Source organism: Lygodium microphyllum, chromosome 9 (assembly GCF_053477565.2).
Source record: "Lygodium microphyllum isolate KBCC chromosome 9, Lygodium_microphyllum_v1.1.10, whole genome shotgun sequence".
Classification (NCBI taxonomy): domain Eukaryota; kingdom Viridiplantae; phylum Streptophyta; class Polypodiopsida; order Schizaeales; family Lygodiaceae; genus Lygodium; species Lygodium microphyllum.
Genome location: NC_141143.1, coordinates 56,226,462 through 56,298,550, shown reverse-complemented (window position 1 = coordinate 56,298,550; position 72,089 = coordinate 56,226,462).

Below are 72,089 nucleotides of genomic sequence, written 5' to 3'. Positions count from 1 at the left end.
TCCTGTGGATAGGCTGAAATATGATGGATTTACAGCCATTCACTATGTATATATGGTTAAAGTGATACAGGAACCAGAACCCACTTCTTTTGAGGAAGCCATGGGAAAAGAAAAATGGGAGAAAGCCATGGATGAAGAAATGGATGCCTTGGAAGCAAATGCTACATGGGAATTGGTACCTTTGTCTAAAGGTAAAAATGCAATTGGCTGTAAGTGGGTTTATAAGGTGAAGCACAATGCAGATGGTTCTGTGAATAGATACAAGGCAAGATTAGTAGTCAAAGGGTATGCATAAACATATGGCATTGACTATGAAGAAACATTCAGTCTGGTTGCAAGGATGGCAACCGTAAGAGCAGTCATTGCTATGGCTGCATCAAAGGGATGGTCTTTACATCAGATGGATGTAAAGAATGCCTTCTTGCATGGTGATTTGCAAGAAGAGGTCTATATGGAGCAGCCACCAGGTTATGTGCATGTTGTTCATCCTAAGTTTGTTTGCAGGCTGAAGAAAGCCTTGTATGGCTTGAAGCAAGCACCTAGAGCATGGTCTGACAAGATAGGACAGTATCTTGTCACTATTGGCTTTCAGATTTCCAAGGCAGATTTCTCACTTTATGTAAGAAAAACAGAGAAAGGTATTATGCTACTTGTTATTTATGTTGATGATTTGATTATGACAGGTGACAGTGATGAAGATATCCTTCATGTGAAAATGCTATTGAAGCAGAAGTTTGAGATGAAGGATTTGGGAGAGCTGTGTTATTTCTTGGGCATTGAGGTGATTAGATCACCAAGTGGGATACAGCTCTTGCAGAGGCAGTATGGATTGGACATGCTGTCCAAATATGGGATGACAGGCTGTAAGCCTATTTCAGTTCCTTTGGAGCAGAATGTGAAGCTGAGCACAGATGCAGGTAAGCTTCTAGAAGACCCTACTATGTACAGACGCATAGTAGGAAGTTTGATTTATATGACTATTACCAGGCCAGATTTGAGCTATGCTGTTGGATTGGTAAGTCAGTTTATGCAGGCTCCAAGGAAACCACATTTGGATGCGGCTAGACGCATACTCAGGTATGTGAAGTCCACATTGCAGTATGGACTATTTTATGAGACTGGGGTTCAGATACAGTTGCATGGATACACTGATGCTGATTGGGCTGGTAGTATTTCTGATAGATGATCTACCAGTGGATATGTGTTCTCTTTTGGGAGTGCTGCAGTCACTTGGAGCAGCAAGAAACAGCCTACAGTTGCCTTGTCGAGCACAGAGGTTGAGTACAGGGGTGCAGCAATGGCTGCATGTGAGGTAGGTTGGTTGCATAAGCTACTTTATGATATGCATCAGTCTACAGATGGGCCAGTTGTCATTTATTGTGACAACATGAGTAGTATACACTTGGCAAATAACCCAGTCTATCATGCTAGAACAAAGCACATTGAGGTGCATTATCACTATGTGCGAGAGAGGGTTTTACTAAGTCTTATTGATCTAGTTTATGTCAGCACAGAGGATCAGGTAGCTGACATATTCACGAAGGCATTGGGCGCAGAGAAGCTGCGCAAGTTCAGAGACCTGGTTGGTGTGCAGGAATTGGGATTGAGCTCGAGGGGGAGTGTTGAGATATCGAGCTCCACTCGTGATACGTCAGGGTGACCGTTGTGTATTTATGTCACCGACTTGTCAGTTGCAGATGCGGTTGGTACACCGCCCATGAATAATAGCTACATGATAGCTATCATTATCTACTCTAGTTCGTGGCTCAGTTAGTATGCCACCTTAGTTAGTTGAGTTTGGTTTGAGACCCATATCTAGGGTTCTTCTATTTCTTTGTACTTGAGTTCTTTTTGGCTTACACAACTAAGAAGAGGAAAACTGTTTTCAGCCTCCACCCTTGTGTGTCTTCCCCCATTGTGCAAGCAAGAAAGCTTCAAGCGAGACTCCTTCCTTCTCTCCCACAATCTTGACAGTATGTACTCCCCATTTGAGTCATCAGTTTGCATGACATTTATCTCCTCGATTTTCACACTTGATTTCGCAGGCATAATGCTATGATCAGAGGACTTTTCCTATACTTTGTCTTTCCCCTTCTCTTTGCACTTCTCATTATGCCACTCATGACACTGTGGGCATATGTGACCCTTCTTGCTGCAATTTTAACATGTCACATTAGCATTTCTTCCACGAGACTCGCTGCACGACTTACCATGTGACTTAGACCTAGACTTGTGCGAGTCTCTGCCACGTCCATACCCATGGTCATTCTTTCCAGTACCATCTCTGCCTCCAACAATCAAAGCATGCAACACACGAGAGGCATCCAAGTTCTTACAGTTGATCTCTTCTTATAGAAGAGCACTCTCTTTATCATGAAAGTTCAAAATAGTAGTAGGAGTACATAAGGCAGTGCAGAATACATCCCATGACTCACTCAGAGTCCCAAGAAAAAACAATGGAGTAACCTCATCATTAAAGGTAATGCCCTGCGAAGTCAAGTTCTTGAGAATAGCATGGAACTGGCTCAAGTCAGCAAACATTGTCATATTCTCCTTCATGCGCATGTCCATAAGTTGCTTCAACCAATGCATTTGACTTGCTGGACTTTTCTTATCATAGAAGTTTTTGATCTTATCCCAAAGCTGCCAAGCACTCTGTGCTTCCTCAACCACATTGTAATGCACCTATTCAGTGAGAGAGAAGATGAGGGTGGACTTGCATAACTCATCGAGCTCATCCCATTCATCATCAGTCATAGTTTCAGGCTGCTCGTCATGCATCCTTAGTGGCTTTATCTGTGAATTTTGCACCAATACCTTCCAAACTTGGCTCTTCCAATAGGCATAATTTTTATCATCAAGCTTAGTGATGTTGAAGATAGCACTGTCAATGGAAGAAGATGACATACTGCAGTCCAAAATGGTGCAAATTGTTTAAAACTACTTGCCGTTTTTTGCTTTAAACAACCAAAATACCACCAAAACCAAGGCAAAATGACCACGAACTGATAATTAATGATGCTACCCACCAAGTACCATTAAAAGTACATAAAATCAAGATGATTAAACATGAAAATTCCACGTCAATCCATGCATAACTGCTTGGTATAATAAATTACAGCTAGGTACAATGAGAGCAAAAACTGTAGGCAAAATGAATGCACAAAGTTAACCATTGATTGTCAAAGCATAATTAGCATCAAGCGGGCATAAATCAACATGTGACAATCATACGAATATCGATTAAACACCCAAGCATGTCAAATGAATCCTCAGTAAGCTGGCACATCCCCTGTATAATAGGGCAAAGTGTATACAACACTGGTAAGGCTTGACACAAAGAGGTGCATGCTCAGGGAGTGCAAATCCCAAATCAGCCCAAGTACATCTGTGAGGACCACCGCATATCAGCCATGCAAAATCTAAGTGAAGATCCCAGTCTCAAGTATCCGAATGCTCAAGTAGCATAAACCGCTTGCTCAATATCTATCAAGCATATCAAAACACTCCCATTGGCACAAAGCTGTAAATATCAAGCAAAGAAGCTCAACAAGGGCATATGATAGCACCACTACCAGAAGATCTAAGATGAAGCATCAATAAGACCTCATGAGTATATAGGCTATGTAGGATCTGTACATAGCATCCATAGACATCAAGTACATCCAAACTGTAACTCCAAAAAGCTGAGAAATAGCCAAAGTAAGCTCTAGGAAATCAAATGCCAAGCCAAAGCAAGGGCCAGTAGCATCCAACTCCAAACATTTTTTGAAGGCAAGTACATTGGAAAACACTTTGAGCAATCCTAAGTTTAAGGCTGTGAAGGAAACGGTGATTGAGTACATATTAAAAGATGTGTCAAATGAGTTCTTAGCTATGGATGCACAATCCATTTGTGATAGGGATGATATTAGCACAACGACTTACTCAAAGGTATTCAAAGGTGTGAAGGCTGGGTTTGATAGTGTGCTGAAGAGAAATAGAATCATGCCTCTTCCTCAACCTTCAAAGTTAATAGAGGCTTGACGGCAACTTAATACAAAGGTTTTGGAGCTAATAGGAGATCCCGTGCATGTTCAATGCATGGAAACACTAAAGGTTGGGACAAAAAATGCATATGAGGTGAAGTTCACTGAACTCAACCATTACTATTTAGATTTGTACAAGGTGCAGTAAGGGACACGTAGTAGTGGCATATGCCAAGCATGTCAAGACCGGTCAAACATTAGCAAAGAAGATGCCATAAGTACATTAGAGATGAAGATCCCAATGCTATGAGAAGCTGAGCTCAAGCTCAACCAATGATTCGAGGGCAAATCCAAGCTCTATGTCGATCCCCGAGAGTCACTACATCATACATCCAAGACATAGTCCAATCCAATAGGCATATCCAAACATAAGCAAGTAAGCTTCAGCCCTGAATATTCTAGCAGCAAATAAACATCCAAAATTGAGTAGATAGTGGCTCAATCCAAGCTCAAAACCATAGACAAACCATAGGCATACTTTCCCATATGTATAGGCACCAACATGGTATAATCGGGCATCAAATGACTATGTAGCATGAGCATAAAGTGTAATGACAGGGGGCTGCCATGTTTTTGGCTGCCTATGGGCTGTGTAAAACAATCAATGGCTGAGCAAATTCAGCCCCAAAAGCATCTCACATCATAGGCATACATTCCCCTAGCATTCGGGGCGCATTCAGAACCCTGAGCAACCAATGTCAATGCCAACTAAGCATAAACGTAAAGTGCTGATGTAACACTGTTTTGGTTGCCTGTGGACTATGGAAAAAGTCTTGGATTGAGGTAAATTGGTCCAAAATCAATGCCAATGATAACCACCAATGTTGAGCATCAAGGGGATGTTCCCAAGTGCCAAATGAAGTATTTTCAAGTTGCCAATGACTGCCAAGGGAGGGCTGAAGTAAAAAAACAAATTTTTGCAGGTCTTCAAGATGTCCCAAATTGATCTGGGGCTTGTGGAAGGGTTGGGCAAGGTCAAGGCAAGGTTGGGGGAGTAGTTAAGGACCCCCAGGAGCTCCCTCTTGAAGGGCAAAGTCACCGATAGAGAGTAGGTATCACAAGAAGCACAAGGACATGGTTGCCCTGCTTCACAAAACCTGTGGACTAAAGTAAAATAACAAAAAAGAGCTCCAATATCTCTGAAGGATTGCTGTGAGGGTGCCCAAATGGGCCAAGTAGGTGCTCAAGAAGCCGGGGAGTGATGGGAGCTTGGGAGGGTTGGCTATGGTTGCGGGAAGGAGACCCAATGAGTTTAGGTAATCAATAGAAAACTGAAGGAGTCACGAACTAAGTCAGAATGCTCGAGCAACCATGCTCTGATACCAATTGAAAGGTGAGAAGGATCAAAGCTTTTTTGGAAGAGCTATGGCAGGAGAGTAAGAGTAAGAAAGAGAGAGACACCAAATGGGAACTCCAGCAGTCACAATGTGTGACCGAACCTTCCTTTATTCAAACTGTCACTAAAAGAATAAAGAATAAAGTGACATTGACCGGTGCCCACCACTTGGAGTGTGCAGTCATTAGGAGAAATATGGACTCTTTTTTTTCTCCTTAAGGGGTTTCTCTCATCTCTCTCTCTCTCTCTCTAAAAAGAGATTCCAAAATAATATTAGAATAAGAGATCTTCTACAATCAAGCAAATCTCGTATTTGTATTTTTAATAAATTTCACCTATTATTTTATTCTCAATCTGTAGGATAAGGCCACTTTTTCTCAAAATCCTCATAACTAAAAAAATACAATTCATTTTTTTGTAAAAACGGAGCCAATCATTAATATATGACTCTTTAATGCCCTCATGACTTTTCAACATGAAAATATATATGAATCATTTTCATTCTTGCTTCTTAAAAGGGTGGAAGTTAAAAAACGATATAAAATGACGTACACATCATATTTTAAGATTATTTTTTACCCAGAGACACCTTTTTGACTCGAGAGTTTCCTTGTAAATTTTTATTGCTTTTGGACAAGTATATGGCCATTTTTGGGCATTTCTTCATTCCCTCTCAAAGCTCTAGTTTTGTCTGAAATTTTGTGTACTCTTCTCCTTCCCTCCAGAATATGGTTTCTTGCATACGAATTCTTCTAAAGCAATACTCAGTACTATCTGCAACACTCTCTACCCTACTACAAGCAATCTCAGGAGTGGTTTTGATAGCATTTTCTGAAATCAAATAATCTCTATCTACAACACTCTCTACCTTGCTACAAGCAATCTCCCTCCTTAGTACTGTGCTATAAGATATCTTCCTCTTCAACACTATATACTGCAATCAATCAAGTGATAATAGAGGTATTTTTATTTTTTAAATCTCTATGATGTTATTATTCTTCATAGTTGTTGTTTAATCCTTAAGTATCAATTCAAAGAGAGAGAGAGAGAGAGAGAGAGAGAGAGAGAGAGAGAGAGAGAGAGAGAGAGAGAGAGAGAGAGAGAGAGAGAGAGAGAGAGAGAGAGAGAGAGAATATTTTGGATAGAATAGAAGATAAGATTGGATGTTGATTAGAGGTAGATTAAAAGCTAAGATTACATGAAGATTAGGGGTTAATTAGGGTCTATCATGACTAAAATCAAGAGAAAGAGACAATATCCAATTGGGTAAAAAAGAACATAGATATAGTGAATCAAAGAGGTGTAATTGTGTGATTTGAGCTAATCCAGAAATAGTTGCATGCTACTGGATTGATGCTGACCTGCTGCTCCTAGATATTTATACGTTCTTGCTATTGATCAGAAAATTGGCATCGACTTCTTAGCTTACTAATAATCAAAGGGGTGTAATTGTGTAATGTTAAAATTGCCATATATTTTTCTTTACAGGATGCAAGTGTAGGACGTACCAAGAGAAAGAGAGATATTCACTTTCAATTGGAGGATGAATATGCACAAATGTTCAAAAGAACTGCAGAAAGGGATGATGCAATACGATACAGAGTGCAACAAGAAAGAAATGCAAGGAAAAAAAAACATGGACCTTTGGGTTGATGGGTGCATTTATCCACCTGATCCAGTCACTCAAAGGCCACCATAATATGAAGGGCTTGCATCATTTGTAAAATTGGTTTGTGAAGGCAATGAAGGATTGTATGGATACACATGCAGACTTGTCACAAAAGGATTAGCAGGGGTTCATCAAGCCTTGACAAATATGTAGACAAGATTACAAGGGAATATGCAGTCTTTGATGGAAAATGATAGATTATTGGCTAAGAAGGATAGGAAGAACCAGAGCCTACAATAAGCAATGTCTGTCATTGACGATGCTATGTAGGCTACACACATGCAAAATATGGAGTTACAGTCTAAAGTTATGGACTTGGAGAAGGAGAATCGAAACATAAAGAGGAAGCTCACAAAAACTTTAGAGATTGGGCCCACTTTAAAAACCAAAGAAGCATGTCGGCGCATCTGATTAGTTAAACCAATTTACCAATTAACCAAAGGAAGTGGATAATATCATAAACTGATATATACTCAATCTGCTACAATGAGAAATATGTTCCCTCATGCAGAGAATGATACTATTGCTAAAGTCCTAAGCAAGGATATGGTCAAAAATGCATTGGATAATCGAAAATTCAGGGATATTGTAGATGGTGTCGCAAGTGAACATCTTAGGGATGTGAGCAACTTGTTTACTACTACAGATGCTCAGGGGTTATGTGGCAAGGTGGGAATGAGTTCTAAGTCATATGGTATGCTCTATCACTAATTGGATACAGGATTTAAGCAAGTCTTCAAAACTAAGCGAGTAATGCCTTTGCCAAAACCATTTCATGTGAAGAAGGCTAAAAAACAACTGAATGAGAAAGTTTCAGAACTAATTGGCGAGCCAACGCATTTGGAAAATACACATATATTGAAGTATGGTTCCAAAGAAGTTGCATTTGTATTGAATGCATTCAACAACTTTGTATTGGATATATGTAGGGTTCAGATTGCTATGGTCAAGTTCTACAATATGTCTATGGGAGAATGTAGAGCCAAGATTAAGTTTGTCCTCAAACTTGATGAGAGTGAGATTATTAAGGGGCAAAAACTTGAACGTGTGAGTATAATACTTATGAATTGAGCATTGGATCCCAACATCGATGAAAACCGTCCTTTATACTTCAGTGTATAATCAGAGAATGAAATATGGTGGTTTGCAACATTTGAAGTACCAAAGGAGGACCATGAAGTACTTAAAGTTTTTTTTAACCTCACTAATATACCCAGTGTTATTCAATAGCAAAATAATGGAGCAATTGTACACATCGAGGGGTTTGGGGACTATCAAGTTGAATGGCATCTTGCAGGTGATTTAAAAACATTGAAGTGTATGTTTGGTTTATCAAATGCAACGAATGCAAAATAACTGTGCATATACTGCATGCAAACTAGGAAGAAAGGGAAAGATGGAAAGAAAAAATGGCTTGCCAAGGCAGGACAACAAGGTGCTCCAACACATAATCAAAAATTCATGAGAAATGAAATGCTAATTCCAGTGGATCCAAACTGGCGCCCTATTTTGGAAATACCACTAACAAGGGTTCACTTTTGCACATTGCATTTTTTGGTTAGAATAATTGAGAAGCTAGTATATGAATATATATGCTTTGCATATAAGTTGCAGCCTGTGTCAGAAGCTGATGCTACATGCAAGAAGGTAGAATAAGTCCTCTCTGAAGTTGGATTATACAGGGGCCAAGTAGAAATAAAAAAGGACGATAAAAAATCGAGAAAGAGTGGAAATATCCCATGTAAACCATGATTTGATGGACCCAAGGCTAGGAAGTTTATATCTCCACCTTGAGATGAGGAAGGCAATATACTTGTAAAACAACCAGAGAAGTATGAAGCATGGAAAAAATTGCACCTTGCTGTTCCAAATTGGAGCAATGGGGGACAAACGAGGATTGCTAAGGCAAAAGTGTAGATACACCTAGATAGATTAGCAGCTCTCTTACAAAAGTCGAGGATTAGGGATGGTGATGCCAATACATTTAAAGAGACAGTTGCTAAATTTCATAAGTCCATAGTGGAGGCATGGACTACAAATAGTATAACACACTACATGCTCAGTATTGTCACCATTAGAAAAAAAAATCATCATTTGGAATTATTTTGTGTTTCTAATATCTCTTCTTGTGTAGCATATACTTGAAGCATATGGTCCATACTTTGCAGATCAAGGAGGTTTGATAGTATGGTCAACTCAAGGCATGGAACGATCTCATTGGCAAGCTCGCTGTGCTTTTCAAAAGGCAACTGATCGTGGAGGTGGCATCAATGATTCCAATTCTATGAGGCAATTATTACAATGGTTGTATAGGAGACTAGAGATACGATATGAGGAAAAAGAAAAAAAGTCCAAAACCTCTCAATCAGAATTTATAAGTAGGACAATATATGAAGTGAGAAAAGCAAGATATGAAAACAACACAGCTAGACAATGCCACACAGAATGGTTGGCAACCCAAGAGAGAGATGGCAAGAAATGGAGACCTAGATAAAGATAATACTTTTGATGCATTTAAAGTCCACGAGAGAGCCTAGGTACCCAGGATATGACACATCAATACTCCTATCTTTAAGATGAGATGTCTTGCAAATTTTGTTTAAAAATTCGAAGGTTTGTCACTATGTTTTTCAAAGTCAATTTTGAACTATGTTTTTTAATTTTAAAGTTTATTTACACTATAGTAAGTTTAAAAGTTTTGTACTTAAGTCAAGTCTCTCCTTTCATTTGTTCCCATTACTCTTTACTCTACCCTCCACCTTTTTATCCTTCATTATCACAACCATGGCACATTCCAAGCTTCCTATCAAGAAGGCACCTGTGCAAGAGCAAGAGCTTAACACTCTTCTGAATCTAGTGAGCGTACTGTGAGTGACAAAGGTCCCTTGGTGGCCGACAACGGTGGCCCTACTACAGCTAATAATGGTGGTGCTACTGTATCCAACAATGGTAGCCCTAGTGTGGTCAATAATGATGGTTCGCCATTGTCCAAAAATGGTAGTCCACGTGCTCTAGCTACTCCACCTCCCACTACTGCTCCAGCTGGTAATACATGTCCTCCAACACATAAGAACCGAAGATGGAGACCAAGCATAGCTGTGCTACATGAGATAAGGAAACTCCAGAAGAGTGCCAGCTTGATTATTCCTAAGGCACCATTCTCTAGGTTGTTGCGAGAAATACTGCAAGATTTGCAGTTAGGGCATCATCACAAGTTCTTTTCAAGGAACCATGCAAGGAATGTGGGGCGATGGTCAAGCCAAGCCTTGCTTGCTCTCCAAGAAGCAGCTAAAAGTTACTTGATTGATCTAATGAGTGATTCTCAAGTTTTAGCCATTCATGCCCGATGTATCACTATTAAGCCCATAGGTATGGTTCTTGTTCGTAGGATCCGCAACAAGAAGGATGCATTTAATCTTAATGCCAACAATATGCTTTGAGAAGCTACCTTGTAATTGGATCTATGTTTTTAGCTCAGGTTTGGTTGTAGATTGTAATGAGCTTAGTTTTGGTTTATCTTTCCAGTAGACCTTCGAGTATTTGATAGTAGTGGTCTACAAAATGGAGCTAAATTTTGCCTAGCTCTAGTTGTACTTCTTGCAATACACTATCTATCGTGTATTTCATGGTTTCGTAATGCCAAATCTGATATTTGTTATTCTATTTTGCCATGATTTGCATTGTGCGTATTTCCAAGTTTCTAATTTTGAAAGTAGTTTTGTTAAGGATAAATTCAATGCTCAATCACGCACACATCAATGATCAATTGTACATGGGCCGATGCACTATATCTTTACTGTATCTAGTGATTTGGCAACACTATATCCGATATGCGATATTTCCATTTGACCCATGACTTATTTTTTGTGAATTTTTAAGTTTCTAATATTTCACGTAGTTTGGTTGTTGACAACACATTTAGTATGTAGTTGCATACACTCGGTGCGGTGGTGAGTTTTTCTGTTATCAGTGAAGTATAATCCAGTTAATGCATTTTCAAAAAATGATTGAACCGTCAATTTTATAATCGAAGTCTGGTGAAACTTCACCCATATTCCAGGCATCATAAAATTCATGGATATTTAAAAATTGGCCCCCATCAAAAGTCTATAGGAGACCTGTCCGAAGGTTGGCGTCTGGGGCCCTGAATCCCCAGGGCCCCAGATGCAAGCCTCTGGACATGTGTCCTAGATACTTCTGGTGAGGCCAATGGCTCTTTTCACTGACCACAAAAGGATTATGACCATTTCACAAGATAACCACATCTATGAGAGCTGTATGTGTTTCATCTCGGGTATCTTGATCCAAGCTTATCCACTCCCCTCACAAAAGTCGCCATCATCTATATCGAAAGCGAATGCATAGAGTTTGTCTAGCGATGAAATACTTGTAATAAAAACAAAAATAATGGTAAGTAAATACGAATAACACAACGATTCATCTAAGCAAGACCTATGTCAATCAAATCAAGGCATTCAAAGTAGTAAAAAAGATTTACCTGAATGTGACATCAGATTGGTTGACCCTGCATTCAATCATCTCATCAAAATGTATTCTTTTGACTTGCCAAGACTCACCCAATAGCTGACTCATCCATTCCTCGAATGGACACTTGCATTGATAAGTAATCTTTCTTTTCTTCAGAACATCACATGAACCAAACAAATGTGCAAACAATGAGAATGGAATAAACAAACTAAGATGCACATCTTTGGAGCCTGTGGTGGGTTTCATAGCACTATTGATGTCAGATTTTATCTTGGACTTACATGCTCATGACAACTCCAAGCTACCAATCAACCATTCACCACTAGATAGTGGCGGCAATGGGACATGTTGTAATCTCTGACTTTCTATTACATACAATGAATTATAAAAAAAGATATTTTGAGTTGCAAGTTGACTTGCAGAGTTATTATCATAGATCAAAGAACCTATGTCTTCATGCTAAACATGTATCTTGCCATCCAAACATTCCACATTCTGCCATTCATGCAATGTTGATGGATATAAAGCTATCAGTAAAACAAGATTGAATTAGAACACTGCAAGGATTTTTAAAAACAACTCTAATGCAAAAGAATAAAAATGATAAAATTTAAAAACTTAATATTTTGTTTATAATTTGCCATGTAGTTCTTGTCGTGTACAGAGATTTTTTTGTGCATATAAACATGTTGGATCAACACTTCTGTTACTGTACTTGTTCCATTGAACACTTTTCTAAACTCTAAAATTCTACATTTCCAATGTTTGCTAGGGTTTGCAACATCCTTACGCCTTGAAACTCCCTCGAGTACTTGGGTGCATCAAAATCCAATCCAACTTATAGTACTTATCACAAATCCAATTACCGACACTATCTTTCCTATTGAAGACCTCGACTGCAAGTATGTTACTGATGTTTTTCCTCCGTGAAGACATCTATAGTAAACAAATACAAAAGTTACCTATCAACGTGTATAATTTGCAAATCTTCTCTCCAAATGAAATGAAATTTTAATGGAGCAATTTAAAAAGAAGCCCAGAGATGTTGAACAAGAAGTTGACTTATAACAAGACCATTATTCATTCATTGACAAATTTCTAGAGTACAAAAACAAAAGAAATATCGAGTCAAAGCATACATATAACTTACATAGGCTTTGTTCAAATGAGTTGAAACTTAACCATGGAGCAACTGAAAAAAGAGGCAATATACTTGTGGCTCTCTTTGCAAAGAAGCCCAAAGATGTTGAAGAAGTTGAGCTTTAAAAAAATCATTGTTCTCCACCCTCAAAGACTTTGGGAGTAAAAAAACAAAGGAAAACTCAGTATGCGTATAGCTTGCATACATTTTGTCCAAACGAGATAAAATTTAACCATGGAGCAGCAAAAAAACAAGACAACATATCTGTAACTTTGTTTACAAAGAAACCATAAGATATTGAAGAAGAAGTTAAGTGTTCAAAAGATCATTGTTCTTGATTGTAAGAGACTCCTAGAGTACCAAAACAAAATAAATTACATGTTAGAGAATGCACATAACTTGCACAAGTTTTGTCCAAACGAGATAAAACTTTACCATAGAACATCCATGGAAGAGAACAATATACCTGTAAAGTTTTGTGAAGAAAATCTTAGGTCTTTGGTAGAACAAGCTCTGTTCTCATAAAATGTGTGAAACTCACTCTGTGTTTGTGTAGAGGAAATGAAAATTCACAGCGTTATAGATAGGACAAGCAACAATGAGGCTATAAGATTTCGTCAGGAAAGAAGAAGCAGGGAAAGAGATATGATAGATTTGAGATCCGCCTAAGAAAGAGGGAAAAATTGAAAAGGGAAGAAATGAAAAGTCAAAAATAAAATATAAGAAAATGAAAATTCAAGTTGCAAACTTCCAAGAAGTGTCAGCATTGTATTTCCCACATTTCCCCTTATTTTATTGCTGAGGGAAGATTTGGGCCAAGATATAGATAGAAGATTCATGTTACATAAATTTGGAATCCCAGCTCTCTCATTGGTTAGGCCTATATTTCTTTATTCACTCCTTAAGGGGCAAAAAAGAGAGTCCATATTTCTCCCAATGGGCGGGTACTGTCAATGTAGTAATATACGTGTGACTAGGCAGAGGTGCCTTTATCCCCAACGGGAAATGCACATTTTAATTATAAAGGTGCACCCTAAATCCTTATAAAAGAGAGTCAGGCTCCCTCATGTACAATTTGTAAATGTAGACAGGCATGGGTGAAGGAACAATGTAAATGGGAAGGGAATAGGGAAAGAGGACCTAGGCTAAAATGGGTGGTCATGTAAAAAAGGGATGGGCACCCAAGAGGAGTAAGGCATATATAAAAAAGCAAAAAGTGAATGAAGAAGCTCATTCTTGTGTGTGTGGCCAAAACTAGCTCTCTTGTTCTTCTTATTCTTACTCTTACTTGTGCTTGAGAGAGGGAGTGTGAGAGAGTGAGTGTGTGAGGGTGAGTGAGCATGGTGGAGAAGCTCTCCAACTTCTCCTCTCTTCTTCTTCTATTCTTTTCTCTTCTCTTGTCTCGCATATGGCAATGGAGCTTAGAGCTTGAGAATCGAGCTTGCTTGAGCTTGCACCTTGGATTGTGGAGCTACCAGAGAGCTTGAGGGAGGAGGCAACTTAATCAAGCATGAAGGTAAGCTCTCTACACTCCTAGGTGTGAGAGTGCGCATGGCTATGTGAGAGGCAACCATTGCACTTGGCTTGAAACACTTGAAATAATAAGCAGTCTATGGATCTTGGTAGTTGAGCAAGAGCTTCTACATTTTGGTTCCGTTTGAGATAGGTAGGAAGCAAGTCAAAAGGCATTTGATCTCTTTTGCAAGCAAGTTTTTTGGTTTTAAAGATTTATGAAATTATATTGGATTAGCTTAAGTGCTTAGTTGTGATTTGGATGCATTTAGGTAGGGAAAACTCAAGAAAAAGAGAGAAATAAATAGTAGGGTTGTTGTTGTAAATAGGGTGAAACTGGGAGAAAAAGAGGTTTCAATGCATTGAGAGAGGAAACAAAGAAGAAGGGGAGTGGAAGATTGAAGAACAAGGGGTTTAAGAGGCAGAGAGAGCAAAGGGGAGCTCATTTATGCTTTCAGAGTTGGCAGAGAGAGAGCTGGGCATGTTTGTTCCATGACAACAATCAGGCAAGGAGAGCTTTGATTCGTGCAACTGGGCGCATTCGTGGGCTATAGGTGAGTTAGTTTGATTACTAACTCCTTGTTGTTTGATCCTGGAGCTTGCTAGGGACTAGGATGAGGCATCATGAGCACTAAGATGAATTTTCATCAGCTCTGCGCCCATTTTTGCCGCTATGTTTGGACTATCCAATTCCTAGGATCAAACCACCTGATTGCCCCAAAGTTGTTTGATTTTGAAAATTGGATGCAATTGGATCTTCTTATTGGAAAAACTTTGATGGTCCAAAATAGGATAGTCCAAAAATCAAACAACTTAACTGCTTGATTTGGATAAATCAGACTCGAACAATCTAAATAATCGGACATCCCATAATGAAATGTCCAATTCTGAGAATACACCAAAAACCTGCAAATTAGACAGGAAAATCGAAGATCATTTTTTGGCAAATTCCAACCTTCCCAAACCCTATAGAGACCAAGACCTAGCCGTAGGACACCCTAATAGATCCTTAGGTGAGTGAATAGGGCAATAGAACCGATTGACTCAAGAGCTGAGACTCGACAATTCGGGAGCAACTGCGGTCACTAACCACACCACAATAGAGGCTCGGATTGACAACCTGACCCTGCTACCTTTTAGACCATGCATTAATCACGCAGCAAGAACCTAGAGTGGACTGCTACGAGTGGTTGCTACTTATACACGAGAGCAAACAATAGCTGAAATTAATCAAAGGGAGTGTGATTTGCGTTGATTGTGATTTACTTCACATACTTCATTACAGAACCACTTGAAGTGCACAAGAAAAAAGAGAAAGCATTATTTGGCACAAGTCCACTCCACCACGTTGTCGTGCCGCTATGTGCACACCGTGTAAAAAAATCTAGAGTGTGGCTTCCTTCTAGATGTAGAGAGCCAATGCCACTTTAGGCATTAGTATTAGTGTCCATGGTTCAAAATATTAGATTTTTTTGGACAAGTTTTTAGTCAATTTTTGATATTCTAGATATTATCTCTTGTAGAAATCCATAAAACTATAGATAACTTCTAGATTAGGAGGACATGTAAAAGAAAGCATGTAGCTTTCAACCAATTTGAGAGGATTTTATGTAAAAAAAAAGAGATTAGCGAAATCGTGCGACACGTGATCGCTGTTTTCAGGCAGTGAACAACACTCCGAAAGTGGGAGATGAAGAAGGAGTGATCTGGCAGGATTCTAATCAGGTGTCCTGGTATTTAACCCCTCTTTTAGAGCCATTGGAAGCATCAGATTGGCGATCTGAGCAGCATAGAGGAAGGTATTATTTTATACACGTTTTTCTCTATTAGAGTTATATTTTCTCATAATGCTGAAAGAAACTGACAGGCTTCATCTTTGTTAGTATTCTTCTATATTTTCTAATTCTTTTTTGGAGTATTCTTCTACATCTTTAATCTCTTCAAACCCCTTCTCTTCCCTCTATTCCTCTCCTTGAATCTACCTACACCCTGTTGTCTCTTATCTTCAAGAACTTGGCTTGAAACCTTCAACCCTTATCTTATCTCCACTATCTCTGAAGTCTAAGCTCTCGAATCCCCATACATTCTTCTCTTGCCAAATCCCTGTGGTGACCTTCAACCCTACACGCTGCGACAACGTGTGTGTCCAGTTCATGTAACATTGCAAACTGATTTGTATAATAAGAAACACACTAATGAGGTCTAAGTAAGGAATGAACCCAATAATAGGAGAAAACCTTGAGAAGCCGGATACGACCCAAGGACCATGACCTGAAGTAAGCAATTGCGAATTGTCAAGCAAGGGAGAAGGGAGGAAAAACCGATACGATTAAGGATGCAACTTTGCCCGATCTAATCAATTTGATCGACACACTATTTGCTCAAGAAACTACCCCCATGTTGGGAACCAGCACCAACCTTGTAAATAATGAGCTTAACTTAGGAGAATTTCCAATCATTAGCAAAATGATATACCAATACGACCTACAACAACATGGTGCATCATGGTAGAGCAATCGATGACATCATAGTCGATCTCAAGGAAGAGAGAAGGTTGGCAAGGAAAGCGCTGCAAAGCATAGCCACCTACAACCAAGAGCAGCAAGCTCAAAAATTGAGACAAGACATATAAATGCATGAGGTCCAATGCATCTTAGCTCTCACCACAATAGAACTAGGGTAGGATCAAATGTAGAGAGAGAGAGAGAGAGAGAGAGAGAGAGAGAGAGAGAGAGAGAGAGAGAGAGAGAGAGAGAGAGAGAGAGAGAGAGAGAGAGAGAGAGAGAGAGAGAGAGAGGCGAATCTTACACTAAGTGATCTTCTCACAAAGTGACTCTTAGACAATATAGTTGCGGAGTAGCCCTAACAACTACGTTGCTAGTAGGACTAGGAATCACACCAAACTCTAAGAGCTAGACCAAAATACATGCGATTGCTAAGCAACTCTACAAGTATTAGCTTGTCAATGACTTGTATAGCTTTGTGGAGCAGTTTGAGCATGTATACAAGGCAAACAGCCTCACGGACTATACTCAACATGAGCATAAGCTTTTGGATTTTGCAAGAGACAAATGGCAGATGTGGTTTACTAGCCTAGACAATGCCAAACAGAATGATTTTAATAACCTCAAGAGTCTTTTCATTAAGAGTTTCTCTAAAGTGGGATACTTTGATGACCTCATCATTAGGTTGATGAATGTCAGCCAAAAGGATAAGGAGGATATATGAGACTATGTCATTCACATATAGAGTCTCTTTAAGAGAATCCCAGCAATAGAACAACCCAATGAACGAGTGGTCTCCACCGTATTTATAAACAGAATCCAACGCAAAGAGCTCTACAAGGCTTGACGAGCAACTCAAACCTGCAAAGGCACATGCTAGCTAGGGTCTTTGAAGATGACATATGCGTGGATGACCTAATCAAGGAGAGAAGCTTCAAAGCCATGACCCAAGATGGCACTGCCACTAGATCCTCAAAGAGAATTATGACCATCAGTGAGAGATCCAACCAAAACACACAAGACAAGGAAAAGGGCATTGACTAGAGCCAAGAATTGGTGGATATGAAGCTAGAGTTAGCTAAGCTTCAAGAGATGATGAGAAGGTCCACATGACCTCACATACAATGCATACGCTGTGAAGAAATTCACCTCCTTGCCGAGTGCTTGGATCCTAGGTTAAGACCATGCGTTAACTGTAGTAGGTTTGAACACAATGCGATACATTATAGATTTCCAAGATGATTTCCATACCCGACGCAATCGTGCAATCACTCGTACTACCTAGGGAATAGGCTGTTGAACTTTGGGAGGGGAGCTCCATTAGCTCTCCCAGTACCCAACAACTCAAAGCCAATCATCCCTAGGATGGACATCGATCCTATAAGGATACCTAGACCACTTGGACCCATCATGACCCATCCATCGAGACTAGTGATGCTCCAATACATTACATAGAGGAGCCGAATGAGGATGAAGCATACGTGAACCCTTACATCTCGTATGACAAAGAGGGTAACCCCATCTTGATGGATTTCAAACCAGTATCGGTGATGGCGTTAGGCAGGGGAAAGTTTGAGGTCTAGGAGGACATTATTAAGAACCCATCACATACTGGACTTGTGGTCACTAAGGTATATCTCATCTTGCTGTCTTGAAAGCAAGTAATCCAATTAAGAAAAAGCCGATCTGAGATGTCGAGAGTGTGGGATCACACACTTTTGTGTTGAGTGCCCTAGGTGAAAACCTTCCACTAGTTCCACAATTGTGCCATCCATACCCTTGGGGCTATTCAGAGTTGAGACACTTGATGGTGAGGTCACCTTGATCCCATTGAATGTCATGACCGAGCATAAATGAAGCAAGGAAGTGTCTCATTACTTGAACCTAGCAATCTTGACACATCTTCAATAAGGAAAAAGAGCCGTAGGAGAAGGCGAAAGAGGGCCGAGACAAAGGTAACAATTAAGGCAAATAGTGCCACAACACTACCCAAGGGGAAGCAAGTCAGCTTTAAAAACAAAAAGATTGGCTCTCAAGATGGTAGAAAAGGGGAGTGCTGAGATTGGGGAGTATCTTGACCCGAGGCACCAATTGGAAGCAAAGGATAAAATCAAGGAGTGGGTGAGAGAAGCCCAAGAGCACCTCAAGGATGCCAAACCCATCACGGAAGATGAGATCGATGAGCTCTCTAGCATGAACACACCAATCTCCCCTACGCGGCTAAGATCAAGATCGAGAGACACATCTAAACCCCATGTAGCAATGCATGGACAAGACCTAGACATCTCACACAGGCAGACTGACCAAGATCAGTGGTGGCAAAGGGGTGTAGAGCCTAACAAAAAGCAAGTGGTTGGCAAATTGCTCACAATGTTAATATCAACCCCTATGACCCTACCTCTAGGAGAGATGCTTAGGGAGAACCCAACACTATGGCAAGGATTGAAGCAATGGGTATAAAGACTTGATGAGCTTGGAGCGATCGGCTCGCCTAACCATGACATAGTAACACATATACCGAGCTTACCCTTGAACTCGATGCCTAAGTCTTTGCACGTAAATGCTTTTTGGGAAGGCACCAAGATGCATGCAATCTTGCTTGTCGATGCATTAGGAGATGCCACAAGGAAGGGAATTGTAGACATAGAAGTGGGAGTTAGTGTGTTTAGCCAGATAATCTTGTCAGCTTGGGGTAATCCTTGTGTGGAGACCGCTAGGTTTAACGCTACACTGGCTAACAAAATGAAGGTCAGACCATTTGAAGCGCTAAAAGACCGGCTCTTGAAGATAGCAGGAGTCCAATTCTCAGTGAACTTCATAGTCATGAAGGGAGTGGACTATGAATCTTGCTAGGCCTACCCTGGATGCAAAATGAACGAATGATAGAAGATTGAGGCAACGATCTAATATTCTTAGGTAACAGATTGAAAGCTATGAGAGTTGAGATGGATACTTGGAAAATCAAGCCAATTGACCTAGATGCCATCTACACTATTTTGAAAGGAGACTCGTGAGTTAGTAATTCTTATGGGCCACTAACAAAGTGCATCCCTTGCCCTAAGGACGAGCAGGATTGGATGCATGTGCTAGCTACCATCGATCTGTTGTTCTTAGATGAAGACGAGGATTATAAGCAGGTTACCAGGGTAGCTAGTGAGTCCCACAAAGCCACACCATCTTAGCTGCCGAAGAATATAACCCCAGCATTAGTGCCACTCTGCATAACGGCCATGAGCTTCGAACACCTGTCCCCTTTCACATCCCATCTAATAGACTTAAACTCTAGGGATTCTTGAATACTTGATGAGAGAGCTAGTTATAACCCAACTACCAATCTCAAACCTCTCAAGGACCTCATGGACGGAGGCGAAGTGGCAATGGACTAAAGTGCATGCCTTTTTCTAGTACGATTAGTCCCCTCAGGACACTAATCAAGGGAAAAAAAAAAGGCTGAGAGCAGGAGCCTAAGAGATGAGGAGCAATCAGAATATGACGATTCGAATGACAAGTATGAAGATTGCTACTCTATGAATGAGGAAAGTGAGGAAGAGGCTGATACTATAGTGTATGATATGGATGGCCAAGTGATTGAATAGATACGAGTGGACTGATGTAAGAGACTATGAGCAACCTAGATTAGTTCAACCAAATACCACACCACTCTTTAGAATTGAATTGGCCTCAAAGCTGTGACCACCAAGGGAAACTCCTTCTTCTAGTGAGGGTTGTGAGTTTAACTCCAAATTAGAAGTGAGCTTCGAGAGCGATCCAGAGATACCCCAACTACCTATAAGATCAAATGCACCAAAGGGGATCTACTTGTACACCTAAGGTGTAGGTGGTTGAGGGAGGAAAAGAGGAAGCAATCAAGGGAGTCACAAGGCGAAGAGCAAAGGAAGCCCCACGATCTACCTAAATGCTTCATGAAGTTAAAAAAAGAAGACGACATAGTGGTGATCTTGCTAGGAGCTGAGAGGAAAGGACATGCAAGCAAACCAATAGTGGGGCTCGCCAAGGTCAAGGAAGCTAACTTAGTAGGGGAAGGTGAAGTGCGGGATAGAGAATCAAGCCATTGAGAAGACTCATTTGAATCCAAAGCATTGCAAAGATATGTTTAGGAATGTATCAACATTGTGGAATTGAGCTAAGAGACAAATTTGGAACAACAAATTGATTGACTTGACATCTCTATCCAAATTTTCTTGCAAAGGATCCAATCAATTATTTCATCTCTTTGGGCTACACTCAAGTGAGTTTCACTTGCTTCTTTCAACTAAGATTTGTTAAAAGGATTATGTTTAAGGAATGTGCTTGACTTTGAGATAACATTGAGTACCTCTCTCAATTGCACGTTGCATAGATCTAGCAAGGGTTTCTAGGTGCCATGAGGGCTTGAACATAAATCCTCTTAGCTTCAAGAACAACTAAATCATCCAGAAGGTCCAATAGCTCAACCTTCATGATGGAGTGACCCTTAGATATATTAACCCAAGAAGATGCAAAGTGCATCCAAGAAGTATTGAGACCTGTGTGGAGAAAAAGCCTCATTCCAAGCCTACATACAAAAAAATATAATGCTACATGTGCACAACTAGCTCCATAGAGGGAAAGAAGGCAAAAACTCAAGCACCTCAAGTATTGAACTGAAATACAAGTGTCTTACTTGAGTGAATGAATTGTGATTTCCATCCCTTTACCTAACCTAATAAGTCTAATCAAGACCTCAATAGCTAGAGAAGAGTTGAACACTATGCCCAAGGGAAGTTCAAATGCTAAATAGAGCATGTAGGGAGACTAATAGAAGACATACTGACAGGGACATGGCAACAAAAAGAAGGCTAGGTAGGGACCTATTGCAATAACATGGCAAGGGAAAGAAGATTAGGTAGGGACTTATTGCAAAAATTGGCTAGGTTCACATGAGCATAGAGGTTTGATGTGCTTAGAAAGGAGATTGAGATATAAAAATGAAAATGAATCCTAGACCTAAACCTAAGGGGAGAGTAGAGCATGTTGGATAGCCATGAAATACATATCTTACAACCATGAAACACCTAATGAAGTGACTATTTGATGGAACGGTAGTAGAAAGAAGCAACTGTACATGGCTTAGCCACGTACACCTCCTCCTTGAGGTCACCATTTAAGAACGCTGACTTAACATCCATTTGGTATACTGGCCACTTCTCATGGGCAGCCATTGCAAGTACCGTGCGAATTGTGTTAGATATGATCAATGCCCCACCCTCATTAGGTGCTACCAATGATCCGTGGTGCTCAAAGTTGTAAGGCCCCCATTATGAGGAGAAGCCAAGTGTGAGCCCGGACATTGGTGGAGTCCTGACTTGTATATCAGATGAGGTCTATGTGACCGGATGGCAAAAAGGTGACCATTGTGGGTCTAATCTTTGGGTTAGACAGAGTGGTTAAGCTGGTAGCAACTCGAGGCGCATTGCATCCGATGGTAAAGGGAATATTCCCTGGCCGACTAGTGGAGGCTCATATGGTAGGTCGGTCAGCAGGCCGACCTAACGACCTTCGCAGGCTATAAAAGCTAAACCCCTTCGCAGCCATCACTCACTCATCTTTCACCCAGTCAGAGTTGTTGTTCCAGCTAGCCTTAAGCTCTTCACCTATCTTCTGTCTAGATCGCCATCTAAGCTTCACACAGTGGAAGCGCACGGGTGGACAGAGCCATCTTTGTATAAGTTGTTTGGAGTTAAAGAATTTACTGATTCTCCTCTTATCTGTTGTGTATTCTCTATCTCTTTCTCAGATTCTGTTCGCTGTGCTGTGTAATATTTTACATGGTATCAGAGCCCAGGGGGCTCTAGAGATCGGAGAGCGTGCAAGAGGCAAAGGCTTCAACATCAAAGAGAAACTATGTCGACTCCGGGAAGCGGTTCTAGCGCATCAGGAAGCGGTGCAGGAGGTGGTGCTGCTGTACCGGCTATTCAAACACTGAGGATTCGTCCACCAACCTTCAGCGAAGGCAAGTTAGATGGTACAAACTACACTTTGTGGAAGTTCAAAATTACAACTATCCTTGATTCTTATGAGCTTCTGGAGACTGTGCTGGGGACTGACGCAGAACCACAGCCTACCCCCGACCCATCAAATCCTAGTGTGATGATTCCTCCGAATGCAGATCTTCTACGAGCTTGGAAATGAAGGAATGCAGATGCATTATGTGCCTTAGTTACAAGCTGTTCTGACAGTGTTTTGACTTTGATTCAGCATACAACCAAAGCGTCAGAAGCTTGGAATGTACTAAGGAGTCAGTATGAAACACGAAACCAAACAAGGATTCAAAACTTGGAGAATCAACTAGCAGCGGAGAAGTTTGCTGAAGGAGAGACGGTTGAAGCATTCATCACTCGGATTAAGAATCTGGGCGACCAGATGGCTGGTGCTGGGATACAAAAGACTAGCGAAGAGCTAGCTCGGAGGTGTCTTCGGATTTGTCCACAAAAGTTTGATGGACTAGTAACTGCCCTTAATACTCAGGTGAGACCTCAAGCTTTGACTTTTGAGGAGTTTTGTGCATTATTAATGGAGGAGGAGTTGAGGCTGAAAGCCCGAGAAGGAAGCAACAATGGAGATGCTGCATTCTCTGCCAATGCAAAAGGCAAAGGTGTTTCCTCCACCAAAAATGATGGTGACAAAAAGAAGAAGGGCGGCAATAAGAAGTTTCAAGGAGAGTGCTTCTACTGTAAGAAGAAAGGACATGCAATTGCAGATTGTCGTGTCAAGAAGGCAGATGAAAAGAATGGTACCCTTAAAAGTAAAGGGAAAGAGACAGCCAATACGGCTGAAGCAGAGTTGGAATTATTCATGGCGACCATTGAGGAAGTGTGCTCCTCAGCGCAAGAAGAATCTACCACTGACTCTTGGGTGTTGGATAGTGGGGCCTCTCGTCACATGACCAACAAGAAAGGTCTATACAGTTCTATGCAGCCTCTACAAGAATCCATCACTGTGACGGTTGGAAATGATGCTTAATGCCCTGCTGCGGGCACAGGTACTATTTCTTTTGTTGCTGCAAATGGTGAAGTCAAAAAGCTTTCAAATGTGTTGTATGTTCCCGAAATCAGGAGAAATCTCTTATCAGTTGTTGCTGCCATAACTGATCTTGGTCATGAAGTGAGGTTCAAGAAGACATGTGTAGAAATTATTGATAGTGCTGGCACAATTGTTGGCAAAGGAGAAAGAAGAAACAACCTGTATGAGCTAAGTGCTCTTACAGCCACCGCTGGAGTGGGCACAAGTAAGCTTTGGCATGAAAGGTTTGGACACATCAGATTTGCACTATTGAAGGAGATGCAAAAGCAAGGTATGGTCGCTCACCTACCTACAATAACTGAATTGAAGGAACCATGTGAAGCTTGTATGATGGGCAAGCAACAGAGAAAGGCATTTCCACAAGAAAGCAAGAATAGAGCACATGCTCCTTTAGAGTTGGTGGATGCTGACTTGTGTGGTAAGATGCCTACACAGGCCTTGGGGGGATCTTCTTATTTTATGTTGATTGTTGACGATTACAGTAGGAAGATGTGGGTGTACTTCCTTCGTGATAAGGCTCAAGCTTTTGGTAAGTTTAAAGAATGGCTAATACTTGTTGAGAATGAAACAGGGAAAAGTGTGAAGAAATTTAGAACAGATGGTGGTGGTGAGTTCAACTCAAAGGAGTTTGAAGGCTTTTGCAAGAGCAAAGGGATCAAGCGTCAATTGATGACGCCTCACACACCTCAGCAGAACGGTGTTGTGGAACGCAGGAATCGCACCATTGTGGAGATGGCAAGATGCATGCTAAAGGGCAAGGGATTGCCTAACCATTTTTGGGCTGAAGCTATTAATACTGCAGTCTACATTCTAAATCGGAGCTATATAAAGGCTCTCAAGGGAAAAACACCTCATGAGGCTTACACTGGTAAGAAACCATCTGTCTCACATTTCAGAATTTTTGGATGTGAATGTTATGCACATGTTCCAGATGAGAAGAGAAACAAGTTACAACCAAAAAGCAGAAAATGTATCTTCTTGGGTTATAGTGATGAGCAGAAGGCTTACAAATTATATGACCAAGAGGCAAAGAAGATCATCACGAGCCGTGATATGGTGTTCAAGGAGGAGCCGCATACAGTGGAGGAGGAGAAGGCAAGTTCTTCCACTTTATCATCAAGCGAAGAAGTAGTCCACTATGAACCTGTCCCAAGAGCTATCCCTATCCTTAAGGAGGAGGAAGCATCATCTTCAGATGATGAGGAAAAAGTTCACCAACCTGACATCACCCCACCGGAAAAGCCATTGCCGCGCTGGGTGAAGCAGCTCTATGACCATAATAATCCTATGCCTGCATCTGTTGAGGAGAAGGCAGACGGACCAAGGAGGTCTCAGAGAATAGAGGAGCAAAGGAGGGCTTCTGCTCACATAGTCAATATGGCCTTGATGGTTGAGATTATGAGAGAAGTAAAGGAGCCAACTGACTTAGAAGAAGCACTTGCAGATCCATCATGGAAGGCTGCTATGCAGGCGGAGTATGACAACATAATGAAGAATGGCACTTGGGAGCTAGTGGATCGACCATCAAAGCGGAAGGTTATTGGCACCAAGTGGATCTGGAAGGTAAAGTACAAGGCTGATGGTACCTTAGAAAAGTACAAAGCTAGAATGGTTACCCAAGGATTTTCACAAGTTGAAGGGTTTGATTTTCAAGAGTCATTTGCCCCAACTGCCAGAATGACCACTATTCGCACGGTACTTGCAGTGGCTACCCATGAGAAGTGGCCAGTATACCAAATGGATGTTAAGTCAGCGTTCTTAAATGGTGACCTCAAGGAGGAGGTGTACGTGGCTCAAGCACCAGGGTTTGAGGCCCCCCATTCTGAGAACAAAGTGTGTAAACTGAAGAAGGCATTGTATGGGCTGAAACAAGCCCCCAGAGCATGGTACCAGCGGATAGATAGGTTCTTTTTAAACCTAAACTTCAAAAGATGTGCCTCAGATGCTAACTTGTATGTTTACAGGGATGGTAAAAAGTCTGTAGTGATTGTCCTATATGTGGACGACCTTCTTATTACAGGTGACTATGAAGATATGATCAACCAAACTCGAAAGGCTTTGAGTTCTGAGTTTGAAATGACAGACTTGGGCTTGCTGCACTATTGTTTGGGGATTGAAGTTTGGCAAGAGCTAGGAAAGATCTTCATCTCTCAGAAGAAGTATGCATGGGAGATCTTGAAGGCATTTGGCATGACCGAGTGCAAGGAGATAGCTACACCTATAGAGGTGAATGCAAAGTTATCCGTCGAGGATACATCAGCACTAGCAGACATTGGGAGGTATAGGAGGTTGGTCAGCAGTCTGATCTACTTGTGTAACACCAGACCAGATATCAGTTTTGCTGTTGGTGTTTTGAGCAGGTTCTCAAACAAACCTCATGAGAGTCATTGGAAGGCTGGGATGCGGGTGCTCAGATACTTGAAGAAAACTCTTGACTATGGTATCACATACAGTTTCGGAACTTCTCTTGTGGGGAACTGTGACTCACATTGGGCAGGAGACATTGATTCTAGGAAGTCAGTTTCTGGTTATTGTTTCTCTTTGGGTTCAGGAATTTTCTCTTGGATTAGTAAGAAGCAACCAACAGTGGCATTGTCTTCTACCGAAGCAGAGTACAAGGCAGCTTGTTTTGCTGCATGTGAGGCCGTATGGTTGAGAAGGATTCTATGGCATATGGGAGTGCAGGATGAAGAACCAACTGTGATGAGATGTGACAATCAGAGTTGCATAGCCATTGCCAAAAATCCAGTGTTTCATGCACGCACCAAACATATAGAGATCCAGTATCACTATGTGCGTGATTTGATGGAGGATGGGATAGTGGAATTGGTCTACTGTCCAATAGAGGAGAATGGAGCAGATATCTTCACGAAAGCACTTACGAAGGATTTGCTTCAAGTTCATCTTCAGAGACTCGGCATTGGGCCAAGGAGATAGTTCACCTATGGGTGGACATTGAGGGGGGGTGTTAGATATGATCAATGCCCCACCCTCATTAGGTGCTACCAATGATCCGTGGTGCTCAAAGTTGTAAGGCCCCCATTATGAGGAGAAGGCAAGTGTGAGCCCGGACATTGGTGGAGTCCTGACTTGTATATCAGATGAGGTCTATGTGACCGGATGGCAAAAAGGTGACCATTGTGGGTCTAATCTTTGGGTTAGACAGAGTGGTTAAGCTGGTAGCAACTCAAGGCGCATTGCATCCGATGGTAAAGGGAATATTCCCTGGAATATTCCCTGGCTGACTAGTGGAGGCTCATATGGTAGGCCGACCTAATGACCTTCGCAGGCTATAAAAGCTAAACCCCTTCGCAGCCATCACTCACTCATCTTTCACCCAGTCAGAGTTGTTGTTCCAGCTAGCCTTAAGCTCTTCACCTATCTTCTGTCTAGATCGCCATCTAAGCTTCACACAGTGGAAGCGCATGGGTGGACAGAGCCATCTTTGTATAAGTTGTTTGGAGTTAAAGAATTTACTGATTCTCCTCTTATCTGTTGTGTACTCTCTATCTCTTTCTCAGATTCTGTTCGCTGCGCCGTGTAATATTTTACAGCAACATCATTATTGTTGTTTCACACTTAATAGGATCATGAGAGTGATACAAGGCTCAAGAGACCAATCTAAAAATCCCACTATCGTATGAAACAAGTTGATAACTATAGAGGTGGTGATGAGCCAAATAGTTTTGTTGAAAAATTCTAGTAAGTTTGTGAGATTAATAATCTTTAAGATGTTGAAAAGAAAGCACAAGCCTTTTGGGTTATGCTTGGGAGAGAGAAGGGCATAACTTGGTTTATAAGTCTTAATGATGGTAAAAAGAAAAAAATTAATGTGTTGAAAGACATGTTCATAAAAAGGCTCTTTGAAGCAAGATATGTAAATAATCTTATTGTCAAACTTATAAATGTGAGCTAAAAGGACAAGTAGGAAATTTGAGGGTACATCACCCACATGCATGGTGTCTATAAGAGAATCCTCATGTCAAAAGACCCATTTAGTAGGCTATAGCTATGGTCTTTATAAATGGAATTAGAAATGAGAAACTCTACAAAGCTTTGGCAAGCAACTCTAGCTTGAGACATAATAGACTAGCAAAAGTCTATGAAGAGGCCATAATAGTTGATGATCTATTGGAGGAGAGGAACAATAAAGTAGTTCAACTAGAAGGCATCATAATGATTCACATCAAGAGAGCTTATATCCATAGCAGTTAAACAATTCTTGATGAATGTAAGAAGAAAAAAGGGATAGATCTCACATAGGAAGTATAAGATATTAAGATGGAGCTTGGTAAGCTTAAGGAGGTCATTCAAGGATGGTTTATGAGGCCCAACATCCACATTGTGTATATTGCAAGGTAACCATCTTTCAATGGAATGCCTCGGTCCATGCCCAAGATGTTACACTAACTCTAGGAGGTATGGGGATGATGCAACCAACTACAGAAGAGTGCAAAGGAGACTTTCTTACCCTCAACCCTATCACCAAAACCCCCACATGAATCAATAGTTCCTCTATGGCAAAGGAGCTCCCTTAGATTTACTTGTGTCTAAAGATCAGAGATAGTTGGCATCTATGATAGACATGAATCCGATAGGAATATCAAGACCCCCTATATTGATAATGATAGGACCACAAGGAGATGCTCTTGTTCACATGTGGAGAGACCAATAGACAAATAACAATACATAAACCCTTATGTCTCATAAATCAAAGAGGAAAATTCAATCATTATGGTTTATGGATTGGTTCCAATAGTGACATTAAATAGAGGAAGATGCCAAGGATTGGGATGAAATCAGCCTCATGATTGATGACCAATCGGAATTATAGCCACCCTAGGCACATCTCATCTCAATGTCCAAAAAAAGAGGAAGAAAATAGAGAAAAGCTGGAATAAAGATGCCCTCTATGCAACATCATGCATATACATATTATTCCAATGACACAAAGGGCTTCCACTAATAAGGTATTCATTTCAGTTGTGCCTTTAGGTCTCTTTAGAGATCAAATCTCAAACAAAGAAGTAACCCCAATCCTTCTTAATGTAATAACTAGAATGCAAGCAAAGAAAGTGAGAGTGTCAATATCTAGGCCAAGTAATTTGGATGCTTCTCAATTAGAAGAAGAAGAAGAAGAAGAAGAAGAAGAAGAAGAAGAAGAAGAAGAAGAAGAAGAAGAAGAAGAAGAAGAAGAAGAAGAAGAAGAAGAAGAAGAAGAAGAAGAAGAAGAAGAAGAAGAAGAAGAAGAAGAAGAAGAAGAAGAAGAAGAAGAAGAAGAAGAAGAAGAAGAAGAAGAAGAAGAAGAAGAAGAAGAAGAAGAAGAAGAAGAAGAAGAAGAAGAAGAAGAAGAAGAAGAAGAAGAAGAAGAAGAAGAAGATGATGATGATGATGATTAGCACCCAAAATTGAAAAGAAAGGGAGTGTTAAGATATGAGAATATCTTGAACTTAAACATCAAATGCAAATCATAAAGAAGGTCAAAGGCTAGGAAGCATACCTTAATGATGAATATTTGATGTTAGACCAAGATGCTCAAAATTTATCAAGCATACAACCACCAATATCCCTAACATACATGAGGATATTTGGGAATCCAAAGTTTAACATACTTTCCAAGGACAAGGAGCATAAATGATCATTCCTTCTATGGACAGTTCCCTAGAGTTCAAGGGATTAGGACACATCTCTAGGACTATCCTGATCATATATTAGACCAATGATCTTGGAGCTAGCCACCCATTGACATGGCTTGTAACTAGTGTCCAAGCACATATGCCATAGGAATTACAATGGGCATAATCAAAACCAACATAGATAGACATTGACATTACTTTCAACATTCAATGCACGGGTTGCTGAGTGATACATATTCACAACATAGATATCAAACACCAAATGTACTCAAGACTCAATCCAAAATATATTATTAAAGTAAGAATCAATACAACTGTTAGGGACAAGAATGGTCTCAATATAGTTCTATGAGAACAAAAGGGTACTAAATAACTACAGGGATATAGGACTAAGGCAGTACTATTATCGAATGCAATCAGTGGGGATAGTACAATGTAAGCTCTACTATTAGAGAGCACTTAGGATGCCCATCAAAGGAGACTAATGGAAAAGGCTCGGTAAGGATATGGATGCTCAAACAATAACAACAGTGCTTCACTCCATGCCTTTATATAGGCCACTACTTGTAATGGGATATTCTCTCCACCCATGTGCTGTGCTAGATAGTCTTTACTACTTTTGCACCTGCTGGATCTTTAATGTGCCATTGGCAGCTTTTGGATTTAAAGGCCATTAATTGCTATCACCTTTAACACTCGCATGCATGGTGGACTCAGAGACCCACAAAGTTACTTGCTAATGTCATCATCATCCTCTATGTCGATAGCCTGGAACTGGTCCAATGGTGGAGGTGGAGTGAGGAGGGTCGACAGTGGAAGGGGAGGTAGTAGGGGGTTAGCGGTAAGAAAAGTGTATATCAATCATGCATTGTAGTCGCAGGCTAATTGAATACCATATACAAAAACATTGGTTATGGCTGGCAAATTTTCTATCCAGGGAGGTGACGTCTCGTCTCAAGGAGGAGTGGACCCTTTGTAGCCAATTAGAAGAGTTCGTGGGTGTGCAATGGATGGAGTGCCTGAGCCAATCCACCACTTGGAAGGTACTATCCAATCTATACTGTCAATACCAGAGGAGACAAGCAGCCTTCCAGACTTACTGATGTCCATGGATGTCGAGACTTTTGATCCGCTTAGAGAGGAAGCATCCATACCATTATATGATGGGTGTCGAGTATCTCACCTGAAGACACTGCTTGCACTCCTAAGTGTGCAAGTAAAATACGGGTGGAGCGATGCGAGTGTGACCGAGTTGTTCAGGTACCCTGTAAGTACACTTCGTTGATTTATTTTCGACACTATCATTAAAAATATTTGTGTTTTTTCAATGTGTTTTATGATTTTTTTTCAGGTTACTGAAGTATCATATATTACCACTTGCAAATACCATGCCTGAGTCTCGTGATGATGCACGACATGTTTTACGAAAGCTTGGCATGGACTACAACAACATCCATGCATGTATCAACGATTACATACTGTGTGGTGCTCACAAGTATCGACAGGACTTGCAAGGGCAAACCATCCCTCAAAAAGTTCTTAGACACTTTCCGCTTATCCCCTGCATAAACCACATCTTTCGTACGTCTATCATGGCGAGCTTGACAATGTTCGAGCAAGAGAGTTGATGATGAGCAACGGATCCAAACACGATTATAGATGAGATGGAGTATTTTGGGAACTTGCAAAGTATTGTCACTGTGGATTATCATAGCTTCTCCATGATTCTATTTGATGTGCAGTGGTTCAAAGTGGTACTTGAAGGAGTTGGAGCAATAGTTCGATGAGATCCATCTGGATTTCTCGAAATAGATTCTGAAAAAAAATGGACGGATTTGTGTGACACGTTTGTGTTGCCGACCCATTGTGAACGGGTGCATAAACTCGTGTGTTTTTTAATTGTATTATGACATGGTACATGTCACAATAGTTAAATCTTTCTTGTACATGATTGCGAACATGTAATTTTCTATCCAAACCCTTGACAATCTCGATGGTGGTATGTTATACCTTCAGCTCCCCGAAGTGCAAGAGAATATGATTAAAGCGATGTTTCGAGCATAGATAAGGATAGTATGCAAATAGAGGGGTCAATATTGCAAGGGGTAGAGGCCACCGAAAGCTTGGAGCATGTAGAGGGGGCGAACATCGGGTAACAACGATGGAAATACATGAGTCCAAGAATTCTTTGAGAACGAGGTGGACTCATCCTTTTATGATGACATGTCTATCGACCTTCTAGTGTATGCGGAGTTGTGTCAGGAGATTGACATTGGACTATAGGGTACTTCATACTTGGAGCATCCACCTAATCAATTTGTTGACGAATCACTTATAAGGGTACATAGATATGCATTTTAAGTAAGATCATTTTTTAAAGATTTATATTACCGTGCTTTGTATGATTTATATTGATTATGCTAACATCAACTTTTGTGTGTGCAGGTGACCTTTGTGGATATTTAGATCATCACAATGAGTCGATGGATGAGTGATGAGGAGCTACATGAGATCTTTACGCTTATGTCTCTAGATCAGATGGCGAGATTCAAAGATATGGCAGACCAGGAGCTGTCTCGAACACCATTAGGCCACTCTATTAGATCTACTTCAGTGCATATTAATGCTTTAGTTTCCAGTACACGAGTTCAATGCTCCAGACTTGGGCCAAACAGAGGGAGTGGTTTAGGGGGATGCTGCAAAGATTTGGATGTAGTGAGCCCGCAGTCGGCTTGGAATTCAGGTGCTACTCCTCGCTCTCGTGGCAGTTCGAGTGAGCGTGGCTCAGGTGGTTGCTGTGGAGATACTGATGCAGTATCTCCGTCTCGTCGTTCTGCTGGAGTTTTGTCACCTCTGGGATTTGTCACACCTGTGGGGACGTCTACTCCAATCACTCCGCCGTCCGCAAGTGGCACCCCTATGGGTGCTACTCCGAGAGATACTACTTCGGTAGGTACACCAGATGTACAAGGGTCTCCTGGATATACCCAAGAGCATGGTCGCAAGTGCGAGAGGACCCATCTTAGGCATATCCTAGAGGGGTATGCCTACCTTGTAGATGATAGTTAAGGAGCCATCATCATGAATGATGAGGGGAGGAGGGTGATGGCTTGCATGAGAGAGTTGTGCCAACAAGTTTTTCGGCACAACGTCTTGGATCATTGGAAGAACATACCGGAGGGGAGCAAGGACTACATTGTAGCACCCTTGCATGAGGAGTTTCTAGTACCAGCTGCATTAGATAGGTTTTCTACGGGTTGGATGATGGAAAGCATGCGTGCGTACATATCACACAGACGATCAGACGCATGCAAGGCACTCAAGAGTGGGGCTTCAAAGCCCGAGTGGCTAGAGGTAGACGACTGGCACCAGCTTAGGGAGGAGCCTACAGATTCTCCAGGACGTTGGAGATAGCAGTGCTGTGAGGTGGTGAGGGCACGACTAGAGGCCGGAGTGGTCCATCATCTTGGGAGTGGCGGCCGCAGGATATATCTGGAGGACTTTGTAAGTTTTTATTTTGTTCAGCTTGCTTATTTTTTGCAATATCCTTTGTATTGACAATCGTGTTTCTGACAGTTGTATTTTTTTTTCTTTGCAGCACTCCATTACAAACCGCGATCCCACCGACCTTGAGACTTGATATGTAGAGAGGCACGGTGTCACTGCATTGATCGATTGATTGTATGGACATGGCGGCCCTGTAAGTCACTCATCTTTCTTGTCCGTAGTTACTAAGTTTAATTAAAATGCATTATTGCATGGTCGACTAATGTGTAGTTGTTTCTTTTTTTGTAGAGTCCGTTAGATGCTCCTTTGCAGCGGGACGAGGTTTCAGATGGCAAGGATTTATAGCTCGCCCTTGGATCCCTGGAGCTCACATACTCTTCTTTTTTGGTCACGTGATCTGTATAGACATTTTCTATGTAGTACTAATATCTTGCCATGATTGTACCGGTCGCTTTCATTACGCGATCATGTATTTATTTCATGTATCAGTGTTATGATTTAAGTACACTTTGCCTTTATTTACACGAGCATTGTACACATAACTGAAACTATTTTGTATGGCCCAAATAAAGCACATAGTGCTATATGTGTACATTTTTTTTTCACTATTACCATTACTATTAGCGTCGCAAATTTACTGCACGCATCGCTATTAGCATCGCAAAGCGTCGTTATGCGTTAGCGACACTGATAATGACGCTAATACCAACTAATCTATGGTGTTGCCAATAACGACGTTTTTTGCGACGACGGGGGCAAATTTCTTTATGAACATTTTTGTTGCTTTTAACGTCGATATAAGGCCTATATCTTGTAGTGAGTGTTTTCAATTATCGATTCTTTTTTCTATGTTTACATTACTAGTATTTCAACAATAAGATGAAAATCCTATTTTTGACTTTTCTTGGATTGATGATTTTTTAGATTTATCATATTTTGACTAATTTTGGTTCTTTTTTTTGTGCATATTTTTTATAAAAAAAATTGTTACATAACAAAATAAGTAATTTCTTTCTTTCTATATGATTTTCTCTATGTTTAGATTGTCCAATTCATTGCAATTATTTTGATAGAAATTTAAAATCTAATGCATGATTAATTTATTAAATATATATATTGGTTTATGCTTCATTCAAGATATTACCCTTTTATAAATATTTTTCCTATCTACATTTATTATACTTTATTTTTCTTATTCTATTGATTAATCAATTTTTCTTATTTGCTCATAATGTCCTTTTTATGATCTATATTATTTTATTATTATTTTAATATCACACATTATTTATAATTTAATCCCACTACTAAAAGAAAGAAAAACTATTTCAAACTATCTTTATTATTCAAATATACTTTCTTATTACGACTAAACATGCTTTAAGATTTTTTAAATAAATTAGTTTTATACTACATTTTTTCTTTTCAATTATGATAGAATTATGCTAACCAAATTAACTACTTTGTTTTTTTTAAAACATTCTAAATAATGTTGAATTAAATTAAGCACAAAGGCTCTTGCCACATTGTGAATGATATAGGCTAAATAAAAGCTTTCCAAATCAAATGTGCGAGCCATCCAACCATCATATGGCTATCTCATTGCTTGATGGATCTCACGCCCAAGCATAGCTAGTCAAGCTAGGCATCTGGATAGTGTATGTGCCTCTCTTCTTTTTCTATTCTCCAAGGGAGAGGGATGCCATAAGGGTGGGTGGGTTTCTAGGACATGGCAAGGGGAGCACCGTCATTTCATGATGATATTTCTCCCCTATTATCCCTGTTTAAACATTAGCATTAAGATTTGATTTACTCTCTCTCAATTTTCTTTTTTTAATTTTTTTTAAAAAATAAATTATTCGTATGTGTGTGAAATAAATACTAACTACTAACTATTAACTTGATTAATACTAACAAATTTTTATCTTCACATTTGCTTCCTAGCCATTGGTTGAACATAGCAAGGAGAAATTTCCAACATTCGAGATAGATTGGTCGTGTCAATTTAATATTTTTGTTTGCATTTATGTTTGGATACATTACAACTCTTATTTCCTTGAAAATATTTTTGAATGTTGCTCGGCCTTTGCCATGGTGTATATTGGCTTAATTAGGAACTAGCTAGTCCATCCCTAAGAGACAATCATAAACTCCTAAGCATGATTCTTAAGTTTATTTTGGTGGTTTCTCCTTCCAATTGAAATTCTACATTGTTAACTGCTTGAGTTGAGGGTTTCCTTTGCATTTGCTAGTTTCAATAGAAGCTTCCCAATCGGTTCTAAACTTAACTTCATCTTCTTTGCATATTTAGGGGAGGAAGTGAATGGCTGGCTCCATAATCAATAAGAATATGAAAATGAGTACTTTGAAAAGTTGCAAGGATTTGGATAGTAGAACACTAACATCCTGCACCTTTGTTATTCATAGTAGCATGGATGAATCCTCTCTCCACTTGTTCCATGAGAGAAGGGTTCACCCCTTTACCTATGGTAGCATACACGCGTCCTTTGGCTCCACGTCTTGCACTACATCCTGCTCCATGCCCATGCCCCCTATTGTTGAAGTTCCCTCCTTTTGGAGGGTTGCAGTGAGTGTTGGCATTGGTGTTAGCATTGATCCCCTTGTGGGGACATTGAGCTCAAAAGTGGCCAAGTTAATTACATTTGAAGCACCATGGTTGAATTGCTTGGTTATTATTGTTGTTAGGTTGTTGACAAGATTGACATAGCCTCTATTATAGACTTGTTATTGGTTCACACAAAACCCTTTTGGAATTGTCATTTTGATGGGTGTTAAACCTATTGTTGTGCTTAGAGAGATTAACTATCAATGGTTGTGCCCTCATTAGAGCATCTTTCAAATCAATAGCTCTCATTGCCTCGAGTTGACCATTGAGAAGATGATTGATCCCTTGGCAAAAGCAAATTGACATATGGGGTGCATATTTCTACAATGTCACAAAATGGGAATAATATCCCTTTAATGTCATGCCTTGCTACTTCACAATGGAAAAAATTCATTCATCTTTAAGGTTTGGTAGTAGGTGGATGATAGATATCAGGCTCAGAGTGTGGCCCCCAAGTCAAAGTAGGTTTAGGCATGCTTCTCCTTTGAGCCTAAGGTGTGCAATCATTGCTTGATTAGCGGCACTAGTTCTTTCAACAAAGAAATAGTCTTCCATCTTCTTGATCTAGGTTTTGGCATTGGTTTCCACCTTTGCTTCTTCTCCATTAAATTCAAGAGGCTTAGCCTATTTCAAGGGGAAATTCCTTTCTTGGTTGTCTGTTGCATTGTGGTGATTCATCTTGAAGATTAAATCCTCTTAATGTAGTGTTTACCAATAAAGAATTTTTTTTGATCACTACATAAGCTAATTCATTAACACTAAATTATAACATTATCATCTTTGAAGGACATTAGTATGGCAATCACATTATCCCTTTATAGTAGTGGAATCACATATTCCAATGTTTTTACAATTTCTTGGATTTTCCTTTTACAAGAAATTATTATATTTCCAACCATTGACAATAAAAGAATCATGGGTATATACATAAGTGTGTGTGTGTGCATGTGCGCGTGCACACACACACACACACACACACACACACACACACACACACACACACACACACACACACACACACACACACACACACACACACACACACACACACACACACACACACACACACACACACACACACACACACACACACACACACACACACACACACACACACACACACACACACACACACACACACACACACACACACACACACACACACACACACACACACACACACACACACACACACACACACACACACACACACACACACACACTCTTGTGACATGCTTAACTTGATTGAGACGTAAGATTTATGCTACGAATTTTTTTTCACACAAAAGAAAAATTATAGTTTTATATTTATTTCCACCTTGTAAATTGTATAGAGAGTTTAGATAGGGGAGCTATACATAATTCAAAATTTACATCTTGGGCATCCATAATCTAGGAGATATTTAGACTAGATACACAAGTTTAGCCATGAAACAGACATACAAGCATAGTGAAATAAATTGGAGGATCACTCATGGTATTCAACACTCGATATTTTTGGGCAAGTTGGTGGGGAGATCTTTGACCTTGTAATTATTGATATGATATTACAACTATGTGACTTTGTTGGATGATTTTGGTGACATAACGATAAACCCATTGGTTTAGGATCATAGTTTCTCATTCTTTGTGCACCATAGTATTTTTGTGACTTCAATTAAATATAAAGAATCACACTAGTCAAAGTCTCTTTGCCCATTGTAATCTCCATAAGTCATATTCTATACTATTCATCAAGTTGGCATGGATGGAGTAGTAGCTAAGTGTTAGGCCCTAGCCTAGGTAATTAGACCAAGCATGAACTTGGGTAGACTAAAAAGTTGGAGGGATGAAGATTAGCTCCATTATGCAAAGTGTTTCCTCTCTCAAGGTGATGTTGCACTAAGATCCTACTTGATAAATTGTAGAAAACAACTTTGGAAATTGTTGCAACTCATCCTACATATGACCAAAAAAATGTGAGAGGAGAAATAACCTTCTCAAGCATTATTTACTTTCCAATTGAGATTTTTCTCATACCAATATCTAATGGGTTTATTTATTTTACATACTTTTATTTTCACCCTTGTTGTGTTAAGGACATTCTTATGTGGTCTGACTTTACCTTCCCTTAATTCCAAGAGTTTATGTACTTATGTATTAGGGTAATTCTATTAGGTTTAGTTTGTTACTAGGCAGTTGCTTATAGGGAGTTCACATTTATAAATTTCTAGTCTTGCTTTTCTTCTAGGGAAATTCAATTTCTAGGCATTGACATCTCCCTAAACCATTCCTTGAGCATTCATAACTATCCCAACAATTCCAAGAATTGTCTCTTAGCTTCCACTACTGATCTAGTTCCTTTCTACATTGCTTGATATTTTCTATCTCTTTATTATAAGAGCTTTTAGTTAACTTGCTTTGATACCACTTATGATATACCCACCAAACGCTAACTGAGGGTAATGTTTAGTATTCGTTTAGGCTGTGTTCCTAGTCATCACCTTTCAAACTCTACTCGAATTCTCAGATTTTATCAAATGGGTAGCCTTGAGTCTATACCTCACAACAAAGCACTTGGACTTGACCCACGAGGATCAACTTGAGGGATCTTACATATATAAGAATCTCAAACAACATTCTGATACCTAGTCATAATGATCACATTGTAATTGGTCTAGACTAAGAGCGTACTAATTGCTACACTTGGTAGAGATTGATAGATGTGGGAAGTGAGACTCAACCCCTCATCTTATAAGGCAAAATCTTAGCTTCAACCCCCTAAAATGGCACTTAATTAGGATATGAGACAATGATCATAGAAAGTCTTTGATCAACCCTAGTCCTATTTTTCATCAATTGGAAAGTACTCGACTAATGAGGTCCACCCAACCTTCAAGCATGCCTGATGCAGGAGGTGCTCACCCACTTTCCATGCACACACCTAGTGTATTTTAGTTTTCTAAGCAGGTGATGCTATGACCAACTATGCAATAATTAAAATCAGCTTCATTAACTCATCCTTACATAAGATTCATTACACTTTCCATTGGATACACATACATGAAAGTAGATAAAGCAATTCTTTTCGCAAACAATAAGCTATCACCCATGCTTACAAACTTTAGGCTTCTAATGCTATTGCATCTCACTCATACAATTTTCTACTCTATCTTACGGTCAATTAGTGAGCATTACCAAAATTGACCAAAGCCTCTTGGTTCTCACTTTGCTATAAGGGGGAACCTTCAGTATGTGGCCTTGTACCTAGATGCTAGTCAGATGCTCATAGGTAGACCAAAATTGGCTAGATTGTAAGAGCCCTTGTGAGGCCTTCAGAAGGTGTGACACTGATTAGTTCCATCCCAAATTTGGGGTGTGGACTAGGTTTAGAATGTTTTATAATATAATCACAACTAAAGTTTTCCAAATAGTGCATTCAGTTTCTAATAATAAAAGCAACCATTCTTTTCCAATTGTCTTAAGAAAACACCCTAATTCTTTTGAGGAATTTAATAAGTGAATCATTGATATATATGTTTTTCATAAAGTATGTAGACTAGCTAAGTTTGATTATATTGTATCCTAGGGTCCGCACTCTTTTTTTCTTTATTTAGTATTCCCTTATAGACACTAGTTGTTAAATCTTAATGATGACAATGAGGAATTCTATATAATTGTGTTCTAATTGACTTAAGTATTAATATACTTTTCCTTCACCTTGATTCAAGTTTTGACAATTCACTTTGTGTAAGTTTAAGGACCTGAGCTTAGTAACATCATTATTTTATATAGGAGATTTTTACAAATATTTTTTCTAGACTAATACTAGTAATTTCCAATAGCATAAAACAAAAATGTTTCCATTAACAGAACATGTAATATGTCTAGATCTTTTCTTTATAATCTTAGGCAAGTTTGGCTAGCACTTTGCACAGCCATCAATATTATTCTTCAAACAATAATTTCAACTACCAATTAATTTTTTAAAATATTACTAATATTTCAAGAATATATTAAAAAATATATTTTATTGATGATTTTTTTCTAGTTATCATATTATAGTCTAATTCTCAACCCAATTATATGTACTTTTATTGTATACTCCTTATTAATAATTTTTTTAAATTATTAAAAAACAATCTAATAAATTTTATTGTCTATATAGTTTTTTTATATTAAGATCATCCAATTTATTTTATTTTTTCTAATAAAAATTTCAAATCTATTTCATGATAAATCTATTAAATATATATCTTACTGTATACATCATTCAAGATAATTGCCATTTTATCTATAAAAATTTTAATTTACAAAAGTTTAATTTTTAAATCTATCAATTAATAATTTTTTTAATTTTCTAAAATATCTTTATTTAAAAAAGGTAATTAATTTATTATTGTTTAAACATCATATCTTATTTATTACTTAATCCCACTATTAAAAGAAGTGAAATTTATTTCAAACTATCTTTATTATTTAAAAGAATAGTTCCTTCATATGGCTAAATTTTTTCTTAGATATTTTAATTTTTTGATATTTTAATTTTACCTTTTTGTTTTTCAATTATGATAGAATTATGCTAGCTAAATTAACTACTTGTTTTTTTTTTTGCTCACCACATTTGAAGGTCTTGTCACATTCACTCGCTTGCATGGGGGCATCATTAAGGAAATGAAAGGGTAGGAGTGATAAGATGGTGCACAGATCAAACGTCATATGCGCGCGTAGTGAGCGACAGAAGGTCCCCAAGAACAAAAGAACTCTACTTTTTACACAAAAACCAATGAAGAAAGCTTGCACGACATGAATAAGAGACCAATTGGGTGCAATCTCCCCCCATGCCTTGTGTGAGCACTCCACAAAGCATGCATTTTATATATTATTCATCTTCAAGCTCAAATAATAGCCCAATTTACAAAATAGCACGCTTTAGCTTTTGTGTTTACTTTTGTGCCACTAAAGAAGTAAAGCTATTAGGCGCCCAAGAAGTCAGACGGTACCCAAATACAATGTCCAATACAAATATTTAAATCGTGCGTCCATGTGCATATAAAAATAATAAATAAATATCAAGCACTTTAATACGTAAGCACTACAAAATATAGGCGCCATGCCTAAGATACGTGCCCATAAAAAATTGATGATAATTTGAATACACGCTATCCTCCAATGCTTCCCACTGTCACCGCTGTTGCTCTACACATCAACTGAAGCATTCACAATTGTTAGAATAATACAATTAAACTGACAAAAGTGAATACCTAGCAGTCTTCAGCTACATAAATAAATTGGTTAGAAATCAATCCTAACCTTAATTTATTACGAGTGCACACTCTAAACTGTTAAGAATCGCGTGGTGGGGGGACTTGCTCAAGATGCTGCGCCGAACACACACAGAATGCACAAGGAGAAGCTCACTCAAGAGACAAGAAGAGAGATGGAGGCCAAAACGTTTTCTTGCTGATTTCTTCTTCTTTTTCCACACACTTTACAATGTCCACGAAGTATAGATAAGATACAACATAAAGGAAAGTGGCCTACTAAGCCAAACAATGCATAACCGACTACACTAGTCGACTGGAGCTATAACTATGCCAGTTGTAAATAGGTGTAACAACCTGAATATAATAAGTAATGAGTCAGTGGCCATGTGCGAGTCATAATGACCACCGACGTGCTAAGTGTAGACGTGTGGACCCATTTAACCAAGTGGTCCATCATCAATGTCCGCATGTATTGTGCTTGTCATCTCAACATAAACTCATAAACGCTTATTAATTTAAATATGTATTTTACGGAATCACCCGCTATGAAATCACCCACTTACACATTAAATTAACAAAATGACCAAAAAGAATAGGTGTCCCCATCGACTTTTCGCACAAAGAATCCACACTGTGTATAAGCCCCGGTAATAATAAAATTTTACGGAATCCACCGCAAAACCTCACGGAATCCACCGTGGAATATGCCTCCTGGCAATAATTACGGATCAACTATTCTGCCAACTTCTGGGATACTCCTTAGTGAAAAGTGCTTTTGTAGCTTGTTGGAAACCTATGAATACGTAAAATAGCACCTCAGAATGACACAGCATCGAGAAGGTAACAATTCGATGGTTGTTGGTTGCGTGTCGAAAACGTTCAGGTCGAAGTAGGCTACAAAATTCGTTTTATACAGTCCAGGATAAGATTCTGCTGACACTTCCTGATATTCCCTCCAAGGTTAATAATGCGTTGTGCTCTGTGCATACAATCAGTGAATGCGAGAGAGAGTTGTTTAAGAGTTTCTATTGGTGGAAGAGGCAGAGTCATTGACATCAGATGGGTCTATCCTCATGATGACACTATGAATGATTCGGGGTCGATGGGGTTCGGTCCATGGATCTTCTTTCCGCCGCATCATGCTCAGGTAGTTGAAACCCGCTGCCTTAGACTCACGAAGCGTAGCTGTATCCGAACAAGAAGGAAAAATCAAATACGTTGGTGGCAATAGAGTTGTACTAGATTAGAAGGTCAGGTAGCTTTAGACTCAAGAAGCATAGCTATATCCGAACAAGAAGGAAAAACCTCCATTGTCTAGAGGACTAGGACATCTCCCTTTCACGGAGGCGACGGGGATTCGAATTCCCCTAGGGGTATCCGTTCTAGGAGGCATATTCCACGGTGGATTCCGTAAAATTTTATTATTAGTGGGGCTCATACACAAAGTGGATTCTTTGTGCAAAAAGTCGATGGGGACGCCTATCCTTTTCGGGCATTTTGTTAATTTAATGTGTAAGTGGGTGATTCCATAGCGGGTGATTCCGTGCGCACTCGTAATAAATTAAGGTTAGGATTGATTTCTAACCAATTTATTTATGTAGCTGAAGACTGCTAGGTATTCACTTTTGTCAGTTTAATTGTATTATTCTAACAATTGTGAATGCTTTAGTTGATGTGTAGAGCAACAACGGTGGCAGTGGGAAGCATTGGAAGATAGCGTGTATTCAAATTATCATCAATTTTTGATGGGCGCCTATCTTAGGCATGGCGCCTATATTTTGTAGCGCTTACTTATTAAAGCACTTGATATTTATTTATTATTTTTGTATGCGCATGGGCGCACGATTTAAATATTTGTATTGGACATTGTATTTGGGTACCGCCTGACTTCTTGGGCGCCCAATAGCTTTACTTCTTTAGTGGCACAAAAGTAAACACAAAAGCTAAAGTGTGCTATTTTGTAAATTGGGCTATTATTTGAGCTTGAAGATGAATAATATATAAAATGCATGCTTTATGGAGTGCTCACACAAGGCATGGGGGGAGATTGCACCCAATTGGTCTCTTGTTCATGTCATGCAAGCTTTCTTCATTGGTTTTTGTGTAAAAAGTAGAGTTCTTTTATTCTTGGAGACCTTCTGTCGCTCACTACGTGCGCATACGGCGTCCGATTTGTGCATTAGTGGATTTCGTAAAATTTTATTATTACCGGGGCTCATACACAAAGTGGATTCTTTGTGCGAAAAGTCAATGGGGACGCCTATCCTTTTCGGGCGTTTTGTTAATTTAATGTGTAAGTGGGTGATTCCATAGCAGGTGATTCTGTAAAATACATATTTAAATTAATAAATTTTTATGAGTTTAGAGTGTGCACTCATAATAAATTAAGGTTAGGATTGATTTCTAACCAACTTATTTATGTAGTTGAAGACTGCTAGGTATTCACTTTTGTCAGTTTAATTGTATTATTCTAACAATTGTGAATGCTTCAGTTGATGTGTAGAGCAACAACGATGGCAATGGGAAGCATTGGAGGATAGCGTGTATTCAAATTATCATCAATTTTTTATGGGCGCGTATCTTAGGCATGGTGCCTATATTTTGTAGTGCTTACTTATTAAAGCGCTTGATATTTATTTATTATTTTTGTATGCGCATGGGTGCACGATTTAAATATTTGTATTGGACATTGTATTTGGGTACCGCTTGACTTCTTGGGCGCCCAATAGCTTTACTTCTTCAGTGGCACAAAAGCGAACACAAAAGCTAAAGTGTGCTATTTTGTAAATTGGACTATTATTTGAGCTTGAAGATGAATAATATATAAAATACATGCTTTGTGGAGCACTCACACAAGGCATGGGGGGAGATTGCACCCAATTGGTCTCTTGTTCATGTCGTGCAAGCTTTCTTCATTGGTTTTTGTGTAAAAAGTAGAGTTCTTTTGTTCTTGGAGACCTTCTGTCGCTCACTACGCGCGCATACGGCGTCCTATCTGTGCACCATAAGAGGAATGACCTCTGCATTGTGTGCGCTCATTACTCCTATGTGTGCGTATGTGCATGTGTGAGTGTGTGTGTGTGTGCGTGTGCGCACGCATGTGCATGGTGTGCATGTGTGTGCACGTGTGCATGTGCATGTGCATGCGTGTGTGTGTGCGTGTGTGTGTGCGTGTGTGTTTCTCTCCTCATCTAGTTGGTTCCTTTGCTCTTTTAGTTCTTTCAATAACTCTTCAACGCCTTGTATTAGACTGAGGGAGATCATAGGTAGAGAAGTCAATGACCCTTCCACCCTTGGTCTCTTAAGCGCTTTTTGACCTATTCTATATCTACAACGATTGTAGATTGTTTGGTATCAGTGGTTGTAGCTTCTTTTGATCTTGCCTCTCTGAGAGTGCGATGACTTATGTAGCAAGTCCATAAACCATACTTTCTAGCTTGCTCCTAGCTAAATATTCTACTATGGGGGACTAGGATGGGTGATATAGTAGGCATTAGTGAAGGAAGGGGTGCTTCTATTGGAGCCTTTCACTTGCACATGATTCCACAGCCTTGTCATAGGCCATGCCACACTAGTGCCTACTTTTGAAGAACTTTCCAAGTTAATGCTCATCAATGCCAACCCTTCTACTCTTGATTGTTGCTCCACCAATCTTCTAACGGGTATGTCTATATCTTCCTCTTGTTTCCTAGGATGCTTTTCCTCCTCTCATTGCTCATCTTCTTCCTTCTTGGATGATTCTTTGGCTTTTTCTACTTCTTTCTTCTCTTCAAGCATTTCCTTTCCTTGTTGGGTCGATACTTTGATGATAAAATTTCCTCTCCTCTTCTAATTGTGGCTTTTCTTGTTGCTATTAGGTTTCTAACCTCTTGTATTGTGGATCCTAGAATCTCTTGCTCCTTAGCTCAGGAAATTTCTTCAACACCATGGCTCGAGCCTGATTAGCTTCGGTTGAGTTGTGTCTTGTTCTCCAATTGGGATCTTATATTTTTCTCCCTATGTATCTACATGCATTGGGGAAATGTTTTGTAAGATAATATATGTGTCTAATAAGATTAAATGATGGACCACAAGCCCACTTCATGTGATAGGAACTAACCATCTTGGTTCTCCCCTTTCCTTTCATAAGGTTAACCTGTGTGATAGGATACAAAATTTTAACAGGATGAGAAGGGCCCTTGCCCTACTCCCATTTCCCCATCTTCCCCTCTTAATTCCACACAATATCAAATGAACATCCTGTGATGTAGATAATCCTAGAGCCCAATATGTGTTTCTCTCTTGGAGGGCTTCTACAAAGCCAAGGTGTAAGGGTCTTCAAATTATAAGGTATGTAAATACTCCTACAATGTAGTAAACACACATCCCCTATCCCTATGCTAGCTTCTATATGTCCTACATGCTAGTGTATTCATGTACCTCCTTATAAAATGTTTAAGGTATAACCCAAAAATAGGTGGCATACTCACTTAGGGTTAGGAAATAACCCATAAATGGCAAAGAACCCCTTCCCCTTAATTTCCAATACAACCTATAAAGCGATGCCCTTGTGATCTCCTTGAATATATACATTCGTGATCTTATCTTTTTCTCCCTATATAGCTTTATGCATTGGGGAAATGTTTTGTAAAATAAATTGTGGGTCTAATAAGATTAAATTATGGATCATAAGCCCACTTAATAGGTTAGGAACTAACCATCTTGGTTCTTCTATTTCCTTTCATAATCTTAACCTGTGATAGGGTACAACATTTTCTTAGGATGAGAAGAACCCTTGCACTACTCCCCTTTCCCCATCGTTCCCTCTTAATTCCACATAATATCAAATGTACCCCCCATGGCATACATAATCCTAGAGCCCAATATGTATCCATCTCTTATGACCTTATAGCTTATTCGTAGGACATCATATTACTACATGGCCATGTACTTTGGTCACTCACATATGCTCCTGCCTCCCCCCTCTGTCCCCCCCTCCCCCCCAAAGAAAAAAAGCGCATAAACATCCTTATCAACTCCCTCCTCTCTTTTCAATTTCCTTCCCTAAATAACCAATAAACCCTTTGACTAGAATCACACTAGATTTAAAAAACCCCTTCTTTTTCAACCCTAAAAACTTTTCATCAAGAATATAAAATATAATATTACACAAACTAAGGATAACAAGATGGTTAATTATTACTATAGCAATCACATAAATATGAGAGGATAAAACATGAGTATAACTTCCCATCATTTCATTGTATAGGCCAAATTAATAGTTTGGGCAAATAATACCTTGGAAATATTTCTTAGTTACATTCAAATTGGGCTAATTGGCTTTAACTAGAATGCTTCATAGTTGGATTTCACGTTTAGTTTAAAAATGTTAGCCTTGGACACCCCCATCCTTTATTATGCACATGGCTCTAAGATATTTAAAATCCAATGGCATGCTAGCATTGAAACTTAAACAAGTCTGAGAGGAGCAGCAAGGGCTCGCACGGAGCCTTATCTTCCCTTATTAGTATAAATCCTCACCTAGCCCTTAGCACTTGGCTAGCTTGACTGGCTTGTCACTCACTTTCACCCACTCTTTAACAAAACCCTAGGCCCTTGCTCTCTAAACTTTAATAAGCTGACCACTATAGCTCCACCATAGCCCAATAGCCAATACGTCACTATTACTAATGGTTGATTAAGTTGACATTACTAACTAATGGGTTATTGATCATGCACGTATTGTCCTAGCCCATAGACATGTAACATTTGCATTTTCTGTCATGTAGCCTATCATGTTTCTTAGAATTTCTATTACTTTTTCTTTTGGAAAAATAATACTTGATATAGGTTTCATCACAGATCTCAATATAGGTGTATCTAGATGCGTGTGTGTGTGTGTGTGTGTGTGTGTGTAACACCTATTAATATAGGAAGACACAATAGATAAGGCTACACATGGCTAACGAAGCCCAGGTTTGAAATCATATAAGTATATATACACACATGTATTTTTCATTGTATCCCATCAACCAGCCTTATTGGGGTGGCACACACACACACACACACACACACACACGCACGCACGCACGCACGCACGCACACGCACACGCACACGCACACGCACACGCACACGCACACGCACACGCACACGCACACGCACACGCGCGCGCGCGCACACACACACACACACACACACACACACACACACACACACACACACACACACACACACACACACACACACACACACACACACACACACACACACACACACACACACACACACACACACACACACACACACACACACACACACACACACACACACACACACACACACACACACACACACACACAAAGGCATGCATGCAAATAATCATGTAAACATATATATATACACATATGTGAACATTCATATTTAGAGGTTATGTTTACACTTAAAAGCATTGTAGCCCCCTTATTTAGATGGTTCTCTCTCTTTTTGTGGTAATGGAGCGTGTGAATCCATCATCAGTGTAGTGGGGGATTCCTCTGATTACTGCCTTCAATCTCTGTGAAAAATTTCACTTTGCGCCCATAATCTACATGACATTTGACTATTTATTGAAGTGGTTTCCCTTGCTTCAAGACTTCCCTCGTCTTCTACTAAGTGGGTGTGGACTTCATCAGCCTTCTTGGACCTTTATTTCTCAATGACTTTAATTTCCTCATCATCGAACCCTCACATTTTTTTAATCCAAAAACTTTGGTTTCAATCACTTTTGATAATGTGTGATGCTTCTTGGCTTGATTAATGTTGATTTGATTACTCCTTTTCACAAGGTACATTCTTAGGTAAATGTCATAACATACAAAAATTGCCAAGGTTTGGTACTCTAATAATTATACTACATGTTTGGTAAGTTAAAGTGCATATTGAAATCTGGTTAGAATAACACTTGGACAAGGCATAATCATTTAGAGTGATGTTGACATAGGGCTTGAACCAAAATGTTCAATAAAAATGGGACATAGCCCAAATAATGTTAATGGAAATGCTTGCAAGGATGTAAGTCACTTTGACAGAATCAAAAGGTATCACGAAGGTATCATAATGGTATAGCTCATGAGATATGAAGAACTTTTTACTGAAATAGGCTTAATGATTGAAATTTTTGATGATAATTTATGTTTGTTTCCTAAAAATGATTTGGAAACTATTAAATAATTGCCAATAGTCTTGATATATCACTGCATGTAATGTGCCCTTACCTATTGACTCCTAGGCTACTATACAAGGTATTTGCTTTAATTGTACATGATTCCCGTGTCTAGCAAGTTTTTATTGGCAAATAGGTGATGACTTTGGTATAATGACAGTATATTGATGGGACATTGGTAAACTAGTTATGCTGTAGCATACTATGTAGAATATTAAAATATTGAGGATGCATGTCATGGTGGATCACAAATGAACAAGTAGACAATCATAATGGAACATAAGAATTGAAAAAAGAAAGAAATTGATATTACTCAAGCATAATGCAAGTACAACTGAATGAGAATCATGGATAGAATGAGTGTGGAGATGAGTGCCTTTTATAGGCTTATAGTAGGTGGTATTGGTGGGTGGGAAAAGGTGGAAAGGGACCATGGTATTCACCAACTATGGTTTTAATAACCATGCATACATGACCTAGTCTAAGGCTTTATTTGCAGTGTGCTCCTTTGCCTTTGTTGTTCATTACAAAGAGGCTATAAAGTGGGTGTGATTGTGTTGAGAAATAGACAGATGATGTGCTCTCCAGGAACAGATGTCTTGAATCCCATATGCATAGTGAGGAGAGTGGAACAAAGCAACTTCTATAAAGCATTGTACTTGACTGTCACTTTCATAATGATGAATATAATAACATGATGCTTTTCTCTTTCAGTTAGTGTCATTGTCATTGTCGGTCCGATACAAAAGATTGTCTTTATGAATCCAAGCTTGCATCTTGGAACATAATTCACTTGTGTAACATTTGTCTACTCATTGTCCATGTCAACATGAATTTAGTCTTCACCTTCCAGCCTCCATAGCTCTTGCTATGCTCTGGATCCGACATTTTTACATGGTATCAGAGCTCACCTAAGCATGAAATAACTCCCCTCTTTGCTCTCTCAGTCCCTCTTAACCTCAGGTCAACTCAAATCTAGCTCATGGTTCCATTTCTCACTTCCATCTCCACTTGACCTTGTGGTAGCCAAAGCCAAAATAGCACTCACCTCTATTTGAGCACTTGAATCTCTTCATCCAGGTGAAATCTTGGCAACCTTCCTTCTAGACATCTCTTCCCTTGCTTAGGGTGCTCCTTTTTGGCACATAACAACAACATGACATTAGCCACTCTATGCACCAACATTTCAAATATTGTAGCTCACTGCCAAAATCTGTTCCTGTCCTTGTTGTACATCAAAATCTCCATGCACGTGTCGTGATTTGTTTTGTAGCTATAGGACAATGAAAGCCCACTAGAAGAGCTTCTCCCTCACCAAGCATCTCTATCAATGGCTGCCCGAGTACACTACAGTAAATAAAAAACCAATGGTTTGTCAAAACCCTAAATAGTCCACCATAGCCATTATAACTCAAGCCCTTTTTCACTTCATTTTCCACTTCATTCCAACAACTGAAGGGTCAAACACTCAAGTCTAATCAGTTTCCATCAAGAGAAATTCTCAAGAAGAAGATTTGAAACATCAAGCATCAACTATCGAGCTCAACATCGAGTCTTCAAAGCATAGTCAAGGCATAGTATCTCTCGATACTCCATTAGTGCTTCTTAGCACTTGGATCATCAGCTCACTCAAGAACAACTCATTTTTTATCCCATCTCAACTGCTTATTGTAATGCCCTAATTGATCAAATCTCTTGCAATTCTTAACCCTTTGTAAAAGGATAGACACTGTTTGAGTATGCTCGTGGGAAGAGCTCCTTAAAAATGAGTGAACTTGAGCAAATAGCTAAATTCAATGGTGAAGGCTTTCATGCTTGGAAGGAAAAGACCATGTACCACCTCATAAGGAAAGACCTCTGGGATCTCTTTGAAGATGATGAAGGTGATGCAGATGGCAGGAAAGAAGATTCAAAAAGTGGGATCCTTGCAATAGCTCCACCAAAAACCAAAGAATGGAAGAAGATGAATAACAAGGCACTAGGCATCATTTCCTAGGGACTAAGTGATGATGTGCTACATCATATCTTTGGCATTAGAGATGCTAGAACTGCTTGGGAGGAACTTGACAGGATCTTTGGTACCCAAGTAAAAGAATTCAAAGGTAAAAGATAGTGCTTCCATGACCATACACATTAACAAGTTCAAGAGCCAAAAAACCCAGCTTGCAACTCTTAAGAAGAATATTGATGAAGATGAAGCAATAGCTGTACTGCTTGCAAGTGTAAATAAGGATCCATATAAAAATCTTCTATCCAACATAAGTAATGTCCCAAGTCTCTCACTTAAAGATATTGAGCACTCACTACTTAATGGAGAAAGAAAAGTTAAAAGCAAGGATGCAAAGAAACACAGCACCAAAAATAGTCTCTTGTACACCAAGGGCACTTATGGAATAAAAGGCCGTGGTCGAGGACTTAGCACCAACAACAACAAGGATCGGATTCTATGTCATTATTGTGGCAAGACTGGCCATACAACCAGTGAATGTTTCCACAAGAAAAGAGCACAGTAGATGTAGAGTGATCACCACCAGAACCAGTTCATGAATGAAGAAGAAGAAGATGCTTCCGCTACCATCAACAACTCTGATAGATTGTTCTAAAGAATTTTCATTATATTTTTCATATGTTTTTCCCGTATTGGATCTCTATTTTTCCCTTAGTGAATTTGCTTTGTAAAAACCCTTGCCAAAGATATAAATTTTCAAGCTTTAACTTGACTAGGCTGCCTATCAGCTAATCTCTCGGGCCATGTCACCATGTGGGGGGGGGTGGAAGCCATCAATAAGTGTAGGGACTCATCATTTGAGGGGGGGTGTTGAGAAATAGACAAATGATGTATGCTCCAGGAAGAGATGTCCTAAATCCCATATGCATAGTGAGGAGAGTGGAACAACCCAACTTCTATAAAGCATTGTACTTGACTATCACATTCATAATGATGAATACAATATCATGATGTTTTCTTCTTTCAATTAGTGTAATTGTCATTGTCAGTCCAATAAAAAAGATTTTCTTTATGAGTCCAAGCTTCAATATCATGATGCTTTCCTCTTTCAATTGGTGTAATTTTCATTGTCAGTCCAATACACAAGATTGTATTTATGAGTCCAAGCTTCCATCTTGGAACCTAATTCACTTGTGTAACATTTTCTACTCATTGTCCATGTCAACATGAATTTAGTCTTCACCTTCCAACCTCCATAGCTCCTTCCATGCTCTAGATCCAACATTTTTACAGATTGCACATTTCTCAATACCCCTTCTCAATCACAACCAAGAAAAGCACCGAGTATATAGAAGTTGTCATGAGTAGAACCTTGCTAAGTGTAGACATGGAAAAATCAACTATATAAAGCTAGAGATTGTCGCAAGACCTCACTAAGTGTGTAGAGGCTATAGTGTAAAGGTTACATGAGGAGTAGATGAGCTTATGGTAAGAACATTAGGCAAGTACACCTTAAAAGGTTTATTAGAAAATGAGTTGCAAAAGAGGGACTGATGAGTCTTATCCTTTTGCTCTTGGGTGTCTTCTTCTTCTTCTTCTTCTTCTTCTCCATTGTCGTCTTCATATTCTTTGATAGTTGCAAGGTATGCTCTTTGAGATATTTTCCTAGCATGAAAAAACTTCTCAATATGCCTAGTTCTTTTAGAAAAATCACAAACTATGTCCCTTTGTCCTTCACATAGAGGAGTTATTGGTCTCCTCTTGAGGTGCTTGCTTCTATTTTGCCCTTGATTTTCTTTTTCTCTTCAAGGAGAGAGACTTTGATTTCCACTAGCTTTAGCTATGGCATGTTGATTAATGTGGTAGACACATTATCATACTCAGATGGAAGGCTTTTGAGGAGTACTCCAATGCAAGAGCCAAAGGGAAGTAAGAGAATGAAGAGATATTGTAGCTTGAGCTTAATAGCTATGGCTTCCTCTTTTAGGGTTTTAGAAAGTGATTGATCTTTTTCTCATACTGGATTGAGGAGTGAGCCATTTGACACAATACTTGACAAGGAAGAAGATCAAGTGTTAGCTTCAAAAGCCCGATGGTCTTCATCAACATCGTTGCATGTGTAGGCCGAGTGGATGGTATGACCAAAAAGGGTACCAAAAATGGCAGCGAGCGCGGATATTTGCAATGCTGGAAAAAGGAGTGGACAATGTCGCATTGTGAGGTGCTAGGCTTGAGTGTTTGGAGAAGAGGAAGATACTCCCAGAAGAAATCAAGAGATGAAATGGCATGATCGGAGAGATCTAGGTTCTCCAAGCCAGGTAGCTAGATATGGAAGTAGCTGAGGAAATCATGGAGAGGAGGGAACCAAAAATCAACTTGTGATAGCCTGTTTGACTTGACTGACGACCCTTATTACTAATTAGCATTGAGACCCACTCTACTACCATGTTAAAATATTGAGGATGCGTGCTAGGGTGGATCACAAATGAGCAAGTAGACAATCATAATGGACCATAAGAACTGACAAAAGAAAGCAACTAATATTACTCAAACATGATGTAAGTACAATTGAATGAGAATCATGGATAGAATGAGTGTGGGATGAGTGCCTTTTATAGGCTTAGTAGGTGGTATTGGTAGGTGGAAAAAGGTGGAAAGGGACCATGGTATTCACAAAATGTGGTTTTAATAAACCATGCATGCATGACCTAGTCTAAGGCTTTATTTGTAGTGTGCTCATTTGCCTTTGTTGTTCATTACAAAGAGGCTATAGAGTGGGTGTGATTGCACATTTCTCAACACAAAATTGATGAAATTAGGTGCCCTAAGCCTCTACTCATCCATATCAATTGTATACTACCATGAATTGGTTTTCAAAAATTAGCATGACCAGAATAGATTTAGTATATGGTTGAGTTATTATGGGACATCATGTAATTGAGTATTTTAGTACTAGAAGCTATGGCAAATCTTCCAAGATGAACCCATGAGTAAATTTAACTTATCTTGGACCAATATGTGTAATATTTATGGATAGTATGTATTGAAAATATTGAGCCTTTCTTAAAGTAGAGTATAGATTTTTGCATACTAATTACAAAAAAAAAAAACTATTTGCAGTGTTTAGCTTCGGTGTTAAGATTGGCACTGTTAAATTTTGATGCATGCATAATGCTTCTCTATGCCTAAACTTGCATAAGGCAAACCATTTTAGGAATTTAATTAGTTCTTGGGTTAATAGTAACGTCTAAATATTTCTCTGATGTGTTTAGTCAAAAATTGATTACAACTATAACCGAGGCATAAGGTACAGTTGCCTATATTATGAGTAGTACTTCATCAAGCCATGAAGTAGCATTGGCTACTATCTAATCATGTATCTACTATGAATTACTTGTTCACGTTAATTGTTAGAGGGATGAAATATTCATACCTTACTCTTGCTTATATAACTATGATTTGAATAGTAGCAGTATGCATTAGGACGATAAGGAATCAAATCAATTCTTATTTACCATGAATGCACTTGGTAAGCTTAAAAGCACTTAGTAATAAGATTGACTTGGTGATGCTAGTAGGTAATTTTACTAGACACAAGTGTGTAGTTGTTTATGATTATTGGTACAGGATTAAACTATCTTTGGTATTTCAATATATAACATTTAGTTGGTCTAACTAGGATCAGAATAGCAGCAACAATCTTTAGAAGGATATTGAATTAGTTCTTGTTGAGTCTTACCACGAATGTACATGGGTAGCTTAAAGGAACTTAGTAATGTTTGAAGGTTCACTTGATGAATTAATGATACGATGTATTTTTACTAGTTAACCCCCTTTAATTTATGATTGCTGGTGCAGGTAAGAACCGTATTGGGTATTTCAGAAGTAGATAACTTACAAATCCAATAGCATATTGCATTAAGAGTGACAAAATACCATGAATTGAATTTGAGGCTATAAATAGAGACATTTGGATGATACTAATTAAATTTGTGTAGGAGGAAATTAGCATTGCAGATTCTGGTAATACTTAGGTGCAATCATTATGGCTAAATCTCCTATTGATGGAGCTGGCACATAGTAAGATTGTTAATGATATATGTTACGAATACTTGGAAATTCGAAATTATCAATGGTGTGCCAAACATCAATGTTTATTACAAGACACTAGTTCTTGAAGATTAATAGTGTTACTTGTTTAACTAGGCAAATACACTAATCTCACCTTGATCTTAGTAACAATCTTAAAATAAACAAGGACATTTGTTGTTACTAATGGAAAAAGAAAACTGTATTAGAAAGTAGACGGCTTAATAGTAGCAATGACATGATTTTTACTAAGCCATCATTGTTGTTAAACATACTCCCTTAATTAAAATGCTAAAGTATAATTAGTGCTAGTGTTGTGGTTATTTAAATCAAATTCAAAACTGTACTGAATAGAGAATGTTGCGCACCTTGAGGATATTTTTATCTAAATTGTCCTAAACATGGGAAATGAAAATAAAACAATGATCTAATAACAATTTATGTCGAAGACAGTATTACTATTTGTTGATTGTAATATATAGTTGTAGATACTGGTAGTTGGTGGTTTTATGAAGTGCCTCAAATATTGCTCTATAATAATCATGTTGGATAAAAAATCATTCTTACTAGTTACACCGTGCTTTATTACAAATATAAAATCATATTGAATTAAATCAATATAGTAGATTACCCATTTACTTATACATGAAGCAAAATATGCTTCTTCTTAAGAGGAATTTTTGCTAGTCTCATCTAGGAAATTATGGTTAGTAACATGTTGCAAAAAAAATCGTTATCTAGGTCCATTAAAACTCTTTTCTCTAGAAGTGTTGACTTTGGTCTTGGAAAATATGAGATTGATTTATTAGGGACAATGATATTATTATCCTTAGACCCTTCTTGTCATTTGAGATTTACTTAGCTGGGACTAGGATATTAATATCCATTGTTCCTCTTTTTCATACAATATTCCTAATGATGTATTTCATATACTAAATTTACTTTTGGATCTAGGGTTGGCTAACATTAGCTAGTAGCTACTACTTGCTCTCCGTGACAAGTGGCTAGGAGTAATAACACATGCAATACATATTAGAAGGTTTGGTTCTAACATTCTTCTTTTACATGGATGCATGTATAGTTCCTAGCCTTGTGATAAGTGTGGTTGAATGTAGCTGCCCAAGATTGTGATTGAAGAATTTCTACCCATGTATTGTGTGAAACAACATATATTGTTTAGCATATTTGTTAAGGAAAATTTGAAGTTATTTAACCTTATATAAATATTCTCACACTTTTTTCTTAAATATGTATGGTTCAAACTTTTGAAAGGAATTGTTAGATCACACACACACACACACACACACACACACACACATCCTTAGTCTTTGTATAATTAGGGGACTTATGTATGCATATAGAAAAATTGTGTGTGTGTGTGTGTGTGTGTGTGAATGCTAACCCCCCAAAAATATGTATATATATCCTTTTGCAAACATAGATAAGCTCACCTAACATTTATCCTTGATGCTCTCATAATATGGGTGTGTATCTCGGCCCACTTAAAACCACTCTAGATATGATTGATTTCCTGAACCTACTAACCTACTATACCTCCTCCCCCATCACTCTCAGCCTACAACACCTCTCAAAACCATTAATATTCCACTAATATTATTCCTCATCTACATGTCATAACTTGCCTCCCTTTGCTATTCCCTCACATTCAACGCCTTGTACTAGCCAAGATTGTAATGACATCTTGTATAGCCAAAATCTCAATAGTAGAAAACTCCACTTTTTAAAGCATTGTACCATACCTTACTCTCCAAGAATCTCTCTCACCACAGTCTATCCACTTCTATCTATAGCTATGTAGTAGCTATAATTGAAATTTTACTTAACATGGATGCCAATAAGGTAAACCATTATATGGCTAACAATGATAACAACTGGGTAAAGTCCTTGACACTTATAATATGCATTAGAAGTTTGGGTTCTCACCTATTCATATGGAGATATACTTTGTTGGAGTTGTTGAATTTTTTTTTTTGTAAACTGTTATATATCAATTTTTTGAATTATTATTTTTTTGTTCCTTCTCCTTTTGCAAAAATTGTCTATATATAATTGGAAAGAAGGAAAGTGTCAAGAAGAGGACGAGAGAGAGAGAGAGAGAAGAAGAAGAGAGAGAGAGAGTGGAGAAGAGAGAGAAAGATTGTTGGAAGAGAGAGAAAGAGAGTGACAAGGAGAGAGAAATACTAGAAAAGGAGAGAGAAAGATAGAAAGAGAGAGGAAGAAGCCATGAAAGCTTGGGGAGAGAGGTGAAGATGAAAGGAGACTTGTTTATTATCTGATGGTCAAAAATCAAGTCCCTAACACCTTATATACCAGCCAATGTAGCTAGTATTTTCCCATTATTAAATCCACCTCTCTTACATTCCATCCCCACCCGAAGGTTTTTGCCCTCAAAAAATTTTGGAAACTTATGATAACTGGGCAGGAGCAGATCAGAGTACTACTATGTTGCATTATTATAGGGGTATACTAATGAATGAAGAGGTATTATTGCATATGATGGGTCATTGGGGTATGTACGATACATGGGCCTTATTGGGGAATTATAAAAATGAAATTTTGACCCAAATATCTTAAGTAAATGCGAACTGCAGTTAGTGGACAACAAGATGTTTACTACAAGGCCATGTTGTAGTAAATTTCTCATAACTTTCTGTAGGAGAATCCGATCAAGGCATGCTACACATCAAAATGGAGCTCTTGGTAAGTGCTTTCAGCCCATGTAGGTTGGGTTTGGATGTTCAAAGTTTAGAGTAAAATTTGGTGTAAAATAGTGAGCTGTTTGCAATCTTCCTTACACTAAAATATGGCCATACATAACCAATCTTTAACCAAAAGAGTCTACGAAAAAAGATGGATGCTGGTCTAAATGAGATCCCAAGCAATCCATTAACCTCCTAGATCAAAATGTATTCCATCATAATGATTGTCCAAGAGAAGAGAATGCCTGTGGAAGCTCTCGCTCACCCACCAAGACCCACAAATTGCTTATTGTTTCAAGCATTCCAAGCCGAGCACTAATGGCTACCTCTCACATAGCCGACGTGCCATCCATCTCTACGAGTGTAGTGAGCTTACCTCCATGCCCGATCGAGTTACCTCCTCTCCTGAGCACTTCAATAGCTCCACGATCCAAGTGCAAGCTTCAAGTAAGCTCCATCCTCAAGCTCCCCGCTCCAAGCTCCATTACCACGAGCAAGAGAAGAGAAGAGAAGATAAGAGAAGAAGAGAGGAGAAGAAGGAGAGCTTTCCACCACGGTCCCTCACTCTCACACTCTCACACTCTCACACTCAAGCACAAGCTCAAGCAAGAAAGAAGAAGAAGAAGAAGAAGAAGAAGAAGAAGAAGAAGAAGAAGAAGAAGAAGAAGAAGAAGAAGAAGAGGAGAGCCACTTTTGGCCACACACAAGAATGAGCTTCTCATTCCCTTTTCAAGTTTATATACAAAACCCTAAATCCTTTTTGGGTGGTCATCCCCTTATCCCCTTTTTTACATGACTGGCCATGGCCTAGGCCCTTTTTCCCATTGTCCTCCTATCTTCCTAGCTTCCTTCCTACCACCCATCTACCTTTACAAATTGCACAGGCACTCTCAAAATAAATCATGGTGCGCCCTATGACTTTTTTACAAAAGTATTGACTTGCCCTTTTTCTCGTGCACCTTTATCCTTGATTTAGGACTTTTTTGCACTTCTTATGTTTCCAAATTCTTCTTGGTGTGCCTTCATCTTCTGTTTCACTTTTGCCTTGGCCTTGTCTTCTACTTTAGATTTTCTGGTTTTTCCACCTTGTTCGGCTAAGGGCTAACATTACCCCCCTCCTAGATGAGTGCCAGTCTCGTGGCACTCATCTTGGAGGTAACAGGCTTTGGCATGCACCGAAGACGTGGGTGAAAGGGACAAATGTGGTTTTCTATGGAGTTATGGTGGTGGGGCGGATGAAGGTCGTTTGGGGCATGTGGTTGGTGGTTGGCTGGTGGTAGGGTTAGTGAAGTTGGTGATAGGGCTCATTGTTGTCAAGAAATTTGCACTCCTGGGTTGGCATAGGTGTTGGTGTTTTATATATTCTGCGGTCGACAATTCTTGGTGGGCTTACATGATGATAAATGATAAGAATTCAGAGTTGAGTGTTGATGAAGGGTGAATGACACTTTCGTTGGAGTCTTCAATACCTGCAATTGAAAACCTCTCATATGTGGTCTCTCCCTGGGGGTAGTGCTAGTCTTCTTATCGTACACAAGACGTACTTTGATTAGTTTGGGAGACATGTCAAACTCTAAGCAAGCTGAGAGTATTGTCTGGCACTTGAGGACCCAAACTGTATATATATTTTGGTGTAGATATTATGTGAGTGCTCGTGCATACTTAGATATTACGTAGTTAGAAGACTGCGAGTCTGGTTTCTCAAAACAACGTGTGGATGAAGAAAAGTTGTCCATGTTGAGGAGAAGTACATAGGAAGGTGTATGAGACATCCTTTGCATTGTGACAACATGATGTAGCATAATTGAACACATTGACACCAAACTTTAGGTAGTTGGTAGCTATTAGGCTTGCTCGATGAGTACAGTGTACTTTTCATGGCCATTCGTGCAGTGCTTACCATGATTGATTGCAATGATACTAAGGCGGAGTGCAAAAAGGGAATTGTGCAATTGGGTCATGGTGATAGGTATAACCTTAGGCAAGACAAGCTCCCTAGGTATGTCATGCCCTTGATGTGCCATGAACAATTGTGGGGGATGTGTAGAGGGCTAGGGGACTAGGGACAAAGCCAGCCAACCATGGTCACTGGGCGTACCTAATTTTAGAACCTCTAGGTGTCATTCTGTGATTGTGAGTGCTTTTTTTGTTTTGTTTTGTTTTTTTTGTTTTTTCTTTTTAAAATAAAAATAAAAAGAATAGCTTGAGTACAACCATTGCAATACGTTGAGGCTATCAGCCTTTCAATGGATTGGAAAATGTTGAGATTTGAAGGCTCAGGAAATGGATATTACAGCGATGATTGTGCCCTAGCCTTGTTGCTAGAGAAACAGATGTTGAGATGGGGAGATACACTGGAGATTTTGCAAAACCTCTTTGTACCGTGCGATGTTGGTACAATTGAGGTAACAGTTGCCGTGAGTGCCAAGTGTAGAGTTTAATAGAAAGAGAGAATGGCCCTTGATCCTGCTTTGGGTCATGTGATGAAGGCAATTGGCAAGGGCGATTTTTGCTTTTGGCAATGAGGCTTCTGCCATGGCTCTTCCTGAGGTTGGTGGTCTTGCAGTGACTTGGGGCCTAACCACTTTTGTACAAAGACCTGTGTCATCTTGCATTCACTTGATGCTTCATGAGAGTATATGCAAATCACATGCGTCAATTATGATGAACAGATGCAACACAAATAGATATTACTTCGTCTAAATCCTATGGTGTTGACTGCGATGCATCTCAACGGCACTTGTTAAAGACTTGCCATGTATTAGTAGTAAGGGAGGTTTGTATAGTTGGGGGGGAGCTTGTCCCTTTAACCACTTAAGGAAAAAAAGCTATGGCAAGATGGACTTTGTTAAGCAACTTATAAAACATAGGGGATGTTCTATTTGTATGAGGCAGGGTGAGTTCGGGTGGTCGGGCGAATGGGGTTGTGCCAATGAGGGGCTCCCATCAGGCCGGGCAGTGAAGATATCGGCCGGGACGTGAATGGTGTAGTCCCTGGTTGCAGTTATTTCAAGAATGCTTTTAAATAATTCATCAAATTCCCTCTTTTTTCTAACTGCCTTCTCCTCTTTCGAGCACCTAGTACTCGAGCGTCTAGTGAGGGCCTGCACGGTCGGGGCTGCCACCCCCTGGGCGTTCCCTTGAGCCTTTGTTTTCCTAGCCAAAAAGTATTTGGCCTACATCTAAGGCGGTATCACTTAGGGCCTCTTTTCAGTGCATACCTCTTAAGGGTAGGCACATAGCACTCTGGTGAATGAGCTTATGCCCTATGCTCCCTCTGACGATGGATATTGTAGGCTAGCTACATTGGGTGCTCCATGATGGCTACTGTGAGGAAACCTGTAAAAAGTAAACCTAGGGTTAGGCCCTGCGGCAAGATGGAATTATTTGCATGAGAAGGATTAACTAGTAGATCATCAAGCACATAGTAGTCATTGTAGAGGGACGGCCCCCATGATAATATTTGTCCTGCTTTGACCGCGGGGCATATTCTAGCCAGCAGTAGATCTTCACTCACCCCAAATCACACGAACTGGTTGTGATGAATTGGGGCAGGACTCGTTTTTGGAAGAAAGGGAGATTGGAAGTGGAGGGAGAGCCCATAGAAAGGGACGGTGCCCCGTGTACACCCTCAAAGGTGTTGGTCAGGGCTTCCCATGGTGGTCATGAGGACTATTTGGCCTTTACCTAGAGGCGGGAATGGTCACACGACTTCTAGACGTGTGGTGAGAGGAGGAACCTAGGAGCTCAACCTGTCAAACCCAAAATTTTCTATCTACGCTTGACTATCATTGCTTGTGTGTGAGCTCGCTTGGGTATTATTTATTCACAGTCACAAAACACATTGTTCATTTATGTACAATTTATGCATCCATGTTGCTTTGCAAGGATAAAAACCAGTTGTAGAACTCAGGATTATACTAGAGTGTGGCACATGCATCCAGTACTTGTGGCAACTTACTCAATAACAATAGATATTTTGCAACATCGATTAGCATCATACCTTGTGTGAGCCTACTTGCAACATGTAGCTCCTCCTCAGTGAGAACCTTATCAATTAGAGAGTTTTCTTGGCTAGTTTTGGCTAAGTCCATACCCCGAATGACAGTTAGCACTTAAAAGGAAGTTGCCACCACATAGGTTGGGTCTCTTTGAGACCGCCATTTAGCCAATCGCTCCTGTGAGACTATCATAATCAAGGCTCCCAGTTTGGCCATTGTAACACGGTTTTCAAACCAACATTTTTTGAATTGAATTCGACCCTCTGATTGTCACTTTAGTTGCTCTATCTCTAAGAGATTTGGTTGGTAGAGCACATCATTGAATGTCACAGTTAAGTTCGTCGGCTTCCTCGTCAGAGATGAGTTGCATGCATTAATGCAGAAGCTTGTCATAGTGCTTATCAAGATGTTCTTGCTCTTCTCAGGATAGGGGAAATGGCAAGTATTCTTCAAGCTGCTCCCTAGGGAATGCACCCATGTCTACGAGGACATAGACACATGCGAACACTTTGAGCTTAGCATCCAACTCAGTTAAGCATTCTGCGACACTTCTATGTTCAATGAGGGCTTGCTCGATTGCTATCTCATGCAAGGTTCTAGGACTTTCCCTAGGCTTTAGCATAGCTGGGGTCTCAGGCCTAGACGAGCAAGATTGGTCAACTCTATGATTGCTTATTTCCTTGGGTCCCCCTATTGTGACAGTGTTGTATCCACTCTTGATTGGTCAATGCAAGTTCTGTTGTTGTCGATGGATTGAGTGTTGAAAGAAACCATTGATGGTGATGGTTGTTTTGACTTATTAGAACACACGGATGTTTCGGGGTTTTACCACTGTTAGGGGAGATGGCAATGGGTTTCTTAGTGGGTGGACTCTGTTGGGGGTAAAGGTACCTCTGCCTAGCCGCCTGTGTATTACTACACTAACAGTGACCGCCACTGCATACTGCAGGTGGTGGGTGCCTAGCACCGTCACTTTATTCTTTATTCTTTTAGTGATAGTTTGAATAAAGGAAGGCCCGGTCACACATTGTGACTGTTGGAGATCCCATTTCTAGTCTCTCCCTTTCTTGCTCTTGCTCTCCCGCCATAGCTCTCGAGTCCAACCTTCGATCCGTCGCTCCCTTTCAAATGGTATCAAAGCTTTGCTTTTGGACTCTTGAGCTTAATTCGAGGCATTCTCAGCATCCCATTGACTCCCTACTTGCATTGGGTCTCCTTCTCGGCAGCCATATCCGACTCCTTCGAGCTCCCCCGGCTTCTCGAGCACCTTCTCGGCATTGTTGGGCACCTTGAGGACATTATGTCAGAGGTATTTGATCATTTTTCTCAGGGTTTACTTCAGTTCTCAGGTCTCACAGGTTGTAAACAAGATTGGGGCAGCCACCATTGAAGCTCCCTTGCTTCATATCTCACTTGCCTTTGAACAAGACTTGTTGGAGCTTGTTTGAGGCCTTCCTTGGCTTTAACTGGACCCCTCCGAAGCTTGGCCACAATTTTTTGCAGCCCCAGGACCAGCATTTACAGTTGGCAAAATCACGCAGCCCTCCCATATGTGTCTTCAGCATTGATAGTCACAACATTAACTCTCCCCCTCCATTGGCACTTGGAAAGGCTCCATTTCGGGCATATGAACATGCTTTGATGCTTGGTTTTGATGGTTGATGTGTTGGCATAGCATTTGGACTAGTTTAACACTGTTTTGGGACTGTCATAACAGTCCACAGGCAGTTTATGACAGTGTTACACTGACATTTGATGCTACAGCTTGTTTGGCATTGTCATTTGATGCCTGGTTGGTCCCCTTTGATGCCCGGATGTTAGGGGAATGTATACCTATTGTTTGGCAACCATTTGGAGCTGATTTTGATGCTGAAATTCTCAGTTTTGAACAATAAATCACTGCTGTACACAGTTGGGCTGAAGTCATTTTACTCATGTATGCTTATGCCTATGCTTTGCGGGCTATGTTTTGGGCATACATGGTGATGTATTGACACTTGGGGCTCGACATAGAGCTTGGTTTTGATTTGGGATCATTGGTTGAGCTTGAGCTCGCTTTGTAAAGTATTTGGATGCTCCATCTTGGTTGTACTTATGGCATGTGTGGGAGCTTTCTCTCAACTGCCGCGAGACCCTCGGACCGCTTATTGCTTCAAGCGTTCCAAGCCGAGCACTAATGGCTACCTCTCACGTAGTCGACGCGCCATCCATATCTACGGGTGTAGTGAGCTTACCTCCGTGCCGTTCGAGTTACCTCCTCTCCTGCGCACTCCGGTGGCTCCACGATCCAAGTGCAAGCTTCAAGCAAGCTCCATTCTCAAGCTCCATGCCCCAAGCTCCATCGCCGCGAGCAAGACAAGAGAAGAGAAGAGAAGAGAAGAAGAGAGGAGAAGATGGAGAGCTTCTCCTCCTTGGTCCCTCACCCTCACACACTCACTCCATCACACTCTCACACTCCCTCTCTCAAGCACAAGCTCAAGCAAGCAAGAACAAGAAGAAGAAGAAGAAGAAGAGGAGAGCTACTTTTGGCCACACACAAGAATGAGCTTCTCATTCACTTTTCAACTTTATATACACAACCCTAAATCCCTTTTGGGCGGTCATCCCCTTTTCCCCTTTTTACATGGCTAGTTGTAGCCTAGGCCCTTTTTCCCATTGTCCTTCTATCTTCCTAGCTTCCCTTCCACTGCCCATCTACATTTACAAATTGCACGGGTGAGAGCCCGGCGCTCCTTGAATTAAACCATGATGCGCTTGCGCTCTTTTACAAAAGTTTTGACTTGCTCTTTTCCTTGTGCGCCTTTCTCCCTTATTTAGGACTCTTCTCCTTGTGCGTCTTTGTCTTCCATTTCTATTTGCCTTGGCCTCTGTCTTTGTCTTCTTATTTAGCTTTTTCGGATTTTCCACCTTCATTCATTTGAGGGTTAACATTACCCCCCTCTTAGACGAGTGCCAGTCCCATGGCACTCACCGTCGTAGGTAGCAGGCTGTAGCATGCACCGAAGATGTGGGTGACAAGGACGCCGGTGGTTTCCATGGAGGAGTGCTGGTGGTGGTGTGGTAGAAGGCCGTGGGGGCTTGTTGGTGGCCAAGGTGGCTGGTGGAAGGTTGTTGGAGTTGGCGGTAGGGCTATTTTGTGTTGGGGATTGCATTGATGGCCAGCACAAGTGTTGGTTTGTTGGGGATTCTGCACATGATGATCTTTTGCATGCTTGTCGGATAGTAAGGGATAAGCATTCAGAGTTGGGTGTTGATGAAGATCGAATGACACTTTCTGTGGAGTCTTCAACACCTGCAATTTGAAAACCTCTCGTGTGGTCTCTCCCTAAGGGGTAGTGCTAGTCTTCTTATCGTGCACAAGACATATTTGATTAGTTTGGGAGACAGGTCAAGAACTTTAAGCAAGCTGAGAGTATTGTCCTGCACTTGAGGACCCAAACCGTGTATAGGTTATAGTGTGAATATTAAGTGTGTACACGTGCATATTTAGGTATTACTTAGTTAGAAGACGAACGGCTTAGTTCCTTGTATAGCAATCAATGAAGCAAGGGGCTAAGTTGATGGAAAAATTTATCGATGAAGACGGGGAGTACACTTGAAGATTGCTTGAGACATCATTATGGTCTTGTCAAGGCCATGTAGCATAAGTGAGCTCCTTAATGTCTAGCTCTTGGTAGCTAGTGACTACCTATAGTGCGTGAAAGGTATGGTGTACTTTTCCATTGTCTTTCATGCCTTGCTTACCACTGTGGATTGTAATGGCATTGAGATTAGTGCAAAAGAATTGTGCAAGTGGTTCAGGGTGATAGGTCTAACCATAGGCGAGGCGAGCTCCCTAGGTATGTCCTGCCCTTAATGTGCCCTGAACAATTGTGGGGGATGTGCAAAGGGCTAGGGGATTAGGGACGGAGCCAGCCGACCAAGGTCACTAGACGTACCTAATTTGAGGACCCCTAGGTGCGGTGCCGGGATCGTGTGTGCTCTTTTTTTTTTTGGTGGGAAAAATGAATACAATCAATGCCATACATTGAGGCTGTTAGCCTTTCATTTGGATTGAGAAATGTTGGGATCCAAAGGCTATGAAGGATGGATATTACAGAGATGATTGTGTCACTAGCCTTAATGCTAGAGGAACTGTTGTTGAGATGAAGAGATACACTTGAGATTTTGCAAACCTCCTTGCGACACACTCGATGTTGGTACAAGTGAGGTAACGACTGTCGTGAGCCAACTATAGAGTTTTACCCAGAAAGAGAGCGTGTCCCATGAATGTGCTTTGGACCATGCGATGGGGGTGGTTGGCAAGGGTGCTTTTGGCAGCGTGGCTTTGCTGTGGCTCGTTGTGGGGTTGTTGGTGTTGCGGTGATTGGGCATTGAACATTTTCACACAAGGACCTGTATTATCCTGCATCCACTTGTCGCTTCATGAGAGTACATGCATTGTATATGCCGCAACTATAATAAACCAATGCAATGCAAGGAGACATCACTTATCGGAATTCTATGGTGTTGACTTAGATATTTATCACCTGTGCTTGATTAGCTTTTTCTTTTGCTAAAGACGTGAAATATATTAAACGCAGATATGAAAAGTTCGTACAATTCGGGAACATGTCAACACTTAACCATTTAAAGACAAAAAGTCATGGCCCGGTAGCATTTGATAAGCCCTTTATACAACATGGGGCTACTCTATTTGTACGAGGCGGGGTGAGTCTTGGTGGTTGGGTGATTGGGGCTCTGCTGGTGTGGGGCTCCCGTGGGGTTGGGCAGGGAACATGTTGGCCGGGACATGAATGATGTAGTCCCGGGCCGCTACCGTTTCTAGAATGTCTTTAAACAATTCATTAAATTCTTCTCTTTCCCGAGCTGCCCTTTCTGCCCTTGAGCATCTGGGGCCCGAGCGTGAGCTGGGGGTTCGTGCCACTAGTGCTGCCATCTGTTGCGCATTTTGAGTCTCGACTTTCTTGACTCGAGTATTTTTCGGCCTTCGCCCTGGACGGTGTCGCTTAGGGCCTTGCTTCTTGGCATACCTCTTGATGGTGGGGACATATCGCTCCGATGGTGGGGCGCGTGCCACATGCTCCCGTCTTTTGCGAAGAGCATCTTTGCATGCAAGATGTCCATGGTTCTCCATATGTTTCATGAACAAAGGAAGCCTGCAAGATGCAATCCAAGGGTCAGACCTAGATATATGATACAACTGTTTGCATGGAAGGGATTTTAGTGTGGTTTGTCAATCACATATGACAAAAAGGGGAGGAGTGAGGCATGAGGTGTTTGTTGTAGAGGAATGGCCCCCATGCTGATGTTTGCATTGCCTCCAATCGTTTACCGAATATTAGTTCATGCTACGTCACGTGGACCGGTTGTCGTGGAGTGTGACAGGGCACATCCTCGGAAGGATAGACAAAAAAGGGAAGCGGGTGTATTGAAAAGGACTCCACCCCGTCTACACCATCAAAGTTGTTGGTCAAGGCTCCCTATGGCGGCAATGTTGGTTGCATGCCCTTCGCTTGGAGGTGGGGCTGGTCATCCGGGCTTTTAATGCGTGATGAGAGGAGGACTGGAGAAGCTTAGTTTATCTGACCCCACTTTTTCCCTACGCTTGACTATCATTGCTTGTGTGTGTTGACATTGTTTATACACGGTGACACAAAAAGCAGTGCTAATTTATATTCATGTTTATGAATCCATGTCACTTCATGAGGATAAGAACCAAGTGTAGAACTCGGGGTTGTACTGTTGCGTGGCACACACATCTAGTATTCGTGGTAGCTTAATACTGATAGATATTTTGCCACGTCGAGTAGCATGGAACCTTGACGGAGTCTACTGGCAATATGTAACTCCTCCTCAGTGAGAACCTTATCCATCAAAGGGCCCTGTAGCCTAGTTCTAGCTAAGTCCGTACCTCGAATGTCAGTCAACACTCGAAGGGAAGTTGGTGCCACATAGGTTGGGTCTCTTTGAGACCGCCATTTGGCCAATCGCTCTTTTGAGACTGTCATGATCTGAGCTCCTAATTCGGCCATTACAACACGATTTTCCCACCAATGCTGCTCAAATTGACTCTGGCCTACTGAGAGTTGCTTTAATTGTTCAATGTCAATGAGATTCGATCGGCAGAGCATTTCATTGAATGTGACTATTAAGCGCAGTTCGTCAGCCTCCTCGTCAGGGATGAGTCGCATGCGTTCATGCAGGAGCATGTCGTAGTGCCCATTAAGATGTTCTTGTTCTTCCCATGATAGAGGAAAGGTCAAGTACTCTCCAAGTTGCTGCTTGGGGATCGTTCCCAAGTCCGCCAGGACGTAGACACGTGCGACCACTTTGAGCTTAGCATCCAACTCAGTTAAGCATTCTGTGACGCTTCTATGTTCAACGAGGGCTTGCTCGGTTGCTATCTCATGCAAACTTCTAGGAGTTTCCTTAGGCTTTAGCATGGCTAGGGGCTCAGGCCTAGATGAGCAAGATTGGTCAACGCTAGGATTTCTTATGCTCTTGGGATTCTCACGTTTCTCCTGAGGTTTTGCTGCTATTTTGCCATGGTTCTTCTCAGATGTGACTGGTATAGATTTGTCACCCTATTGTGACGACGTTGTATCCACTCTTGAGTGGTCAATGCGAGTTCCATTGTCAGTGAATAGAGTGTTGCAAGCAACCGTTGATGGCAACGGTTGCTTTGGTTTTTCAAAACACATGGATGTGTCTGAGGTTTCACCGCTATTAGGAGAGGCATCAGTGGGTTCATTGGTGGATGGACTTGATGCTTTATTCATTAGCTCTCCAGCGCCCTTAGTCTCAATGTTCTTGGGGTTCACAACCACCTGCAATTGTTGTTGTTTTCTCTGCTTTCTCCTCTTTTTCTTGGTCAGTGAAGGTGTCTCTCTCAATGACTCAGGACCCTGGACTAGATCAACCGTTGATGTGCTTGGTTGGGCCTTAGCCTTTGCTTCCTCTAGTGTGTCCTTACGGGACATGGCCGTGGCCTGCTGAATAGCCTTGCTAGGTTGTGAGAGCCCAATTACCTCCCGTTTCGGAGGGTCTAGCTCTTCTGCCAACTCCCTTGAGTTCAACCCCTCCAACCTAGGCTTTAGGCTCTTTGAAAGTGCTGGATTTCTCGAGGAAGTTGGTGGTGACACCTCTTCCACAGGTAAACTTCTAAGGACATGTTCCACAAGGGGCATTATCACGGCCAAGGGCTATGGCTGGTGTGATCCCTGATTGGAAGTAGGAGCAGCTGGTTCACCGGCCTGGCTACCCTTGGTGGGTTGCGGTGTCAAGTTCTTAGGGCCATTAGAAGTGTCGCTGTTCTTAGAGCATTCCCTCGTGTAGGCTCAATTGAGCCAGTCGCCTTAGGTTGCATAGGCATGCCCTTGGGTCGAGAGCCATGGATGGTGTCGTGTCTGGCCACTTGGACACTTGGAAGCTTTGATGGAGATAGAGATTGGAATTGAGCAGTTTCCCTTGTCAACCGTTGTTGTGCTTCCTGTGTCCGTTTGGACAAAGAAGATGTAGGAGATCTAGGACTCTTAGGTGGACTTGGCACTGGTTGAATGATTTGTTTGAGGCTATTGGACGATTGTGCCATTTGCTTTGTTGAGCGATCAACCTTGCCCTGAGCAATGTTGTGCCTATGATGCCTGTTATCCTCTTGGAAAATCAAAGGCTCTTTAGGCACTAATGGCTTTTGTGCACGCTCAATGGTTACATATGACATCTGCTTATTAAGCATGCTAGGTTTTGGCTCTTTCTTTTGAACACTCATGTCTGGTTTCTTGCCTCGAGACCTAGAGTTTCTCTTAGATTCCCTCCTGTGCTTCGATGCTTTTGATGCACTCTGGTCTTCAGTTGATAGAAGTGGTTTATCAAGGGATTTTGGTACCCAAATCCATCGGTTACCTACATAGTACCCTTGAGCACGTAGCAAAGCCTTGGATATCCATTGCGGCATTGTGCTGACCCTCCATCGATGCCTGCGTCTATAAGGCTTGGGCTTCTTTTGGGGTCTTCTACGATATTTGTAAGTCCAAGGCCCATCCTTGGCATTGTCTCTTGACCTTCTCATTCCAAGCTTAGCCACACTCACTGGTTCTCGTTGTTCGACATGTGCTTGTATTAACTCTTCCAACAAGTCCTTGCTCTCGTCAGCAGGCTTGGCTGTTATGTTCGCAGCTTGCTTGCCTTTCCCTCGAGGTTCGATGAGGTCACCCTTGCTAAAGGTCGTGACTATCCTCACTCCTGGTAATGTCAAGTGTATCCTCTGGGCTACGTAGTCCACCTCATACTTGGTAGCCTTTTTGAAAGGCCTTCCTAGGAGGATTTCCTTTCCACCATTCTCGCTATTGGGAGGAACGTAGAACAGGAGTGGCAAGCTTTCTGTTTCAATTGTTACAAGGATTCTGCACTTCCCTAGAAGTGCTTGTGGATGTTCCCCGTAGGGATTAAGAGTCGCATCAGTCGGTGTGAGCTCTGGTTGGCCTAGTAGGGTCCATGATTCATAGGTCAAGATGTTAAAATCCGCTCCTTCATCAATTAGAGCATCAATAGTATGCTCTCTTTTCGCGGTGAGTTTGACCCTAAGATAAGCAGGTGGTACTATGCCTTCATCTTCCGGGTCTTGGCTTGTAAATTTAAGCCTTCTAACAGATGCCTTTGAGTCCCTAACTGCATGGTTAGACGGGGATTCTCTACTGAGGTCTTGGGTCGTTTGTGCAGCGCTGCTCAAGGTACATCTCTTGTCAAGAGTGTCATGTCTAGTCATCTTGGCATTTGTAGCTTGCTGATGTTGCATTTTGCTCTGACTAGACATGGTATGAACACAATGCCTTTGTGTTCTCGTGATGTGGCCTTTTTGCCCTTGATGGCTAGATTGGCCCATTGCTGTTCTAAGGTCTCTGTTTGTCTCTATTCGGGTACGGGCTTTTGGTTGCTCTATTGCAAGTGAGACTCCATGCTCATGTAGAGCCATTGCTATGCTAGGGTCCAATTTGGAGGACCTGTCACTGCGCGCGTTTTCTCTCCATCCTACTTGGGGGAGGTGTGGAGGGGGCAGTGCCCCCTTTGCAAGGGTCCGAGGGGGGGGGGGGTAATCCCCCCCAGCCCGCAGGGCCATCACGGTAAAAGCCATGCACAATTTGGAGGACAGTTTATGGCCAACTTTTGAACTATTTGCTCTACGTTTCAGCCCGGTGATCGATCTACGATATGGTTTCGGCTCCATATGGTTTCTCGATTAATTTCACTGTCTTCAGGTTAAAATTTAAAACAATCTAAATTCGGCCCAACAGGTCCGAATTGCAGGGTTCAAGTCGGCGAGGACGAGTGGGTCACTCGGACAGGCCGAGGGCTGAGTTGGGAGGGCCGAATGTGACTGGTCTGAATGTCGTATTCGGACAGTCCGAATTTGGATGTCCGAAAGCTGAGTCGGCCACGCCGAGTGGGTCGCGCGGATGGGCCGAATGAGTTTTTGGGCCGACGGCCGGGCTGAGGGCCGAATCAGGTGGAACATGGCCGACGGCCGAATTTGAGTCTCGGACGGGTGTTTCCTCGGACGGTCCGAGGCCGACTAGGGTTGGCCGAATGGACCCAGTGGTCCAAGGGCCGAGTCTGGGCCTCGGACCAGAGTCGACGTGACTCGGACGTGCCGAACGCCGCGAGTGTTTTTGCCGCCGCTCACTAAATTTGACGTGCAGGGCGTTGGGGGTCTTCCCCCTTGTCGTGCAACTCCAGATTGGTCCTACTACTGTAGGCAGAGGTGTAGAATTACCTGGGCTAGCCGAAGATCTCCCTGATGCCAAGATTGAAGCGGATTTCCTCGCCAAGCTTCCTCTTCTCTCCTGTTCTCCTAAAACCCTGCAATGCACAATGTGGCCTTTCTTGCCACTTCTGGCCCTTATGTCCTCTTCTAGGTATGGTATTGGTACCCCCAATAACTCACTTGCCGACCTTAGGCATCACAAATAAGTTTTTACCATTTTTGCATGATTCTTGCTCTGTTTCTACCTTGTTTTGCAACAGTAACCCTAATGCTTATTTTCTTTATTTTTCTTTGTTTTCTCCTACTCTAATGCATCCAAATCACAAAGTAAATACCTACACTACTCCATCTCACAACATAAATCTCAAGAAAACAACAAATCTACTTGCCAAGGAGATCAAATACCATCTTCAACCCCCTCGCTTCCTACCTATCTCAAGCACCGGTTCGGGGAAACCCTTACTTTGATGCCCGATTCGAAGCGCGCAAGCGCTCAAGGCTTGAATCCGTTGGTCCCGGCAACGGAACCAAAATGTGGGAGCTTTCTCTCAACCGTTGAGACCCTTGGACCGCTTATTGCTTCAAGCGTTCCAAGCCGAGCACTAATGGCTACCTCTCACGTAGCCAACGCGCCATCCATATCTACGGGTGTAGTGAACTTACCTCCGTGCTGTTCGAGTTACCTCCTCTCCCGCGCACTCTGGTGGCTCCACGATCCAAGTGCAAGCTTCAAGCAAGCTCCATCCTCAAGCTCCACGCCCCAAGCTCCATCGCCGCGAGCAATACAAGAGAAGAGAAGAGAAGAGAAGAAGAGAGGAGAAGATGGAGAGCTTCTCCTCCTTGGTCCCTCACCCTCACACACTCACTCCCTCACACTCTCACACTCCCTCTCTCAAGCACAAGCTCAAGCAAGCAAGAACAAGAAGAAGAAGAAGAAGAAGAGGAGAGCTACTTTTGGCCACACACAAGAATGAGCTTCTCATTCACTTTTCAACTTTATATACACAACCCTAAATCCCTTTTGGGCGGTCATCCCCTTTTCCCCTTTTTACATGGCTGGCCGTAGCCTAGGCCATTTTTCCCATTGTCCTTCTATCTTCCTAGCTTCCTTTCCACCGCCCATCTACATTTACAAATTGCCGGCGCTCCTTGAATTAAACCATGATGCGCTTGCGCTCTTTTACAAAAGTTTTGACTTGCTCTTTTCCTTGTGCGCCTTTCTCCCTTATTTGGGACTCTTCTCCTTGTGTGTCTTTGTCTTCCATTTCTCTTTGCCTTGGCCTCTGTCTTTGTCTTCTTATTTAGCTTTTCCGGATTTTCCACCTTCATTTGTTTGAGGGTTAACAACATGTATGTTGCTTATGTCTAATCGGTCTTGACATGCTTAGCCTATGCCATTACTACATGCTAGTTACATTGTTTGGAGCCTATTGCTACTGGAGCTCGGTCTTGGCTTGACCTTGGATTCGTGGAGCTTATTTGAGCTATTTATTGGCTTGCCAGAGTTGTATCTTGGGATGTACTTGATGTCTTACATGCTTATGGATGCTACATATGGATGCTCTACCGCCTACATGTTCGGGATGTACTATTGATGTATTGTCTTGGACTTATGTCGTTGGCACTGTGTCTTGC